We start from the raw sequence: 72089 nt of genomic DNA, 5'->3' as shown, positions 1-72089 counted from the left end.
GAAGGTGCTTACCGCCTGGGGAGACAGCCGCCGATGGTTCATGATTAATTGACATGAACATATGCAACGCAGTCCCTCTGGTCTCAAGGTGGGATCAACTCATCGGTATAACTTATGCTTCAGAGTTCCCACAGATCAGATTGAAGCTGGGCTTCTGGCTGGGACCACAGCCTTATCCAGTAGCTGTTTCCTCCACTGTCTCTTGCTTCCTGTACTCTTTTTATCCAAGGATGCTCTCTCAATAGGTTATGACCCACAATCTCAGTAAATTATGCACTTCTTGGGAACCCAGCTTCAGATAGTGTTTAAGACAGAATGATGCAGGTTAAAACTGGGAAGTGGCTCGTGGTGGGGGATAAGACCCAGGGCTCATCCCCAGGGAGTCTTTTATAGCCTTGGTTTTATCTCCAGCTGGACTCTGCAGGGCCTGATACACACAAAATGAGCAGCACTATTTATTTTGTTTGTCAAATGAATTTGATCTGAAACAGTCAGGCACAACAGAGTGATTGAACTGAAAGTTACAAGGATAACTGATGAGGGGAAAAATACGGATACTAAAGTGAAGAGGAGATGGCAATGTTCACTGAACATACTCTTGCCTGGAAAATCCCATGGATGGATTTTGTCTGTGAGTCGGAGGAGACAGCAGGATATCCAGGATAGGAACTAGAACGAGGCGCCACAAAGTGGTTGTGGCTGCACATTTAGATTTCTCACAGCAAGAGAGACAGCTCAGCAAAGGCGGTAATCAGAGTCAAGTGCGATGAAGTCTTCAGTCTTTCCAGTGTAAAGCAGCCACATTTGTCTTTACCTCAGTTAGGTACAGAAGTCCAATTAGTCTAGATCCGTGGTTTTACATTCCTTTAGTAATGTTTAGGCAAAATTCCAGTTAGTGAGATTTGCTCAATGCTAGAAAGTAGGTCTAGTAGAAAAGAGTAACATCTGATTGGGGAAGAAGTTATGGATTCTGTTCCTGTCTTCTTTTTTTTTTTTTCTCTTCTGTTTTTATTGTCAAATAGTTGATATTCTTTTAGAACAAGAGTGTGCAAAATTAATAAAATAACAAAATAAAGTAAAATACACTTACGGAGAGATTTATGCCTATCTTTCTTCATTGCGTTGATTTTTTTTTTTAAGTAGACATTTAAATAAACCAGACAAAAGCATTCAACTGTCCCCAAACAGCACACTATCTTTTCAAATACAGTTCTCCAGTATCTTGAGGTAAGTGGTTTTGAATGCTTTAAATCTTGGTTGTCTAATTTCATTCCATAAACTGTAATTATAACTCTTTATAACATGCTAAATAATTCCTCCCCTACTGGATGTTTTTACCTTTCAAATATTTATAGAGTGTCATCATTCCTTAGTCATCTCTTTACAAAGCGGTGCCTATTTTTTTCTTATAATATTTTTCATAAATCAGTTTCCTCAATACTCAGCTGCTTTTCTTAGTTCTCCATGCAACTTGTCTTCATCTTTTTGATATAGTGGTAATCAAAGGTAAATGAGCTATTTTGGGAGCAATTTATCCTAAGATTGTTTGAAAGGATTTAAAATTTCCTCACCTGGATTAGTGTTCCTCATTTATATATAGCTCAGAATAGTGCTGACTTTATCAGTGTTTCTGCCATTTCACTTTGAATGCTCATAACTAATTTCCCATGTAATGGCATTCTAAATCTCTGTGGCATTACTCTTTCTTACCTGATCATGGAATATGCAGGAATTAAATCAGTTTGGAATATATTTCTGGACCTTGCTTCTTGTTATGCAATGCTGAATCATATTTCTAAATTCTTTATATCCATAAGCTATTATGCTTCACTGTCCTTCCAAATCAGTAATAAATGGAAACCTAAGTGTCATTTTCATTCTAGATTGTTCAAAGAGCTATTACATTCTTTCTTGCAACTGCATTTTTAGTCTTTCAACATAATGATTTCTTTCCAACAACATTTCCATTGACCTGGTTGTGTCATTCTTATGGGGCAGCCCTCTTGCTGATTATGACTTGGTGTCCTGGTATACTGGTGGGATACCATACATATACTCTGAAGGTAACAGAGACATAAAAATAGTATGAAGCGCTCAATATTTTCTTCCTCAAGTAACATTATTACTATATTCATATATTTAAAGTTTTAAAACTCTTAAAAGTCTCACATAGCTTCCCAGGTGGCTCAGTGGTAAAGAATCTGCCTGCCAATGCAGGAGATGCAAGAGACATGGGTTTGATCCCTGGGTGGGGAAGATCCCCTGGAGGAGAAAATGGCAACCGACTCCCATAGCCTTGACGGGATAATCCCATGGACAGGGGAGCCAAATGGACTGCAGTCCATGGGGTCACAAAGAGTCGGACACGACTAAGCACAGCTTCCTGGGCATAAAGAGTGATACTCTAGATCCACCTCTGATGGCCCTACCTGGCCAGACCCCGCTCCTTCTTCCTGGAGCGTGACCTTTGTATTCTACCACACGCAATGAATTGTTTGTGGAGTCTTTGGAAGAGAGGATCCCCTTAGGATTAGTTGCTCCTTCTTGCCACTCTTGTCGCCTTTGTTTTTATCTCTGTGATGGCTCTCGCTTCCCTCAAAGCTTTACTGTTGTTTGTATACGTTATTGTCTCCCGGATACCATAGAGCGAGCTGGTTTTATCACTGCCCCGTGCCTCACAAAAGAAGTACCTAATAAACGCTGAAAAGTGGCAACTCCAGCTTGTCTATTCAGGCTTCTGGGTGACACCGCAGTTGGAAAGAAAGTTGGGAACTGGGGGCCCTGTTCCACAGCGGGGTTCGCAGAGTGAACAGCTGACAGGCTTAGCTCCTCCGGCTGGGGTGGCTTTGGGTGGCTTGGCAGAGATGGTGGGGCTATGGGCCTCTGTGCACCCCGGGGTGTTGGAACAACCGTGGAGGAAGGAAGCGAGGACAGTCAGGCTCAGAACGGTGAAGGGACTGCAGAAGTCACTCCATGACATGGGGATCAGTGCCCCGGGCGCCTGTTTTCACGAGTGGCTCTCTTTCCATGAGTCATTGTTCTGCTTTGCTCTGGAAGTTTCTCTGAATTCTTACTTCTTGACTCATACTGACATCAGACAGCAGGTGACGTTTCTATTAGGCTCCCAGTCACACTCCTTCCTCTCTGCAGCACTGAGCTAGCTTTAGCCTAACTCACGAGGGATAAGCCCATGACAGGTGGGTCCCCACCAACCTGTACCTTTGCTCTCATGTGACATGAAAACTGGACGGGTGCCTTTGGCTGACGCAGATGGTCAAGGATTATGAGACCCGCTCAGGAAGAGAAGCCCTCAGTTCCCTTTGCTGCAGACACGTGTCTCTCTAGTGGTTTTGGACTGTAGTTTGGCCCCTTCAAGTTTGTTGTATGCTTTCTGTTGGTGCAGAGTTGCAGCTGCTGATGACCTGCATTGTCATCCGCCTGATCCTGCCTGTAGGTAAGTTCTCCACAATAACCTTCATGGCCGTACTTTATGGAGTTGCCTGTTTCGTTTTCTCAAAGTTCTTTCTCCCAGTTAAGGGGATATTATTCAACACTGCCCAGCAGTTTCCCACCCTGACCCCATATCAGTCAGTGTCAGAACTCATTCCAGGTATTTCAGATGGAGGAAATTTCACACGAGGAATTGGTGTCAGCAGTGTTGAAATGTCAGATGGAGTAGATGATGGACTAAGAAAGGGCCAGTGATGACAGCAAGTCGCTCCCAGCCCTGGCTGGGGGATCCCAGGGAGCAGGCAGTGTTGCCAGGCGTGGGAGGATGCTCACAGCAGTCACTGCTACAGGCTGGGAGCCACTCCACTGCAAAACCACTTGTCTGCTGCTGCAGCCCCGGAAGGCTGTGCAAGGCACAGCTGGCTGCCTGTGGCCGGTTTGTGCTGCTGGGCCCGCGGACGACATGAGAACAGCAGCCAGCAGCTGGCCTCTGCAAGGCCAGGGAAGCCTAAGGTCACCCATGGCTGTCAGAAGCAGAATTTTTAAAAAAGCTTCCTTTTTCTTCAGCTTTCCAGTCTCCTTCTATCACCTCTTTTTGGAAGAACCTGTCCAGAGAAGTCATCTGGCTGAGAAATCTGGGAAATTTAATTTTAAGTGTTTTAACCCCAGAATATGAACAGGTAGGAAGGAGTCTGAGAGCAAAATGGACAAATGAAGGCCACATGTCCTGTCCCCACATGTCTTTGGTATGATGCCAGGTCTCCGCTTTCTCCACCCATGAAATGATGACAGGTTAAGTTCAAATATAGTGCAACTTAAAGTTTATAAACTAGCAAAATCAGTTTCAGCATAAACAACATTTCTGGATGTTTCTTTAGGTCAGTATTTTCTACAATATACTCCACAGACTACATGCTAAGAAAGGGTCTCTTGGGCAAATGAGTTTGGGAAACTCTGCACTTTATAACCTGTTTTTGGAATGTCACACTTCATATTAGCACATTAAAGCCTCTGAGAAATCCATTAGTGTCCAATAGAATTTGAGCTTTTTGACTTTGCAATTGATATGCATTAGGGAGAGAAACGGTCACAGTCCTTGCCACGTGGAATTTGCAAGGAAGAAGCAGGGAACACAGTAAGCAGAGAAATGTGTGTGTGTGTGTGTGTGCGTGCGCACACACGTAATTTAGGTAAGTGTTATGAATGAAACAAATAGGATGTGGTGATGGAAAATATTATAGAGGGGAATGGGCCCAACTAGACAGTATGGTCAGGGCAGACTCTTGGAGGAAATGACATTTAAGCCGTGGCCTTAAAGAGCAGATGGAACCAGTCATACACAGGGTAACTCTGTAGCCCACATCAGCAAGCTGTTCTTGAACCCTAAGGCCATCTGTACAGAAATTGAGAATGCCCATCTGAAAACATTTGTAATGATTTGATAGACTACTCTGATGTCTGTTCAACCTAAAAACAAAATGTCTTTAAATTTTGGTATTTTAAATTCTGGTATTCAATTTTTGCTATATTTTACAAAATAGAATTACACACTAGGCTGAGGAGGTGCAGTCTGATCCTTGTTGTTGTTGTTCAGGTGCTAATTCACAGTGAATGGTTTAAGAGGCTCTGCTCTAGCGGAAGAATGCTGTGATCCCTGATGCCCTGAAGAAGGAAAGAGGCAACTGAGTTTCAGGAACTGAGAGGAGGCTCTTGACTGGGTGTCTAGTTGTGTGCAGAGCCTTGAGGACAAAAATAAACAAAAAGTGGCTGGGTTTTATTCTAAGCACAATGGGAAGTTACTGAAGAATTGGCAACAGATGTATGATACGATTTAGATTTTTAAATAATCATTCTAACTGCCATATACAGAGGGAGCTGAAGTAAAGAGTACGAAACAGGATGATCAGCTCGCAAGCCTTCAGCAGTTTCCAGGAGAGGCTCTGGCAGCAATGGACAGGAGAGGGTGGCTGGGGAGAAGGGGCAAGGGCTGGCACAAGCGTTCTTGGTGGAGCAGAAGCTGGGGGAGAGCGGGCTGGGCTGGGCACAGGGGGCGAGGGGAAGTGCAGACTGCAGGTGTCCTCGTGGGTCATCAGGGCTACCTTTTCATTCCACGGCTACTGGGACTAGACGCCACGGAGAAGGCGGAGTGTCGAGGCTGCAGGACTGAAGCCTAGAGAGGCTCTTGGGACTTTCTAAGGCCCGGGCAATCTAGCTTAAAGGGAACTGCTGCCCCAAGGGTACAGTTGATCCCTTGACATTTGGATTTGCATCTCGGTACCTCTGACATGAATTCTATTAGGTAAATTTTCTGAGGAACTCTACCATTTAAGAGGTCATGGTGGGGGTAGGGGGCTGGGGCGGTGGCACGTCATAAAAGAAAAAAGTCAAGCAAGACCTTTTGGAATTTGCTCTATGGAAGGATATCCAAGATATGAACAAAAGCACAAGACAGATCTGATCAGTGTTGTGAGAGCTATAGAGTGCCATGGAAATCTGCAGAGCTGTCACTGGGAAGCTTCGTGAAGGAGGTGGCATTGAGCCGGTGTTAAAGGAGGTACATGAATTTGAATCAACAAAGGCAGATGTGTGTGTAACATAGTTCAGCTCAGTTCAGTCACTCAGTTGTGTCCGACTCTTTGTGACCCCACAGACTGTAGCACGCCAGGCCTCCCTGTCCATCACCAACTCCCGGAGTTTACTCAAACTCATGTCCATCGTGTTGGTGATGCCATCCAACTATCTCATCCTCTGTTGTCCCCTTCTCCTCCTGCCTTCAGTCTTTCCCAGCATCAGGATCTTTTCAAATGAGTCAGTTCTTCACATCAGGTGGTCAAAATATTGGATTTTCAGCTTCAGCATCAGTCCTTTAGGATAGACTAGTTGGATCTCCTTGTTGTCCAAGGCACTCTCAAGAGTCTTTTCTAACACCACAGTTCAAAAGCATCAGCTTTCTTTATAGTCCAACTCTCACATCCATACATGACTACTGGAAAAACCATAGCTTTGAATAGATGGGCCTTTGTTGACAAAGAAATGTCTCTGCTTTTTAATATGCTGTCTTGGTTGGTCATAGTTTTTCTTCTAAGGAGCAGGCGTCTTTTAATTTCATGGCTGCAGTCACCATCTGTAGTAATTAACCCCAAGCATGCACACTTATGATGAAGATACACATTTTGCATGTATGTGTATATAAGCACATTTATGTTTATTCTATATTTTATTGGTCTGTCTGTAATATTTTGGTCTATCTAGCTGTCTTTCAATCCAACACTATCTATCTTTCAATCCAATTTCAGCCCTATACCAATACAACAGAGTTTATTCCTTCTCTGACATTTAGAAACCTGGTGCTCAGGGTTTACAGTATGATTTGCCTTTTTATTCAAGCTCCCACTCTAGCTCACACAAAATAGGTTCAGAATTGCTAACTCATATCTCTGTGAGGAGCACATTGGCTAACTAGTATACTTTTTGTTTTTAGCCTTAATAGTATTCAGTCAAAATACTGCTTTCCAAAGCTATTGGATTGGGTCCGTCCTATCCCACCTGTATTAGGTAGTGGTGTTACATATTCATAGGTTAGATGAGTAACATTTGTTAAGGTTTGTATTCCATTTGGAGGTGCCCCACACATGCTGCTATCCTTTCATCTAGAGTAAAATTCACTCGTTGTGGTGTCTAATTCTCTGGGTTTGACAGATGCTTCAATCCAGGTATCCACCACCACAACCATAGCTGCTGCTGCTGCTAAGTCATGCTAGTCGTGTCCAACTCTGCGACCCCATAGGTGGCAGCCCACCAGGCTCCCCCATCCCTGGGATTCTCCAGGCAAGAACACTGGAGTGGGTTGCCATTTCCTTCTCCAATGTGTGAAAGTGAAAAGTGAAAGTGAAGTCGCTCCAATGTGTCCCACTCTTAGTGAGCCCATGGACTGCAGCCCACCAGGCTCCTCCGTCCATGGGGTTTTCCAGGCAAGGGTACTGGAGTGGGGTGCCATCACCTTCTCTGCCACAACCATGAGGCAGGGTAACTTATGCTGTCCCCACAAAGTTCCCTTGGCTGCCTCTGTGCAGACAAGCATGGCCCCACCTCCAGTCCGAAGTGGTCACACTGCTATTTTCTGTCTCTGGGCTATTTCCAGAAAGTTCCAATATTAGAGTCGTAGACTCTGTGACCTTCAGAGTCTGGTTGCTTTCATTGGCAAATATATGGGAGAGTCGTCAGTGCTGTTGCCATAGTGAATAGTTCAGTTGTTTTGATTGCTCAGCAGGTGACACACCTTGTTCTTCCATTCACAGATGAGAAATCATTTGGGGTGATTCTGAATAGGGGTCAGAGAGGTGTTTGTGTGGACATGAGTTTCCAGCTCTCTTGGGTAAATACCTAGGGGATTTATTTGGGTTGGCCAAAATGTTCATTCTGGTTGTGGAAAAACCCGAACAAACTCTTTGCCCAACCCAATAATATTTTCTTCCTCTTTGTGTTTCAGTTTATGTAATTTCTGCTGATCACTCATCAAGTTCACTGATTTCTTGTTAAGTTTACTGACAAGTCCATTGAAGGCATCTACTGTGGTTTCATTTCTGTGGTTTGTGTTTCAGTGGGTTGATTCTTATACTTATCATCTCTCTGCTGACCTGACCCCTCAGATCTTGCATGCTGTCTTCCTCTCCTCTTAGAGCTTTTTCACATTACTCAGAGTTATTTTAAATCTTCATCAGGTAGTTCTCACATCTCTCCATACCTGAATCTGGTTCTCTTGATTGCTTTAATTTTTGACAGGGTGTTGTCTGTTCTAACGTTTTTGTATGCCTCATAATTTTTAATTGAAAGCCAGACACCTTGTTTAGGACTCTTGAGATGAGAAAAACCCTTGAGAGTCCCTTGGACTGCAAGGAGATCAGACCAGTCAATCCTAAAGGAAATCTACCCTGAATATTCATTGGAAGGATTGATGCTGAAGCTGAAGCTTCAATACTTAGGCCACCTGATGTGAAGAACTGACTCATTGGAAAAGATCCTGATGCTGGGAAAGATTGAAGGCAAGAAAAGAAGGGGACGACAGAGGATGAGCCGGTTGGATGGCATCACTGACTCAATGGACGTGATTTTGAGCAATCTCTGGGAGATAGTGAAGGACAGGGAGGCCTGGCGTGTTGCAATCCATGGGATTGCAAAGAGTTGGACATGACTGAGCAACTGAACAGAAACAAAAATGCCTGGGAACGTGTGCACATGTCCTCCTGCTAGAATTTCAGCCGTGTGGCTTTGAGGTGGGCCTGGATGAGTCTGAGATTCCCTCCCGTATGCCCACAGGCATCAGACACCTTAGTGGCTTCTCATATTTCCATTGAGGGCAAGTTGCTGATAGTTTTTGCTCGATGTTTGGTTTGCTCACCCTCTGCCCTAGGTCGCCTTTGCACTGCCCCTTGGGGAGGGTCTGTCTGCAGCCTCAGGCCCTCTTCCAGCAGCAGCCTGTCCCTCAGGTTGTGAGCCTGGTTGGGGAGGGAGTTTTTTTGCTGTGACGCCTCGGTGTTCGACAGGCACAGTATCTGGAGCTGTGGTGTCTGTAGTTCTCAGCCACATGGTGATCCTTCACCAGAAAGGAATTCTCGGGCCTTGCCCAGGCTTATCTCCTCCCAGTCTGCAGGGACTTCCCCAGTCTTAGTGCTGAAGACCCCGTGTCTGTCCAAGGTGAACTGAAACTAGAGGTGGAAGGATTATTTTCTGTTCCTTTTCTCAGCTGCAACAGTTTTTCACCCACATCCTATGGGTGACAACAGTTGCTGTCTGACTCTCTTGGGGGTTCCATGGTGGCTCAGATAAAGAATCTGCCTGCCAATGCAGGAGGCTGGGGTTTGATCCCTGGGTCAGGAAGATCCCCTGGAGAAGGGAATGGCTACCCACTCCAGTGTTCTTGCCTGGAGAATCCCATGGAGTCTGCAGGTATACAGTCCATGGGGTCACAAAGAGTTGGTCACGACTAAGTGAGTAACACTTCACACTTAGACCTTAAGGCTGTTGTTGCCCAGGCGAGATGAGGGAGAAAGGTCCTGGTGGGGTGGATTTACTCCTCCAGGAGAGACTGCTGTTCTGGCTGTCAGACCTCCATGATCAGGGCACTTTCTCAGGCCCCTCTGAGGTCTGTGGAGAAGAGCCTGCGAAGGTGCACGCCCCCCTCCACTTGCGGGTTTCAGAGGCTCCACATCTCTCACCAGCTCACACGCAGCCTGTACCAGCTTGTGGGCTGGTCTGGCTGAGGGTCTGGATGTGTCTGCCCTGGGGTAGCAGTGGCCATGGCTCACCCCTCCAGGAGCAGCCTGTCAACCCCTGGGTTTGGGGCTCATTGGTGGCCTGCAACCTCAGCTCTCAGAAGGGTTCTAGAAAAGTGATGTACTTGCAGTCGCTTTGACAGTTTTATTTTTTGTCATAAGTGCTGAAGAAGTGACATTCTTTTAAGTGCTCTACAACCCTGAGCCAAATCTTTGATTTGTAACAGTTGTACTAATCCAAAAATTTCAGTTGCATACACACTGCATGCACACAGACTCCACTTACTCAGTTCATCACGGCCATGGGTTGGCGAGTGGACTCGTAACTGGCCTCCATCAGGCATGTCCATCTGGAAGCAGGCAGGTTTGGCTGTAGTTTCACTGGACCATCCTGAAGAAGAGTTCTATCCGTGTCTCTTTTACATGCTGGCCAGGAAGACTGTGAAGGTTCTTCGGCATCTAGAAAACCAGTCACCATGGTGATGGCCTCTCCCTCAGTACATCAGGGCCTGCTTTTTCCCCACAAATTTGATTTACATTGTTTATTTAGCATTTTAGTCACTGCAGTAGATTAATTCAAATGTATTCAATAAATACATACTGAATGTCTTACAAAGAGTAAGGTGTATTAGAGATATGAAGTATATATTGAGTTTTTATGGAAAATCTTGATATCTTCATTTTGGGGATCAAGGGTGATATTTTGTGATTTTCAACTCTGTGCAAGTCTCTGTATTGGGAAGACTTGTAGAAGAAAATTCCTAGAGATTTTTCTGCTATCTGTATCACCTGGTACTAAACACATTCATTTTTTAAATAGCAAAACATTCTAAATAACCTAAATAATAATTGAGATGGCACTAGAATTATATGTAGGTACAAAATTTAAGTTTTTATTATTTTTATCACTATTAAATTTCTGTTAAATTAGCATACCATGAAAATAACTTTTTCTATTCACCTCTATGTATTTTAACTCATGTTTGTGTGTGTGTACATAGTCATATCTGACTCTTTGTGATCTCATGGACTGTAGCCGGCCAGGTTTCCCTGTCCAAGGGGTTTTCTCAGAAAGATTACTGGAGAGGGTTTCCACTTCTTCCTCCAGGAGATCTTGCCGACCCAGTGATCAGATTGGTGTCTCCTGTGTCTTCTGCATTGCAGGCAGATTCTTTACCACTTAGCTAACAGGAAAGCCCTAATACATGTATAGATTCAAATAATCACTAACCCAATCAAGACAGAGAACAGTTCTATAACCGCAAAACTTTCTCTAATATTAATACAATCTCTACTCACCACCTCCCTCACCCCTAACCCCTGCATCCCCTCATCTGTTCTTCCTCCCTGTGAAAAAAGTGAAAAAATTATTGCTCGCTCAGCTGTGGCTGACTCCTTGCAACCCCATGGACTATAGCCTGCCAGACTTTGCTATTCACAAAATTCTCCAGGCAAGAATACTGGAGTGGGTTGCCATTCCCTTCTCCAGGGGATGTGTCCAACCCAGGGATCGAACCTGCATCTATTATGTCTCCTGCAATGGCAGGTGGGTTCTTTACCACCCACAATGGGATATTACTCAGTCATAAAAATGAATGAAATTGGGTCATTTGAAGAGACGTGTATGGACCTAGAGACTACCATGCAGAGTGAAATAAGTCAGAAAAAGAAAAACAAATATTGTTTATTTTTGCATGTAAGTGGACTCTGAAAAAATTGGTATAGACAATCTTATTTACAAATAAATAGACACAGATGTAAAGAACAAAGGTATGGATACCTAAGGGGAAAGGGTGGTGTGGCATGAATTGGGAGATTGAGATTGTCACGTTTACACTACTGATACTATATGTAAAATAGGTAACTAATGAGAAACTACTGATAGCACAAGAAACCCTGTCTACTCAGTGTTCTGTGGTGACCTAAACGGGAAGGAAATCCAGAAAAGAGGGGTTAAATGTGTGCGTGTAGCTGATTCACTTTGCTGCACAGTAGAAGCTAACACAATGTTATAAAGCAACTATACTCCAATAAAATTTTTTAAAAATTGGTGATTATGAATTAAGTTTCTAGCTTTTTTCCCCGCTGTGAATATAAGTGCTTATTTCTTTAGGTTAAATGGGATTGCTGGATCATATGGTAAGTGTGTTTTTAACTTTATAAGAAACTGCCGGCTCGTTTCAGAGTGCGTGTGTTATTTTGGATCTCCATCAGCAATATGCGAGTTCCAGCTGCTCTGCATCCTCTCAATACTTGCTATTGTCAGTGTTTTGTTTTCTGTTTTTTTGCTACTTTCCCAAGTAGGTAGGTGGCTTCCCAGGTGGCACTAGTGGTAAAGAACCTGCCTGCCAATGCAGGAGACATAAGAGATGTGGGTTCGATCCCTGGGTCAGGAATATCCCCTGGAGGAGGGCATGGCAATCCATTCCAGTATTCTTGCCTGGAGAATCCCATGGACAGAGGAACCTGGCAGGCTACAGTCCATAGGGTCACAAAGAGTTGGACCTCACTGAAGTGACTTAGCACGTATGCATGCATGTAGTGGTATCATATTGTAATTTTAATTTGCATTTCCATAAATGGCTAATATTATGGAACATTTTTTTTTTCATGTGCTCAAATGTCTTTTGGCCATCTGTATATTTTCTCTGGTGAAGTGCCTATTCAAGTATTTTGCCCATTTAAAAAATTGTGGTTCTTTTCTTATTGTTTAATTTTAAAGGTTCTTTATATATCCTGTAGACAAGTAATTTTTTGATGTATGATTTGCTAATATTTTCCCCAATCTGTAGCTTGTCTCTTAATTCTCCTAACAGAATCATTCAGAGTAAACTTTTAAATTTTGATCAAAAATAATTCATGGCTTTTAAAAAGATTTATGAATTGTGCTTTTGGTTTCATATATAAAAATTCATTGACTAACCCAAGGTGTCCGTGAGAAGACAAATGGACCAAGAGTAAGCAATCATCAGCTTGAATGAGCGATAAAGACAGGTCAACAAAGGCAAGAGCCCATGTTAGCCAGATGAGCAGGGAATAAAGATCTTTAAATGGATTCTCAGGGATGATCATCCCAGCAATGATATACTCCATGCATTAGAAGAAGGGGTGGGGGTAGAATGATAAAGAGCAACTGAGAGACTATTAAAATCTAGGCTTGCAGTGTCTGAAGCTTAAACTAGCATTGTGACAATAGGTCATGGAAACATAAAGGAATAGAAGGACAGGACAACAATTTTAAAGAGAAAAATGAACCCAATATGAAGATATATCAGTATGAGAAATAAGCATGAAGAACTAATCAAATATGAGGCCAAGATTTTAATTTGGGTGAGAAGTTAAGACAGTCTGTGGTTTCAGAAGAGAAAGGTCATGAGTTTAGATTAGGATCTCTTGAACAGGGCTTGTGGGTCATTCATCATCTTTGTGTCGCAGCACCTGATACTCAACGCCTGTTCTTCAGATAAATGCCATTGAGAATCTGAGATGGTGGGAAGTATCCCATAGGATTATGTTTTCATCATTCAAAGGTACAGAAGTATAGGATGGCCTTGGGGTCTGGAGACATAGCAAGAATATATCAGTTAGGGTATTGTGATACACACAGTGACATTATTTACATGCCCACTGCATTGCTCCTCTTGAGAAGTACACGTTCAATGAGAATGGCAGTGAAAGTGGCACAAAACGTAGCCTTTCCATCAATGCATATGTACCTGTCATACCTCTCCCTAGAAGATTTGTGTCTCTGGTTTTCATAAACAAACCTGTAACTTACTCAGGAGGAAGTGATCAGTAGAGTTCAACTTATGAAAAAAATTTTAAAAAATTAAATAACCAGCTTTCTTTCTCTACTTTTGAAACAACAATAGAACGTCATGAGAAGACAAAGGTGGAGGTACAGAACGCTGGCCCTCAGCAGAGAGGTCAGATTCTCAGAGCTGATGTTGTGACAGCTGATGACTTTCTCAAGGGAGTCCGTATAAGGAGAGAAGAGTCAGCAGCCAAGGAAAGTCTGGGAGGTGGTGTGAGGAGAGCCTGGACGGGGGGATCCTGAACACGGGTAAAGATGGAGCAGGTCACATCATGGTCACTGCAGTGAGCAGAATGACTTGTCACAGAGATTTCAACTTATGAACTGACTTCTTCCAGTTTCAGTGGAGAGGTGGGGAATGGAATACCACGTTGGAGGGAGTGAATCATGAGGATGTGGAAACATGTAGATCACTTGGCATTTGTGGAGGGGTTTGGTAGTGAATGAAAGGTGAAGACAGGGACGGTATCCACAGCAGCATCTGCTTAAGTTTACAACTTTTTTGAAGCTAAGGAAGACCTGTGTGTGTGTGTGTGTGTGTGTGTGTGTGTGTGTGTGAGAGAGAGAGAGAGAGAGAGAGAGAGAGAGAGAGAGAGAGAGCACGCCAGTAAACAAGAAGAGACCATCGACGTTGGCAGAAGAGTGGGAAGAATTAAATCAAGTTCCCCTAGGATTGGCAGGAAGGAGATTGCCAACACGATTTTCTACCTCAGTCTTCACCTCTGTCTTTGTAACCAAACTGTAAAACTGTTAGAGCATTTACATTCTTCTGAATCACTACTGAAATACTCTAGGATATAACTGATTCAATAAGTGGAATTAACACTTCAAGATTGATTTCCTCTATGGAGTTTACCCACGTTTGCCTCTTCTCACCTTAAAAGAGTTCGTATAATATTCTGTCACCATCAACTAATATTCTGTGGGAAACTCCTTCTATGTCAGGAATTAAAGACAGTGCAGGCTGACTGGTTTCTACTATAAATTCCTAGGAATTACATTTTACTTATTACAGTAGAACTTTGAAAATGCTGTCTTGGGAATTATTCCATATAGATTTCCATGACACCCAAGTGCAAGCCCAGAAATCTATTACACTCAGTTTTTCTGTTCCTTCTATCTTATAAAACATAAAAGAAGAAATTAGAGAAGAAAGTTTCCACTTAAATGGATTGCTAAATGAAGTGCTACATGAATAGGAGGTTAGTCACAACCGATGATTTGTGCCATTATTTTGAGAGGAAAAATGACAAGATGGCATAATTATTTCAAAGTTAAAAAATATATTTAAAAATATCTGGCAGTTGTGGTTCATTGGTACTTGGGGTCAGACTGGACTCTGTGATCCCTCCAAGAATTTCTGAATGATCCAAACTATAGCAAGACACATTAAATGTTTATGGCTCATTTAATTTTTGTTATATTTTTGAAATTCAAAACAAAAATTACCCCTTTCTGTGTTTTGTAATGGTAAAGATGTCATATCATTACAATCACAGTGTGTGAATGTATTGTAGTGAAGGTATTGAATGACTGTTGAAATCCATGAACTGCTAAGAGTTCCCAGTGAGAAGGAGACCAGTGAGCTATCTTTGTATTAATACTCTATTTGTTAACAAGTTTTGATGAAAGTCACAGATATCAGTTTGAAGGAACATGCTGTTACTGGGTTAGTCTTGTTTGTTCATTAATCTAATAATTCATCAGAGAGCATTTAAAAGTGCCTATAATGTGTCACCTACTGTGAAGGGCTCTGGGGAAGAGAAATATCAACCCATTGCAATTTGCTGCCTTTTATTAGAAATAATACCTGCGGCAACAATGGTATATCTTCAAGAACTTAGAAACTGAGCTTTCCTCTGAGAACTACATTTTGATTCAGCATTAAATAGTTTGGGGTTGAAATGAGCAATTACTGCGAAGACAAAGACTTCTGAGGGAGCCTGTCCCAGTCAAGGTGTTCTCATACACAAGAGGCTGACAGTCAACGTGTCAGGAGCTGAAAACTGAGACAATCATGACTGCCACCCCCAGGAGTCCTGCCCTTTCCCAGCCACCCTGGAGTTCCCCAAACCCAGCAGCTGGCAGAGCAGGGGGCCTCCAGCTTGGCTGAGCCCGTTTGAATGGGTCCTTAGAGACTGGGCCTTCCCTGGTGGTGCTAGTGGTAAAGAACCCACCTGCCAAGGCAGGAGACACAAGAGATGTGGGTTGGATCTCTGGCTTGGGAAGATCCCCTGGAGGAGGAAATGGCAATGCACTCTAGTATTCTTGCCTGGAGAAACCCATGGACAGAGGAGCCTGGTGGGCCGCAGTCCATGGGGTCACACAGAGTCAGACACAACTGAAGCCACTTAGCAGACGCACACATTAGAGACTTGGAGTAGTCTCCCTGAATAATCCAACCCACGAACTGTGGATCATTTGATCGCTGATGGATCTTCAGATAGAACCAGAGTCCCAGAGGCACAGGGGGCCTAACAGAATAGTGCCTGGATTAGAAGGTGCCCCGCCATGACCCCATCACGCACAAGAGGCTTCAGACTTTGAATCCAATACACAGTGTCCCTGTCCTGATTCATGCTTACTCCCTTCGTAAGTGCTGGCTGCTATGACAAAACTATATAGACGGAGTGGCCTCAACAACAGACATTTATTTCTCACAGTTCTAGAGGCTAATAAGTCTGAGATCAAGGTGTGATTTGAAACCTGGTGAGGGTCTACTTCCTGATTCATAGACTTCCATCTTTTACTGTGTCCTCATGTGACAGAAGGTGCCAGAGAGCCCTCTGGGGTCTCCTTTAGAAGGGCACTAATCCCTTTCCTAAGAGCTCCACCCTCATGCACTAATCAACCCCCAATACCCTCCCCCTGCCAGTATCATCACATTAGGGGATGAATGCCAACCTATGCATTCTGAGAAGCACTCACCAAGCCTGGTGGGCAGACACCGGTATATACTAGGGACTGTCAAGTACAGTTGTGAGAATGAAGAACAGGCCTCCTGGGTTTATGGACTAATCTCTTGAGAGCCCTGGTAATGAGCAAATGCCCTCAAGCTAGGTCAACTGGGTGATGCTGACAAGTTAAGAGATTCTGGGCCTGGGCTGAGGGTGGCATCTCAGACTTGCAGACTCTGCCTGCTTCCCCTCCCCCATTCCCGGGAAGTTCTCACAGGAAGAACCAGTCGGCCTTTCTGATCATCTCAGCCTGCTGACTGCGAACGAGAGACAGAGGCCAGCCTGGGGCTGAAACCCGCAGAGCAGGTGGAACCCAGGGTACAGGCAGGAAGGAGAACCAAGCTGTTGACCTCATTCTGTTCCTCTACCACTAACAGTTTTGGGGAAAAAAAATTCTACGCCAGCAGCCTCAACTTCCTTTTTTTATTCTATTGTCTGTTTTCACCATTCCGCAGAAACTGCTCTCACTGAAGTCACAATCTGCCAAATTCAACCCCATTTCCACTTTTTTGTGATGTTTCCTCTGCCTGTGATGTTGGTCTTGAAAGCAGGAATGAATGTTTCCACCAGTGTCTATCACAGAGCACAGTGACTGATTCCCAGAAAGCATGCAATACATTTTATTGAAAGAATGAATAATTGTTATTGATGAAGGAAAGACAAGCATCATCTCTTGTCTGGACTCCCATAGCATTTTGCTTAAGATCTTCTGTGGTCATTTATTATTCCTCATTTGTGTTCCCAAGGGGTGTAGAGCATCCATTGGCTCCCGGCCTAGCACAGGGCTTGGCATATAATAGATGCTCAGGAAAAGTCTGCGGCATAAATGAAGCTTGGGACTGGTGTGACTCAGCAATGGTGCTCCAGTTACTCCAATGATTTGTAATAAATCACCCCAGGATGTAGTGACTTAAAACAATAATCACTTATTATTTTTCCTCATGGTTTCTGCTTTGCCAAGAATTCAAGAAGGCTTGCTCACATGGCTGACAAGTCTGTGCTGCCTCTTGGCTGGGGTCCCGTGTTCCCCTCCTTGCAGGCCTCTCCATAGGGCTGCTTAAGCATCATTAGGACGTGACAGGCGGTCTCCCCCCAGGCAAGTGCTACAGGTCAGGGTGCAAACCCCAGTGCCTCTTGTGACCCGGCCTCAGGAGTCCCATGCTATCCTGTCCCCGTATTTCACTCGGTCAGTCCTCATCCAGCGTGGAAGGAGACTTTGCAAGGGCCTGGGTATCAAGAAGTGAGGATCATTAGAACCATCTTGGAAACTGGGAAGGGCACAGGATTAGCCATTGGAAAACAAAGTTTCAAACTGAGGCAAAGCTACTCCCTAGGCATTCATCCAAAGGCGGTTGTGAGCTCTGAAGCCTGGAAGAAACTGTTGTGGCTCTCTGTGAAGAGGTGGCCATCAGCATGGATGCCATGCAACATCCAGGCCCAAGTTCTCTTCCAATGGAGTTGCAGACAGTCTAGGAGAAGTGACTCTTTAACCTCGCAAATGGCACAGCCATCTCCTGGGACGCCAGTCTGCAGTCTGGGGTCGGTGAAGGCTTGAGCAGCCTACGCTCGTCTCTGGGCAGAAGTGAGACTTGGTTCTTCTGCTGTACTGAGGCTGCCACCGCGGCCTGCTAGACCGGATGCTTGCCTCTGGGTCTCCCTGCAGCCTCTCTGGCGTGTCCCTGGGCTCGGAGACAGCACCTCTTCTGGTTCTGCTGTGTTCTCCAGGGGCATCTGTGCTTTGAGAAGCCTGGGGGAGACCCACTCCCACTGCCTGCCTCGGGGAGTCTTTCCACAGGACAAACAGTAACTGTAAAAGAGAAGGACAGAAACCCTGAGGAACCCACAAGAATCACACATTCCCCGGCTGTGCATTTAATAACAAGCATCCTTTTGAGCTGGCCAACAGTCCAGAATGTGTTTACATACCCATTTCTTACTGTCACTGTAGTGCTTTTAGGTGATCAGATAAATTTAAAGGGCTATAAACAAGAATTATATAAAATAATAACAAATACTTGATGGTAATAATTGGAAAAAGGAAACGTGGGGCTACATATCTATTTTTATTCACAGAAAATAAAAAGTAACTTTGCAGGTGATGGGCAAAGTTTCTTTTCCTTTTTTGATTGAGGTAAAAAAAATTCCTATATTTAATAGCTTTTATGCCAATTTTCTTTAAAAATTTTGAATGTTTTGTTTTCTTGAAGTGTAGCTAGAAAAGATCTTTTCATTTCTATTTTCAGCACAGTGTCTGAAATAAAAACCCAAAGTATAGGTCTAAAAGCTGTTGACTTGTTCAAGACTCTAATCACTGTTACTGAACAAATGTTATTACTTTTTAAATTTAAACATGACTCTATTTTTAGTCTACAGGCTGAATTTATTTGCATATTCATGCAAATGATGATTTACTACCAAATTCTTATCAGGTTAATTTCAACCTGCCTCCACTGTTATCTTATTATACACTAATTAAACACTCATAAATTCTATGAACATTTACTTTTGCTTTATTAATAATTTTCATGTGATTGAATAGAGGACTTTAAGCTATGAAAATACTCAGTACTGGATATGGCTCTAGAGTCAGCCTTTGAATTGTAAACTGTTTCTTAGAAATAACTGAGTCCTTTAAAAATGTTAAACTTCTCTTTTAGCAAACCACCATATTGCATGAACTGTAGAATGCACAGTTCTTCACATCTAAATATCTCTGGAATAAGATGCACATAGAATCCGTTGCTTCTTAGACTCCTTGGATACGTTGTGTTCATACTTTGGGATTTTAGCCAAACACTCCCGTGGCCTGCAAATGGCTACAGAGGAAACGTGATGGACACAGCCAGGGCAGCTGACTCCCCAGGTCTGCCGAGCGTGTCAGTTGCTTCTCCCTGCACTGTTCCCGGCCCAGGGCCTGAACCCGGGTCTCCTGCATTGCAGGCAGATCCTTTACCATCTGAGCCACCAGGGAAGATTTTTCCTCTTAAAACAATAAACCAAAAAGTGTCCCCTTGGAGATAATGGTAATGGAGCTGCTTTTGTTAAAAGAGAGTGATTTTTTTAATAGCATATTTATTTTACTTTTTCTTCAGTTCCCAAGAGCTACTGAGACATTACCTCTAGACATGACCTCTAACTCCTGAGGTTAGATAAAATGGCCTTTGGTCTGCCTTTTCCTTTTATTTGAAAGCCTCTTAAAGGAAATGTATAACTCTATTAAAGTCCCTAAGACACAGCTCACTATTTAAAAAAAAAAAATTATGGCACATATGTCTTGGATTCTAGTCAAAAAAGTTTAGATCCTGAAGTACCTGACTATTGCCTCACCCTTCAAGGACATGGCTGAAACCGTGACGAGGTGGTAAACAGCTACACTGGAACATGGCTATAGCATCTGCCGAGCTTAGGGTAGCTTCTGGGTGCAGGGAGTCAGAAGTTATAGGCCATTAGGATGGTAGTTTCTCCTCATTACATGTATATTTATTTAATTACTGAACTCAATATTCTTTGAAGATTCACTGAGTGAATACTGATTAGGGTTAATATGTATTGATTAAAAATTAATATGTGCATGGCAATGAGTGTTGAATTTTTTCCTATGAAACAAAGACATGCTTCTTTGGTGTCAATGAAGGAATGTTAAATACTTTCAAAGGTAGGAATAATGAAAAAGTTTAGGTTTTCAGGTAAGGTAAGTCCTGTGTACAGAACCTAAGAGATGAAAGACCTCCAGAATTAACTTTCTTAAACACATATATCAGACACAGTGTGATCAATCATTGCTTCCAAACTTACTTTTAAAAGTCACTACTTAAGGTTTTTGGCAATAGTTCATGTAAATTGCATTCTTTAGAAAATATACCGCACAATGGCACAAAATCTATAGCCCCATAAAAACTGATATATTTGCCAAAAGGTGGTGGAAAAGGTAAAGACTTAATTGCAGCAGTTTTATATACAAATATATACAGGCTCTCACAGGTGTTTTTCATTGTGCCATCGTTTGTGTAACAAGCTACTGCAAAATTCAGTGACTTTAAATAGTATCCCTTTTACTGTTTTTACTATTTTGAGGGTCAGCAATTTGAGCAAGACTCTGCTGGGTGGTTCCTTTGTTCCTCACGGCATCAGTGGAGGTCACTAAGAGGTCAGCAGGCAGATGGAAGAGTCTGAAGGATCCAATAAAACCCAGAAGGATGCAGCAAGGGACCCTGGAAGGTAGGACCCCCCAGCTGGCACTGGTGACCAGAAGACAGACAGGGTGGCCTTTCCGGCGCAGTGGTCTCAAGGGAGTAGAACTTCTTAAATGATAGTTCAGGGCTACACAAGAGTAGGTTCCCAAGGCCTCAGGGGAAGTTGCAAGGTTCCTTATACCTTAACCTTGTAAATTCCAGATATCCTGGAAAACCCTCCATATTCTGTTTTCCAAAGCAAGCCACTGGGGTCAGCCTTGATTCAAAAGGTGGAGAGTTAGACTGTCCCTCTCAATGGGAGGAGAGCAAAGAACATGAGGCCAATTCTAACTTACACACATCTCATTTGCTGGAGCACCTGAGCACAGCAACTGGCACTAAACTTTCTTTTCTAGGATGCCCACGGCTAGACGGACACCATTTCCTTCTGCGCCATGTTCTGGTCCTCGGCCAACGGAACACAACGCCAAACTCCCAGATCTGACCATCTGGACTCCCGTGTCCCAGTGCTGCCCATTTCCCTTCACTAAGCCCTATGGCCAACAAGACTTTCTATGTGTCCGTCTGTTTGTGTGTCTGTTACTTACTAGTTTCAGGTCACTCGTGGATCATAGTAAGTCAGGGCTACAAGGGATGCGGAAGAGAGAATCGAGTCCTGTTTTACAGAAGGGGAAATTTAGGTTTAAAGTAGCTTGAGACCTGGCCAAGGTCAGAAACTGATTATGGGCGGAGCCGCAGTTGGCAATGCTTGAAGAGAAGGCATCCTGACTTACCCGTGGAATGGGCATCCTGTTCGCCTCTTCTCGCCCTAGATGCCGCCCATCCTTCTTGATGAAGTCTAACCCTAACCCTAACTCCTATTACATCACGAAACATTTAGAAAGAAACTGTTTATTTCAAGCACCGCAACTTAAGTCTCATACATTGGACTTGTATACAAGTCAGCAGTCAGCAGAAAGGGTCCGCAGGTGTAGGCGTAGCCCCCTCTAGTCCAAAGGTCATGATACAAAGTTAACAGGAGCCACTGGTTTTATCAGACCGTGCTGTTTCACCTTTGAAAGTGAAAGTGAAAGCGGCTCGGTCGTGTCCGACTCTTTGTGACCCCATGGACTATACATGGGATTCTCCAGGCCAGAATACTGGAGTGGGTAGCCTTTTCCTTCTCCCAACCCAGGGATGGAACCCACTGGATCTTCCCAAGCCAGGGATTGAACCTGGGAAGCCCGCTTTAATTACTTCTATGATACCCTTTCCCTGGCTGTCCCTTCCATTTCAGAACAGACAAGGGGTCAGGGTTCCTGAGTTTTTATTCTATCCTGAGCACCGATGCAGAGTGGGTATTAGCGAAACCATGCACGGATGCGTGTGAGCGGCTGGTGGTTCTCGCTGCTTCTGCCGCCTGGATGAGGTGGCTACAGCTTTGACTTTCTATGTCCGCGACGCTGCGAGTGGCTGCCCAGACGCAGTCCCCGCAGCTCGGGTTTTCTGTGGATGTGCTGCCCCGTCCCCAGCAGCTGCGAATTCTTGCCGCGGCCAATCCATCTTTCCCTCCAGGACCCGCCGGGAGAGGAGGCGGGGTGCGGACCGGAATCGCCTGCAGACGGCAACACCTCCCCCGACCCGGTCCAGGCCCGGGGTGGGTCGGAGGCCGAGGGCAGAGGGCCTTCCGAGGGGCAGCGCGGCGGGAGCAGCGCGCGCCGGGCCGGGAGGCGGGAGCGATGGGCGGGCTCGGGCGCGGGCGGCGGCCCCGGGGCCGCGGGCTCCTCCCCGCCCTGCGCCCGCCGCTCGCCGCGCGCAGGCAGAGCGGGCCGGGCGCCGAGGTGCCGCCCAGCGCCCCGGCCGCGGCCCTGCCCGGGCCCTAGCGCCGCCGCCAACCGGAGCCTGGAGCCGGCGCCCCGCTGCCCCGCCGCGCCCCGCGCCCTCTTCTCCGATGGGCAACCTGCTCGGCGGGGTCAGCGTGCGCGAGCCCACCACCGTGGAGGACTGCGACTCCACCTGGCAGACGGACTCGGAGCCGGAGCTCGAGGAGCCGGGGCCGGGCGGCGGCGAGGGCCCGGGGCGGGAGCCCGTGCAGCCCCCAGAGCCCGCGGAGCCCGCGGAGCCCCCGGAGCGAGCCGGCGGCCGGCCCCGCGCCGGCCCCGCGCTGGAGCCGGACGCCGAGGCGGCGGGCGCAGAGCAGGTAGGCGGCCGCCGGGGCCTCGGGCCGGGGTGCGGCGGGGGGCGGCCGCGGGCGACCCCCGAGCGCAGAGCCCGGGAGCGGGCGCGGGCGCGGCGGCTCGTCCTCCTGCGGCCGCCCCGGGACCCAGGCCCTGCGCGCCGGGGCCGCCCCGGACGGCCTGGGGCCTGAGCGCGGGCACCGGCTGGCGGGCCCCCGGGCAGAACCCAACTTGGCGGGGTGTCTTCCCAGCCTCCGCAGCGCTGCCGGGTGATGGAAGGCGGGGTGGGGGCAACCTGCCTGAGACTAGAGGATGGTGAAAACCCGTCTAGTGCGTGTTATTGATTAAAAAAAAAAAAAAATCACCCAGAATGAGGTGGGGGCAGCGAGCCCTCTCTGTAGCGGGCTCTCCAGCCTTTAGGAATCTCTGGAAGGCTGAAGGGAAAATGCCAGAGTTCCTAGTCCAAGTCAGGCCTTCTAACCCAGGAGTTCAGGACATACTCCAAACATCTTTTTTTCACCCAGAAGACTTGTTGATCCAGATGTGCTGAAGTCATCTGCCTACTTCAGTTCGGAGAAGACGTTAGTCACCCTTCTAACCTCTGATGGACTGAATCAGGAAACTTTAGCAGGGAGGACCTGCATGGCCAAGCCTCTGAAGGGCGCCCAGTTCAGCTCTAACAGGCGGGGGGTACTGGGTCAGGCCCTCCTCCCCATCAGCCCTGAGGGGAAGAGGATGGGAAATGGAGCCCAAGGTCTCTCGGCTCTAGCAGAGGAATCAGCAGGTATATTTTACAGGAAGGCTGCCTCATCCGTCTTGACAGTCATCTGTTTGGGTCAGCAGCAAACTGACTCTGTGCTATGCACATGTTCTTTCCAACTGCAATTTTGGGAGTGGAGTGTGGTAGCAGCTGCTCTTTTGAACTCCTGTTTTGGAGAAAACTGAGGCCTAGAAAGAGAAGTTTGCCTAGGATCATCCAGGGAGAGAGATGCAGACCCAAGTCTGCCTATCACCTGCGGCAGAACCCGAGACCTGATTGTCTCTTTGCTCCTGCTGCTGGTCGTCTTGCCTTGTGAATTCATTGTTTTTCCCTTCCACTTATATCTCAATGAAGAAGTTTGTGATGTCAAAACAACAACAAAAACACCTGTTTAGATTCAGGCCAACTAACCTGGTCCATCTATATGAAACAGTTTTATAATTCATATTTCAATCAGTTAATCACAACCCCAGTAAATGGTAGATGCTTTCAATCTTTTCTTTTCCCCTTTAATGATTAATATTTCTTGTCAGGATCACCATGTAATGTCTACTCTTTAATGCTGCTTTTGAATGTCCACCTTACCTGCTCCCTACTCCCTACTCCCCATGGTCATTTGCAAGAACTAATGGAGCTACCTTTAAAGTCTAACCCAGTCTACTTTTTAGACTGCTAAAAAGGAGAAAAACTACTTTTCACCAGCTCTGTTGCGGTATTCCTAGTCCAAGTGAATATTTGACAAATAACGGTGCCATTAACCAAGATGGGGAAGTCTAAGGTAGCAAGCAGCATCAGAGGTTGAATCAACAATCCCCTTAAAAAAAAAAAAGAATCCCCTTAAGTTTAATATCCTATAAGACATCCAAGGGAAGTTGATGAGTAGTTCATTCTGAGTGGAGCCTCAGTCCAGGACTGGAATCGTCATGATTCCATTCTTACTGGAATGTAAGAATGGAGGTATTTAAAGTCATGGGAAGCTCTGGGGTGATCAAGGAGCATGAGAAATGTGGACAGGCCCTGTGCACTGCTCCATGGAGACCATGTGAGGAAGAGAAGTCAAAGATGAGGCTGCCCAGGGGCGACCAGTGAGATGGAGCAGAAGGAAACCGGGGCAGGTGTGGCGTGTGATGGTGTTTCAGAAGGAGAGGTGTCAGCTGGCCCAGAGCTGCTGGGAAGTCACCTGGGGGGAGCACTGGGAAAGACACTCAGTGAGACGGGGATGTGTCAGGTATGATCATAAAAGCCATTTGATGGCATGCAAAGGATGATAGCCTGATTGGGGTGGGCTGTGAGAGAGGGGAGACAGGCTGGGACTATGGGCACCTCTCTAGGGATGTTTTGCTATAAATGGGAGCAGAGCTATGGATCTGTCATGGAGGGGAGTTTGGGTCAGTCCCAGTTGATGCATGTTTAAGATTAGAGATGCTACAGCATGTTTGCTGAAGGCAATGACCCAGAAGACAGGGAAATTTTTGGGACACGGGAATTAGTGATAAAACATTAAGGAACAAAATCTGTGGCTGAGCAGGTGAAAGGCAGTGGGGAGGAGAGCCTGGAGGAGCAGGAAGGGGAGGGAGCACGGATGATGCTGGCAGGCTGGCGCATTTACAGCCTGGAGGAGGCAGGCATTCTCAGCATAACGCTGGGAAATATAGGTAGGTTGTGAGTCATTCTCCTCATTTCTCAGATGATCAAATGAAGATGCAGTTAAAAGCCTCACATGTCAGCAGCAGAGTTTAAGACTCAGCCCGAGTGTCCTGACTCCTAGTTTTGAACTGTTGATATTCCACCATGGTTTCTATGACAGTCCTTTGCATTGGGTGGAGCTGAAATTGATTCAGATCCAATTAGTCAGACTTGGAGCCTCCAGCCCGGGGTTCTCGGTCTGGCCCAATCGCTGGGCTCTGGGCGATAGTTATTGAACTTTACTCCAAGCCTGGGTTCCCTTGTCTCTAAGATGGAAGCACTCCTGACGGCCTGCCAGGTGGGTTATAAGAATCAAATGAAATAATATATGTGCCTGGTAAGTGGAAAAGTGCTTTCTCTATACTTCTGGGATGATGAGTCATGGGGTTGTAGCATAGGCTAAAGAGATCCAGAAACCTGCTAGGCAGAGCTATTTTAAAACATGTGGTGAAGACCAGAATATAAGCTTTTCCTTGCTTATGTAAGGAGCAGCTATTGTTAAACATCAGCTAGTTTGGAGTTGAAGTGAGCCGCTCTGTACTTGTAGTAATAGTGAGAATCATGCCGCTTCAGAAACTGCTGGGAGGATGCCGGTCTGTCAGCACCGACAGGGGCGGGGGCCGATGAGGAAAGGTGGGCGAACCTCTTAATGAATATTCAGACTTCAGCTTTGTCATCTGTTTCATTTTTCTCAGCAGTCTCTTTGCCCTTCTGAGTGACTCTGGACCCAAAGCACGTTCTTGTACATTATGATAGCACGTGGAGTTAAGAGCATGAGAACTGATTATATTGACTTGTATCTTATCCTTTAAAAATTGCCGTGGGGCTGGGAATTTTGTTTAGAATTTTAAAAGTGTAAGTAAACTACCACATGCAGGTTACTGCAATGTGAAGTTCATTCCAACTGAGAATTATACTACTCTGTGTGTATATGTTTGAAATCTGCTACCTTCGAAAAGAGAATAGCTACCCACCCCAGTATTCTTGCCTGGAAAATTCCATGGACAGAGGAGTTGAACAGGGTTGGACACGACTGAGTGACTAACACACACACACACACACACACACCCCTTATATCACGTTGTATTATCACTGAATCAACCAAAGGTTATTCATGCCTTTGTGTACCTGTTATATACTGTGAAGGATGGAGTTTAGAAAGCTATTTAGTTTGTTTTAAAAGCCCGCTTTCCCTTCACAAATATTACTTGACTTCCAAGTACAGCTAAACATTATAAGATTGATGACAATCTTCTTTGTAGGATTGATTTATTATCTTAACACTTTTCATGTTATATAAAACACTTTAAAATAAGTTTTGTCGTAAAATCACTCGTCTAGCCTCTGGTCTTGAATTCATTGTAAGTTCTGTTTCTAATAGATACTGATCCATAATATTTGGCATCTATAGGCTTTTGGTAAATAATAAAGTTTCTTATTTAGTAAAACACCTCAGAACAAATGTTACTGGCTTCAAGTCAGGAAACGAGAGAGCCAACAAATGTTGCTAGTAAGCATTATTAAAAGGACATTTAAAATATCTTCACTCAGTGGATAGCTGGACACTGTTCAGCCTTTCTTTACATGTGCTTGTTATTTCAAGTTTGTTCTGAAAATTCTTCGGTGAAAATATCTTGCTTCAAAATGTAAACGGAATTTCCCCTTTTATTTTAGGGGACTGATTCCACTGAAGCACCTGCCAAGCCAAAGAGAAGTTTTTATGCTGCGAGGGATTTGTACAAATATCGACACCAGTACCCAGTAAGACCATAGAATGATTTTTTTCTAAACTGTAAAATATTTCCCTTCCGTTTCTGTTATTTTACGGTGCCAATGAGCAAATGTACAAGGAAGGTCCTTGTGCCTTTTTTATGTGTCCATGTGCTGGAGATTGATTTATTTTTTCCTTTAGCAGAACTTCAAAGATATCCGATATCAAAATGACTTGAGCAATCTTCGTTTTTATAAGAATAAAATTCCATTTAAGCCCGATGGTGAGTAAAAAGCAAACTTTAAATAGTAGTAGTAGCACTAGCTATCTTTGTTTACTCCCTGCTCGGTCCATTCTCAGCGTGTTGGTTCGTTGTCTGGCTTCACTCTGCGCTGCAGTCCATTGTGCCCCCAGAATCTAGACCCCTGAGCTGTGAGCATCCACTCGGCAGATTCTGGGGGAGTGACCTGAGGATTACCAGTTCCTTCCCACCACCTGTTTACAGTGGTGACTCCTATCTGGAAGGTAGTGGGGGCCACTTTTGTGAGAGGAAAAAAGGAGATTTCTAGAACCCTAGGGTATCAGATTATTAAGAAACAGTAGGGGAGAACAAATTCTGTTTCCTCAGTTTAAAGATGAAGTTGCTGGATCTTGATGCGGGAATGACTGGTTGGTTGGTTCACTCCATCATAGACTTGGGTCTCGGTTCCAGAATTTAGTGTTCCTTTCACTGTGCCATACCCCAAAAGTCTATAGAACATGATTGAATGTGATGTTCCTGTTGGATTCATCTTCCCTGTTGGTTTTCAGATTCGAGGCCAGGGAGCTAGAGGAGCGCCACTTCAGCGTCTCAGTATCCTAGGCAGGGAACGTCACGCACTGCAGGTCTCCACACAGCTCTGTCAGATCAGCCCGCCCTCCACAGCTCTGCAGGTGCCTTCCCAGGGTCTCTTCCAAACCTACAGTGAGAGGGTGCAGTCCCCATGGTACCTACGCCTGCCTGCCCCCGGCACCAGACTGTGGTTCGTGGTGGGCATCCTCACTTTATCCAGGTCGAGCCGGAAAGATGGCTGCTCTCCACAGAGCCCTCGCCTCTGTGAGGTGACCAGATGGCCCTGGCTGCGGCTCTTGGCCCTCAGTGGAAACAGCCAAACTCACAGCAGAGTGAATCAGGGAATGAGGGTCACGGGCTGCAAAGCAGAACCAAGTTAGCTCTTGATGCACTAACTGCCTGAAGAAATGCCTAAGGAGTTCCCTACGTTGTGCACTGGTAGACAAACCAGTTGGGAAGTAAGGTGTATTGCTGACATGGCCCGATCCACTTGATTTTAGTTAATTTCTGGTGTCCCAGAAGTCTGCCCTGATTTCAAAGGGACCCTCTAGGTGAAAATGCTCTATTGTATTTACTAATGGTGGAAACTGCTTTATATACTAATTGGAATAAGATTAATTAATTGGTTTTTTAGGACCTGGGGTAAGAAAAACTTTTGAAGAAATGCAGTGGTAGATTGTTAATTTGACTCTGATGTGACTTTGGTAAAATTTACCCAAAGGGATGCCTTCAAATACTGAACACATTAAAGACAGAGATAATGACAATGTTTAACTTAATTTTTTTTGTATTTCTAACAGTGAATTTATTTTTGAGGTAGTAATTTAGAGCAATAACTTAAAACAATGAATTTTTTTTTTTGGTACTCTTTATCACAAAATTTATTTGGAAATCTTATAAGACGAGTGGGGGTCAGAAGTTTTAGGTATGGTCACATAAAATGTTATTCTAGTTTATTATATAAATTACATCAATTCACACTTTTCTCCCCAGTATGTGTGAACACACACACCCACACACCACACTTGTTAGAAAGCATAAGCTTGCAATGACGTGTATTGGGTTGACCAAAAGTTTGTTAGGTTTTGAGTACAAATAAAAGGACTATTTTTCATTTTCACGAAGAACATATTGAAAAACATAGTCACTAACTGAGCGAACTTTTTGGCCAGCCCAATATTTTGCTTATTAAGTAGGAGGAAGGGTAGATGGAAAGGGAAACAAATGGGAAATTATAGGGGTAAATCTTTTCAATAGGCTGAGGATTAAGTAGCAACGTTTTACCAAAAACCTTGAGCGTGAGGGTCTCTGATACAAACTGGTGACCTCTGGAGGAAACAGTAGTGAGATGAGCTATGTTTAGAATGGTATTATGTTGTTGTGTCTTTGTAAAATTGACTAAGGGGCTGCAGTCAATTGTGAGGACCTAGACAGACCTGGGAAGCAGAATTTTGCCTGAATAAGTTCTTCTAGGAGAAGGACAGGACGTGGTGAAGAAGAGGGCTTACGTTTCAGGACCATAAAGACCTGTGTTCCGCTCCTGGTTTTGCTGGTGTGTGACTGAGCAGATCTCACTGTTCCCTCAGTAGTAAGCAGGAGGAGCAATGCTCCAGAAATGCTGGGTTGAGATGGTGCTGGGCAGATTCAGCGGGCTGGCTGCAATGCAGACCCGGGTCCCGCCGCTAAGAAGCACTCACCACCTTTGCCTTTGCTTTCTCTTTCCTCCTTTTCCGACTTCTCTTTGCATTCTCTCCCTCCCACCTTGGTCCCCTTCCTTCCTTTTGCCTGGGGTACATTTCACTTTTATTTGGTCTTGTACTTAAAGAACTCAAATGGCCCTCAAGGGCAGGGGCTGGCCAACTTTCTTTGTACAGGGCCAGAGAGTAAATATCCTCCGCTCTGTGGGCCATACCAGATCTGTTGCAATTACTCAGTTCCACTGTTTAAATAAATACATGATACCTGAATGGATATGCATGAATGTGTTCCAATAAAGCTTTATTTATAAAACAGGTGGCAGGCCATAGTTTGCCAGCTTCTACTTTGGAGTAACTGTCCAATAGAGTTTTCTGTGATTTGAGGTGCCATGATTTTTCATTTCAATTAGGCTTATTTCATCACTGAGTCTGTGGCATAGGGTTTTCACCTTATAAAGGCATTGCTCTTGTGTGCAGTTATTACGTTTTAAAAAGTTTTAACACAAAGCTTAAGTGATTCTGTCTCAAAATGCCTTCGACAATGTTCTAACACCTGGTTCGTGTTCTGAATCTTTCCTCTTCAGGTGTTTACATTGAAGAAGTTCTCAATAAGTGGAAAGGGGACTACGAGAAGCTGGAACACAACCACACCTATATCCAATGGTCAGTCACCTGCTCTGTCTTGAACCGTGACCTGTTTATCACGTGTGCTTCCCAGAGATCACTAATATACAAATATTATTTCTCTAAAACATAGGCTTTTCCCCCTGAGAGAACAAGGCTTGAACTTTTATGCTAAAGAACTAACTACCTATGAAATTGAGGTGAGGCAAGCTGATTTCATCTCATGCGAGTTAGCCAAATTAATGTTGCCGTTTGATGGCCCTGGTAACTCTGAGTCACTCTGCCGAATTTTGCTCTTTTCATTAGGAATTCAAGAAAACAAAGGAAGCAATTAGAAGATTCCTCCTGGCTTATAAAATGATGTTGGAGTTTTTTGGAATAAAGCTGATAGATAAAACTGGAAATGTTGCCCGGGCCGTTAACTGGCAGGAGAGGTTTCAGCATCTGAATGAGTAAGTACAGACCCTGCAGTGAGTCCCCAAGGCACGGGATTTTCTCTGGGCTGGAATTCTCTATGGCACATAGAGCCACAAGCAGATGGACCCATGGGTTTGAATTCAAAAGCTCATCTGAAATGCATTTTATTCCCTGTTCTATATTCTAAAGCAAAACGAAATAACAACAGCAAAAAAAAAAAAAAAAAAAAGAACGCTATTCCAGGTAGAAATATGGCTGCTTGGTTTCAGAACTGTTTCCTCCTGCAGCCACTCTGCTGCCCACAACCAAGAGTAGCCTCACTCCCTGTTTATACGTGTTCTCTGCATTTGTGGTTGTTGTCTGTATAGGCTTTTCTAGAGCCCGCTTCTAGGTTGTATGCTTCTGGTAGCTTGGACTGCTTCCCAGGCACTGTGCCTTCTTAGATCAAATCCATAACTGAGCCTATGACATATGCTGTAAGTCCCCTACATATGAACCTTCCAGCTGTGAACTTTCAAAGGTGCAAACGTGCGTTCACATGTCCCGTGTTGTAAGTTCATTCATGGGTCTGGTGTACATTGTCACGTGTGTGCATCCTCTATAAGCGGCGGTGCTTTTGTGTGCGTTACTGAACAATACTGTATAGAGCATAGGAGTGCAGTATCTTTATTTCAAGCCCAGGATATCTGGAAGCAAGTATAAAAGCAGCAGTGGTGTGGGTGGTATTCTTTAAGGTACTGTACTGTAAGATTACAAATGTTTTATTTTTTGTGTTTTTTTATGTACTACTTGTATGAAAAGTTTTATAAACCTATTACAGTACAGTACTATATATCCAATTATATTAGTTGGATATCTAGGCTAACTTTGTTGGACTTCCAAACAAAATGGACTTAGAACATGCTCTTGGAGTGAACTCATTTGTATGTAGGGGACTTACTGTAAAAACCACTTTATAAGACTGAGAGGTATTCATACATTTTAGAAAGAGAGAAAATTAGAATCATCACCTTATAGGTCAAAATTAGAAGCCCATTTTTGGTTAATAAATCCAAACACCTGTGAAGAAAATTTTAGCAGTTTATCCAGAACTGATTTTCTGTATTCTTTTGCTTAGATATTTATAACTTTCATTAATACTTATATCCCAATTAAAATATTATTTTCTTTGCATGCAAACTGGCCTTTTTTTCCCTTCTTAATTATAGGGTGACTTACGAGCACTGGACTATAAAACCAACAACTTTAAAACATTTTTAGCACATTATAATTAGCTGAATGGGGCAAATACCAAGAGAAAAAAATTAAAACTAACCTCAAAAATATGTCTTTGCCCCAAACAGTATTTTGTGCATGGATTAACTAATTTTTTGTTTGTATTTTTCTAAAACTTTGATCTTGATTTGGTAAAATGAGTAGAAGCATTAATGTTTGCTCCTTCTATTTACTTTATTATTTATAATCAACACTATTAAAATGGTGACTTGTAGTAAAACACTTAAAGATGTGGGCATAAAATTTTATGATCTTGACTAAAAGACCTGTTAACTCATAACTCAAGTTAAATTTGATTTATACAGAGCACTTTGGGGAAGGAAATGGCAACCCACTCCAGTATTCTTGCCTGGAGTATTCCATGGATGCAGGAGCCTGGTGGGCTACAGTCCATGGAGTCGCCAAGAGTCGGGCACAGTTTAACGACTAGGTGACCACAGGGCACTTACACTGAAGCCATGCAGAGAGCTCTCCCCGGACAGTTTCTAAGCACTGGTGTCGTACCCTCAAAGACAGCTGTGTGCAGGGAGTCTGTTGACGTGAAGGATGGCGAGAGCCAACCTTAGAAGAGAATCTGATGACGTCTCATCTTCTGTGTGCTCATGAATGTCATTTGAGAGAGCCTCCATTTCCAACTTGATTGTTTTTTTTTTTTGTCTGCCTAAATCCTCCCTGGGGTTTAATTGTCTCCACCACTCTTAATTGGTGGTTGGAAGCAGAAGGCTTTCCTTAAATGAGTTTCTGACTTGAGACTCGGAGGGGAGCCTGACTGTTACCTGACCCTTCCCTCCCTGTCGTCTTTCCTTCTTCCCACCACCAGTTTTCCTTTCCATGGGTACTGCAGACAGCTTTTCCATGTGTTTTAATCTGCATAATGTCTTGAGTCTTTTAGAGTAAGCAGGGAATTCACTGTGTCTATAGTAGTCCGCCATGACCCGTCCGTCTTGGGTGGCCCCACACGGCATGACTTAGTTTCACTGAGTTAGACAAGACTGTGGTCCTGTGATCAGACTGGCTAGTTTTCTGTGATTATGGTTTAATGTGTCTGCCCTCTGATGCCCTCTTGCAACACCTACTGTCTTACTTGGGTTTCTCTTACCTTGGACCTGGGGTATCTCTTCATGGCTGCTCCAGCAAAGTGCAGCCGTTGCTCCTTACCTTGGACGAGGGGTATCTCCTCACGGCCGCCCCTCCTGACCTTGAACCTGTAGTAGCTCCTCTTGGCCCTCCTGCACCCACACAGCCGCTGTCTGACAGAATGTGGTCCACTGGAGAAGGGAATGGCAAACCACTTCAGTATTCTTGCCTTGAGAACCCCATGAACAGTATGAAAAGGCAAAATGATAGGATGCCGAAAGAGGAACTCCCCAGGTTGGTAGGTGCCCAATATGCTACTGGAGATCAGTGGAGAAATAACTCCAGAAAGAATGAAGGGATGGAGCCAAAGCAAAAACAACACCCAGGTGTGGATGTGACTGGTGATAGAAGCAAGGTCTGATGCTGTAAAGAACAACATTGCATAGGAACCTGGAATGTTAGGTCCATGAATCAAGGCAAATTGGAACTGGTCAAACAGGAGATGGCAAGAGTGAATGTCGACATTCTAGGAATCAGCGAACTAAAATGGACTGGAATGGGTGAATTTAGCTGAGATGACCATTATATCTACTACTGTGGGCTGTAATCCCTTAGAAGAAATGGAGTAGCCACCATGTTCAACAAAAGGGTCCGAAATGCAGTATTTGGATGCAATCTCAAAAATGACAGAATGATCTCTGTTCATTTCCAAGGCAAACCATTCAATATCATGGTAATCCAAGCCTATGCCCCAACCGGTAACACTGAAGAAGCTGAAGTTGAACAGTTCTATGAAGACCTTTTAGAACTAACACCAAAAAAAGATGTCTTTTTCATTATAGGGGACTGGAATGCAAAAGTAGGAAGTCAAGAAACACCTGGAGTAACAGGAAAATTTGGCCTTGGAGTACGGAATGAAGCAGGGCAAAGGATAATAGAGTTTTGTCAAGAGAACGCACTGGTCCTTCCAACAACACAAGAGAAGACTCTACACATGGACATCACCAGATGGTCAACACCGAAATCAGATTGATTATATTCTTTGCAGCCAAAGATGGAGAAGCTCTATACAGGCAGCAAAAACAAGACCAGGAGCTGACTGTGGTTCAGATCATGAACTCCTTATTGCCAAATTCAGACTTAAATTGAAGAAAGTAGGGAAAACCACTAGACCATTCAGGTATGACGTAAATCAAATCCCTTATGACTATACAGTGGAAGTGAGGAATAGATTTAAGGGACTAGATCTGATAGACAGAGTGCCTGATGAACTATGGATGGAGGTTCATGACATTGTACAGGAGACAGGGATCAAGACCTCCCCATGGGAAAGAAATGCAAAAAGGCAAAATGGTTGTCTGAGGATGCTTTACAAATAGCTGTGAAAAGAAGAGAAGCGAAAAGCAGAGGAGAAAAGGATATACCCATTTGAATGCAGAGTTCCAAAGAATAGCAAGGAGAGATAAGAACACCCTCCTCAGTGATCAATGCAAAGAAATAGAGGAAAACAACAGAATGGGAAAGACTAGAGATCTCTTCAAGAATATTAGAGATACCAAGGAAGGATTTCATGCAAAGATGGGTTTGATAAAGGACAGAAATGGTATGGACCTAACAGAAGCAGAAGATATTAAGAAGAGGTGGCAAGAATACACAGAAGAACTGTGCAGAAAAGATCTTCATGACCCAGATAGTCATGATGGTGTGATCACTCACCTAGAGCCAAACATCCTGGAATGTGAAGTCAGGTGGGCCTTAGAAAGCATCACTACGAACAAAGCTAGTGGAGGTGATGGAATTCCAGTTGAGCTATTTCAAACCCTGAAAGGTGACGCTGTGAAAGTGCTGCACTCAATATGCCAGCAAATTTGGAAAACGCAGCAGTGGCCACAGGACTGGAAAAGGTCAGTTTTCATTCCAATCCCAAAGAAAGGCAATCCCAATGAATGCCCAAACTACCACACAATTGCACTCATCTCACATGCTAGTAAAGTAATGCTCAAAGTTCTCCAAAGCAGGCTTCAGCAATATGTGAACCGTGAACTTCCAGATGTTCAAGCTGGTTTTAGAAAAGGCAGAGGAACCAGAGATCAAATTGCCAACATCTGCTGGATTATCAAAAAAGCAAGAGAGTTCCAGAAAAACATCTATTTCTGCTTTATTGACTATACCAAAGCCTTTGAGTGTGTGGATAACAATAAACTGTGGAAAATTCTGAAAGAGATGGGCATACCAGACCACCTGACCTGCCTCTTGAGAAACCTATATGCAGGTCAGGAAGCAACAGTTAGAACCGGACATGGAACAACAGACTGGTTCCAAATAGGAAAAGGAGTACGTCAAGGCTGTATATTGTCACCCTGCTTATTTAACTTATATTCAGGGTTAGTTAGTTCAGTCGCTCAGTCATGTCCGACTCTTTGTGACCCCATGAATTGCAGCACGCCAGGCCTCCCTGTCCATCACCAGCTCCCAGAGTCTACCCAAACCCATGCCCATCGAGTCGGTGATGCCATCCAGCCATCTCATCCTCTGTTGTCCCCTTCTCCTCCTGCCCCTAATCCCCCCCAGCATGAGGGTCTTTTTCAATGAGTACATCATGAGAAACGCCAGGCTGAAAGAAGCACAAGCTGGAATCAAGATTGCCGGGGGAAATATCAATAACCTCAGATATGTAGATGACACCACCCTTATGGCAGAAAGTGAAGAGGAACTAAAAAGCCTCTTGATGAAACTGAAAGAGGAGAGTGAAAAAGTTGGCTTAAAGCTCAACATTCAGAAAACTAAAATCATGGCATCTGGTCCCATCACTTCATGGCAAACAGATGGGGAAACAGTGGAAACAATGTCAGACTTTATTGTTTTGGGCTCCAAAATCACGGCAGATGGTGATTGCAGCCATGAAAACAAAAGATGTTTACTGCTTGGAAGGAAAGTTATGACCAACGTAGACAGCATATTAAAAAGCAGAGACATTACTTTGCCAACAAAGGTCCATCTAGTCAAGGCTATGCTTTATCCAGTGGTCATGTATGGATGTGAGAGTTGGACTGTGAAGAAAGCTGAGCACCAAAGAATTGATCCTTTTGAACTGTGGTGTTGGAGAAGACTCTTGAGAGTCCCTTGGACTGCAAGGAGATCCAGCCAGTCCATCCTGAAGGAGATCAGTCCTGGGTGTTCATTGGAAGGATTGATGCTGAAGGTGAAACTCCAATATTTTGGCCACTTGATGCGAAGAGTTGACTCGTTGGAAAAGACCCTGATGCTGGGAGGGATTGGGGGCAGGAGGAGAAGGCGACGACAGAGGGTGAGATGACTGGATGGCATCACTGACTCGATGGACATGAGTTTGAGTAAACTCTGGGAGTTTGTGATGGACAGGGAGGCCTGGCGTGCTGCAGTTCATGGGGTTGCAAAGAGTTGGACACGACTGAGCGACTGAACTGATAATAGTCCAGCAGAGAGAAATATTAAAAGAAAGTCAAGTGAAATAAAGTTTAGTGAACAAGTTCCCATGACTAAAAGAGGTGAAATATTTCAGCCTTTCTCACTGCCCTCACCTCTGTCTGCAAGCCCAGCTTGTCTCTTTTATCTGCTATGCCACCCCAGAATCTACACACATCATTAGGAGAGTGGAGGTGTTTTGTATTTCTTGGTGACATTTGTTTCAGATCATACTGAAACACCCAGTTTCTTTCCTGTATAATTCTGTTCCATAATCCTGATCTTTATTCACTTTAACCCAAGTGTTTGTCCTTTTCTACTGTTATGTAAACTTTTAAATTGGAGAATGTGTTGATAGAGAAAATTTTATCTTGGTCATTCACCTTGGATTGGATGTGTGAAATTGAGCTTCTTGCAAATATAGTAAATTTTGTTGTGTCATATAACTCCTCTTTGGGATTTTTAAAGGAAAATATTGTTCCAGTTTACCATGCCTCTCTCTGTCATAAACTTAGGAAGCAGATGTTGGGATTTCACTACCAAGTTATTAGACTATGTAGCGAAAGTGAAAGTGTTAGTCGCTTAGCTATGTCTGACTCTTTGTGACCCCACGGACTGTAGCCTGCCAGGCTTTTCTGTCCATGGAATTCTCCAGGCAAGAATACTGGAGTGTGTAGCCATGGCCTGTCTACAGGGGATCTTCCAGACCCAGGGATCGAACCTGGGTCTCCCTCATTGCAGGCAGATTCTTCACCGTCTGAACCACTGGGGATGCCTGACTATGTAGATGCTACCCTAACCTAACTACTAGGTTGTCCTGCTGATAATGGCACCTTGTCTTAACTTTACTCAAATTGGTCTTGTCTCAAAAGACTGGTACTTGATTCATAAAACTGAAGCATTATCTGTGCTATGTTTTATCCTTTGGCCTTCAAAGAGTTGACTATTGGGAGAACACTACTTTGGTAAATACCCAGAAAGATGGAAACATTGAAAACTGTTGTACTTGTCTTTTCCAACATATGGTGAGCCCAAATTGTTCAGGGTTTGTTTAGTTTTGTCCAAACTAACTCTCAAACTCTAAGGTCATGGAACCATGCCCTTCCACTCCTCAAATAATGCAGCATCCTTCTTCACTCTACGCAAATAAGTTGCTAGTGATTCCTAAGTGAATACCAAGCATTTGTGGAAGCCAAGACAGGTATATGTGATGCTTGTAGAAAGTTCAGTGTCTGAGTGTAAAGAGGTTTAGGGAAGTTAGGAATAAGTGGTGGTTGTGGGGCAGTTTTGGGTGAATAACTCACCTGGGCTGTTGACGACACATGTGATTAACACCTGGACCTGAGGATTCCTTTTGGACACAGCCAGGTATTTGTAATAAAGCAACTCTTGGGCTGAGTGAGGTCGGGGAGGTGAGATTATGAATTGTGACAGAATAGGCTTGGAAGGCTTTCATCTAATAATGCCCTTAGTTTTCAGACAAAGGAGATATTAGTGCAACCTGGGGAGAGAAGCATCTTTGGAATCAGTGGCATTAAAAGCAAAATTGTCAATTCTGTGATAGGGAAAGATGAGGTGAGAGAGGTCACAGATGGAAAAGAGTTGGGGTGATTATGTTATGATAGGTATAAGTGTGGTGGGCCTTAGTATACCAGCACCAATATTTATATGGTTAAATAGTGTCTATGATTTAAGTTTCACATTGTCAGCTTATGGGTCAATGCGTTTGATTCTTGCAAGCTCAGGGAGGTGTGGCTCTTTTCCCCATCTACAGACTGGGATGCTGAGCCTTTGAGATGCCATCATTTTGCACAGCTGCAGGTGCAGAGCCAGGATGTGAGTTCAGTTCTGACTCCAAAACCCACACTCTCTGCTGTGCTAAATAAGTCCGTTTTGCATCCTTTGTCAGAATTGTTCTAGCCAGGTAGAATGGCTTTTGCTGCTTTCCTTCCGAGTTGGTTCTTCTGGTGGATTCTGCAGACCAGCTGAGCCTGGCAGTCATACATTCGGCTGGTAGCTAATGCCCAGCACTGGTTACCTGTGACAGGAATGATGCCTTCGTGTAGTCGATATTCAACCGCACTGTGATTTATGAATAATAATTCAACATCTGTGAGGATACATTTTAAATCTAAATGTTTTCCAAATGTGAAGAACTAACAAACCAGGGAGAATTTATTTTATATATTTGAGTTTCATATCGATTGGCATTACACTGAGGTACAGAGGTTTAATACCTTCTGTTTTACCCTTCTTCGTGGAGTCTAATGTTCCTTTTAGCAAAGTCATTACAAGGCATGTTTTCATGGTTTACAGTTGCATCAAAAGTATTTTCCCAGTGGTTTTCATTCCCAGGCTTCTTTCCCCACCTAATTTTCTTCCTTCATTTTATTCAACCTGCTTCCAGGTCTCAGCACAACTATTTGAGGATCACTCGTATTCTGAAAAGCCTTGGTGAGCTGGGATATGAAAGTTTTAAATCTCCTCTTGTGAAATTTATCCTTCATGAGGCTCTGGTGGAAAATACTATTCCCAATATTAAACAGAGTGCGCTGGAGTATTTCGTGTACACAATTAGAGACAGAAGGGAGAGGAGAAAGCTCTTACGGTTTGCCCAGAAACATTACACGCCCTCGGAGAATTTTATCTGGGGACCCCCGAGGAAGGCACAGCCCGAGGGCAGCAAAGCTCAGAAGCCGCCTGGCCCGCCCACCGCTGCGCAGCAAGGCCAGACGTCCATGCACAAAAAACCCAAAGAGTCCAAAAACGCCTCCTCGGCCGCGCACGGAGTCAGCAAAGCAGCCGAAGACAAGAAAGTGGCCTCTAAGGAGGCAGCCGAAGAGACGGACAAGCCCAGGGCGGAGCCAGGCAGCGAGGCCGCCCAGCCCGGAGAGCCAGAGCAGGACGGGGCTGCGGACGATTCCAGCCCTCGGGCAGAGCAGACGGTTACTCACCCCGAGGAGCAAAAGGAGAACGCGTCTCCCTCTGAGAAGGATGAGGCGGCTGACAGCCAGAGCCAGGACGCTGGGAGTCCGGGCGATGCGGGTGCCCAGGACGCCGCCGCGTTGCCCTGAATCATCAGAAGGCCCGCGCGCCTGTGCGCCCGCGGAGGCGAGGCTGTGGCGGGTCCGGAGAAGCGAGGCCGCCTTTCCCGGCGCAGCCGGCTGTCGCCGATGTCTGTGGTCAGCTGGATTTTAGTCTGGATGGCTGTGAACTTAATATTTAAAAGGAAGTCTGAAGACGAGACCCAATGAATGAGTGTGTCCTGTAACACTTTGGGGATGTGAGTTTTCGCATCCCGTACACAATTCCTTTTAAATTATTTTCAGTGTATCTGGAAGTAATCATGGAGTCTTTGATATAACTGAGATAAGAATCAGTTCTTGGAGTGGACCGTACTATACCTGGAGGAAACTGAGAGGATAATTTCATTATGTGGCCACACCTTTGCCGCATTTAAAAGTTCCTATGTTTAAGCTGCAAGAAAGAATTTGGTCTTCTTTGAGATAATCAGGAAGGAATTTGGATTTTTTTTTTTTTTTTTTTTCCCAGCACCGCAGCGTGTTTGCTTCTGGTTCTGGTAAGGAGGTGGATGTCCTTGGGGACTTGGAATCACCTTCCCCTGCGTGTCAGTCCCGCCGTCTTTCCTGTCCTCTGTCTCCACCCTTGGCCTCATTCTCATCAGCCACCCGTGTCGGCCAGCACATGTGTTTCTACTGTTGACATCTAGACATTCAGATGGTCTCCTACAGTGATGTTTGCACGGGCCGGAAGGGACTGTCCACTGTACGATTTCAAGAATTTGCTTTGTTTCAAATAATAAACATGTGTTTCTGTATTAACGTACTTAAAAACAAATTTTGATGCAAAAGTCCAAGAAGAAAATCATGCCTTTTATGGCTGTTCCACTTAAATTTGGTGCTTGTGTCTGAATGCAAATGACTAAAGAATTAAAAAATAAGAGAGGAAATTATTCATTTTTAAAATGCATGCATTTTGTACTGGCAACAAGGCAGTGGTCCCTGAAACCATGAATATCTCAGTGTTATGTGGACTATGAAGTTCATATTGCTTAGCCCACAGGGTATCTGTAAAAAAAAAAAAAAAAATTTGCTGCATCTCAGTTGTCAGGCCTTGAAATTGAGAGTAGATCTGACATCCCATGTATTCAGTTTTAGTAAGCACAGAATGTGTCAAAATTGGGTAAGAGCAAATAGCTTTATTTCCTATAATATTGTTACTAATTATTATAACACATTAGAAAACAAACACTGTGGCAAAAACTTCAGCATACCTACAAATACAGTGAAAGTAATTAATAGACCTTTTTTTTAAACTTCATTTCATTTAGAAAGAAATTGCCTTTGTGTGTTTCTTAGGCCTTTAAGGGAAAATCTATTCACTTTAACCCCCAAAGAATTTTTACTATGTTTACTCTGTCGTGTTTTTTAATCTCATCATATCTTCTGTTACCTTTATTGATCAGAGGATTTTTAGCAGAGGATTTCTAGAAAATAAACACACCAATAGTATGCTTTTAGAAGGATTTTATTGCCTTGAAATTTACATGAAATATCACTGTTTCTCAAATCTGACTAATTTTTTATGGATGTTAGTAACGTGTTATATATGTATTCCAATAAATATAGAATATTTTCTCATTATTAGTTTCTCATAATTCACCAGTTTTATGTTTCTTCTGTTTTTTGAAGTGAGCATTAGGATTTGGGAAACAATTCGGCTTTTGGATTTCAGTTCCTTTTTTTTACTTTAATGTAAAAAAAGGATTTCTTTCATGGCCCCATTCTTCCTTTAATGGCCTCATCGAGCTCAATAAGCAATTTTGCAGGGTTAGGGCATGACAATAGTTTGTCATATTGGGCTGAATTGTAGAAATATAATACATTGGAAATATCTTACCAATTTTGCATATATGATAAAGTGTTCACACCACTTTCTAAGTATATAATGTTAAAATTTTGTGACCAGATATTAAAATATTAATAAGCAGCAGACTGATACTAAAATGGGTATAATCTGAATTACTTAGAAGCTAGTAGTATATCAGAGCCCTTAGAAGTAAAAATGTTTCATTCAATAATTTAACTTTTAGAATATTCCTAATTAGGGATTTGATTAGTTGTACCATTTAATTTGAGACTATTTAGTCTCAAGGGAAAAACTGCCTAGCTTCTGTTTAAAACAGTGGCCTTTTTCTACCATGCTGGTTTTGAAAGGTATATTCATATGTAACAGTATCAGTTCTACATTTAATCTGTAAATAACTTATGAGAGAATTCTTCAATGGAAAGAAGTGAGAGAGTGCCATTCCTTTTGCATATAAAAATTACAAACACCTAAATTTTTTTTCTATTAAGAATATTTTGTACATTCAGTAGTTTTAAAATAAGATCTATAGGTGTGTCTTTATGTGTGTGTTAGACATGAAACAGCCCTCTGGGTTTGACTCTGATGTGTTGTATTTTAAAAAACTACTATGTGCTTGCAGAAACTTACTGAGAAGCTATTATAAAAATGCGGTGGAGCATGGCCAAATAGCTAGAAACTATTGAATTTTTGCAATTCTATAGACTTTATCATTGTACCATGGACTGTGAGGATATTCAGTATTGGCTATTGATAAAATACTAATTTGCGTTTCATGGCAAATAGATGTTATACTGCTTGGTTAGTCTAGTATATTTCTAATATTTTGTGCATTCATATCCCAAAGGAGATAATATATGTGAAAATATTTTGAAATACTATAAAGTGTTATATAATGATAAGATATATTTCTGTACAGTAGAGAAAAAGTTTATAACATTAAGAATATGATACCATTATACATTCTCATGCTCAATCTTATAAGAAACGGAAAAGAATAATGACAACTGAAAATATGTCTGCTTTCTCTAAGTCAGGTCCAGTTCTAAGTTCAAAATTATATGATATAGCTTTATTTTGAATGTTAGTTGTGATAAAAAGCTTTTTTTCAGCATCAAGGAGAAAAAAGAACTTATAACTCAGGAGTTAGCTGAGAAGTTACAAGATTTTTTTTTGGCCAAGTCTTAAAAATATAAATGTTATGTTTACATAATTATCTACTTTGTTTCTAGTTTTTATACTTTAATATAACAGAAGGAATTATCTGGTGAAAAAGGAAAACAATACAGTGTTACATCTGAGTCACTCTTTAAAAAATCATTTTAGTAAGTAAACATCCATATCAAAGTGGTCAAAAATTGATTGACCCGATAGAGACTATTTGGTTAATTGTTTAAAGTTAAATTTCCCTAGTTTATAGTAGAGTTATGTTTGATTTATACTCTACTGAGCAACTAAATCAACCCTTATATTTTGTCTTTCTGTAATTGAGGCTCTTATAAAAGCTTTATTTTCTAACCTGAGCAAAGGACAGTCTTGATCTTGCTTGGTTCTAATTGCATCTGTGGGCTTTCAAGTTTATTTGGGGTGAGCAGGGATTCTTTGTTATAGGAATAGTTTTGAAGATTTCTATTTTGTTTCCCACTTTAAAAATACCCATTTTGTTTTCTTCTGGGGTATTTCTGTTACATGTAAGGTAAGCTGGAGTTAGACACACTGGAAATCATTTCAAATGTAGGGGTAGTTGTATAGACAGATGGCATGGGTTAGTAGAACATAGAAAGTTAGGGTGTACACGTGTTGATGTCTTTTACATCTGATTCTCTTTGTTCCACGAGCAGATCTGTGTGGGCATCTCTAGGCTAACAGTGAGTACATCCTGCCTCCTCCCATGTTCCAGCCCACCCAGCAGACTATGCTGGGGGACAGACTGTATTTTAGAAATTCCTAATTACTGAGGTTGATAATAATATAGTTATAAATAAATGAATGCCTGGGGGTGTCCAGATGTGCCTTAACTAATGTGATCAGGCTTTCATTCAGAAGTTTAAATTTTTACTCCATTATAAAATCTTGCCATAAGGAACATTCCAAACCATTAAGATCAGTTATTTTAGTGAAATTTACTTTGGTTGGTGCTTTTTCATTTTGGAGACATTTCCATTTGTATCAGTAACATCAGTTCAAAAGTGAGTGTACTAGCCACAGTGTTCAAACATGTGTTATATTTGACAAAAGGCCTTTACAGTAAGAAAGATTAGCTACATTGTTACATTTATTTATGCGTCTCCCTAATTTTTCTACATGCTGTAATTTTCACTATAAACATCTGTCAGTTTCTACAAGTAATATTTATCTGTCTTTTGTTTTTAGATGCAGATGGATGTAGAAAATGGGATTAGAGAAATGATTTAAAAGTTTAATTCCAATAGATGTTTGGAGGAATCTGAAATTAATTTGGACTTTGATACTGTAGTTTTATTAGAAACACTTAAACAGTACTGTTCTTGCTTTTTACCTTCGGTTGGAGAAAATATTTTTTGTCATCTGCTTTTTTCTTCTTTTGTTGAGAAGTTTATTGTTTTAATTATTTGTGGGAAATGGCTTCTTAATATGTTTGTTTCCTTGAATTAACATGCTTGTGTGGAGGATACAATTAACTGCTTTGTTTTATGATCCAAACTCTGTGTGGGGGTTGAGTTCAGAGGAGGGGAGGTGGCTGAGAACCAGAGAAGGCGTCTGGGTGAAGGGGAGCTGACCCTGGGTGCAGCCCCTCCAGTGGAGGAAGGGTCCCTGGAAGGTCCTCTGAGTGACCAGGGTCTCGGTCTGTGATTGCTGACTTCTGGGGAGTGGGGGCTACCTTGGACTCCATACACTGGTTCAGTGGGTATCAGTTTTCATAAAAATATCTGTTGTAGGTTCATTCGCCACCATTTGGTAGTTGTTTAGAAAATTGTAATTGGACACCTGCTGTGTAGATTACAGCTAAATGTATCTCAGGAAACTGACATACCAGTTCTGCCTACCCCTCCCCCCCAGTTCGAAACTCCTGATCTCCAATCAAAAATTGCTTGGGTTGTTCTTTCAGACGCCTCTGTATAAAAGTCTTCATAAAATGGTTCAATGTAAAGATGAAAGGAAAAAGGCACCAGTGCTGTCTTGTTATGCTGAAAGACCTTTTTATATATATTAAAAAAATCAGAAAACTTATATATTTTAATATGTAAAATATATGGAAGTTATAAAGTTTATCCTATTTTCATTTTTAAATTATAATGGAGTTTGTGGAACAGTTACATTAACTAGAGAGATTAGTTGTGTAATGAGCTCTGGTCCTACGAAACATCCAAGTTCTGCACTCACTGGTCAGATGAACACTTTTGTCACTGCTGCCGGGTTCAGTATCATGTGGAGGAGAGGAAACCACGATCCAAACACAAAACTAGAAGCTAGAGACTCCCTACTGAAACGAAGGTGTGACCGATTGTAGGTCTGTGTAGTGGCGGAGTGAGCGCAGTGAGGACTGGATGAGGAAGGGTCTGCGGAGCTTTCCAAGCGGGGACGTGCCCTGGGTTACAGGCGCCGAGGGGATCGGTACCTGTCTGCAAACAGTCCCGTTCCCGCTCCCCTTTGAAGCCTGAATCCCGCTTACTCCACAGCAGACTGAGACCTTGTACAGCCTGAGAGAAATAATCACGGGATCCAGAACCAGGTTTAATTCCTCTGCCGGTGCTTTTACTGAGTTAAGTGGAGGGGCTGGCTGTAGACCCAAGGAGGAGAGGCAGCGATGGGTGGCTTATGGCAAAGTAACCGTGTCTCCCGAACCATCACAATGAAGAGCAACAAACTGGACCAAGTGTTAGGTCCATGTACAAGCCTTTTGTTTTCCTCCTGGTAAAAAGTTGGTTTGCTTGTTCCTCAGTGAGCTGCCCACTCTTCTTTTGTGCAAACTGATCAGACAGATGGCTAACCGGGTCCAGTCACCATTTCAATCGGGAAAGTTTAGTGCCCTTTGTATTTCGAGTATTTCAGGAGGATGGGTGTGATTCTCAGAAAGGGGGATGCTTCCTGCCGCCGTGAGCGCTGTCTCTTCCGCAGCTGGGGGCCTTCCGCCATGCTCCGTTCTCTGCAGGATGAATTACAGAATGCTGGCGCATGTCTGTGCGCACCAATACCATGTGTATGTGGTAGGAGCTGTAACCAGTTTCTGGATATGTCTGGTACTATGAAACACTTATTTTATAATCCTGTAACTGTATGGCAGTGTTATGCCAAAAATGTATAAAGAGCAATAGTTTCTCTTGTTTACTGCTCTGTTTAAAAAGATCGTTTCTGAAACTGTATGTTTAGAGTCCCTTCAATTATTTTTAATAACTAGTGCCAAATATCCATCCTGTAAAATGACTAAAAGCCACTTCGTCTTGGTTAACATTCTAGCCTTATGTTAGAGTACATTATGTTGATTTTGCATGATTAAACTATTTTTAAAGAGCTGGAACAAATGACTTTGCTGTTTTTCTATGATTAGACTTTCTTATGGTTATTGTATGAGATCAACATTATTCCCTTTTTATCCTCTAAAATAAATGTTGTGTTTTGCAGGATGAAATCTTATTTACACAGGCAGTTATTTTTGTCAGGGATGATTGGAGGGCAGCTCACATGTGTCACATGTGAACTGGCTGTTCATGGGTCTCTTTCACTTTTCTCTAATGTAAAGGTTTAAAAGTATTTTTAATATAAATGAGTGCAACATGAATAACGGATGGAACAGATGTTATTCACTTTAGTAGGGCAATCTTTTAACAACAATTTTTTTTTTTTTTTGATTAAGAAAAATGCAGCTGTGAGGTACAAGTGAGGAGGCTGCTCAAGACACCACAGGACAGTGGGGTTGAAGGTGAGGGAAAGCGTTACCTTGGAGTGTGGCTGTGCGGACCTGCAGAGGCAGGCGAAGAGTGGGTGACAGAACAAAGAATAAACTGTGCTTAAGGTTGACATTAGGGCTTCCAGGGTGGCTCAGATGGTAAAGAATCTGCCTGCAATTCAGGAGACCCAGGTTCGATCCCTGGGTCGGGAAGATCCCCTGAAGAGGGGCATGGCAGTCCACTCCAGTATTCTTGCCTGGAGGACTCCGTGGACAGAGGAGACTGGTGGGCTACAGTTCACGGGGTCTCAGAGTCAGACACAACTGAGCGACTAACACTTTCAAGAATGAAATTGGGATGAAATTACATTGTGCATAAATGAGAAGCTCAGGGAGAGAAAAGGAACCGATCACAGCCGTGGTGGTGAACGAGCAGGGTTGTAACTGCCTGACCTTGGGATGAATTGTTTAGGGAGAGAGCAAGGCGCGCAAGCAATTACTGTCCTAAGGGAGGAAGGATGTGTTCTGCTGACAGAGAGGTTTGCTTTTCCCCAGAGGTCAAAGTCAGAAGGCAGGCTTCCGAGGACAGAGATTCTCTGAAGAGTGAAAGCATCAGGATGGAGTCTGCATTTCCTCAAGATGTAAGATCTAGTGTGGGAGAAAGTTCACAGAAGAGATTTATAATAAAACACATACCTTATTCTAAGCCTCGCATGCACACAGCGCAGGCGAACTTGGTGTCCAGGGACAGAAGGAAATCTCAGCCAGGGGAAAGTGATGACAGGCAGGGTGGCCTCTCATGGTTGAGTTTAGGCCCCCGAATTATGACTCACTGAAAAGTCAGGCTGATTACACGGAGCACAGAGGGATGATCCTCTCCTTGGGATTATCCCCATGAATATGAGGGATTAATCGGAAGAGCATTTTTAAAATAGGTTACCCACGGGAGAGATTAGAGAGCCAGTGTGGACCTGACTTCACACAGGAAGGCTGCATTTATTAATTTTGCTCTAATAGTTAGTGTCCCACTATTTTTATTAGGCTGAAGTCCATGGGGTCTCGAAGAGTTGGACACGATTGAGCAGCTTCACTTTCACGCTTTGGAAAAGGAACACTCCAGTATTCTTACCTGGAGAATCCCAGGGACGGGGGAGCCTGGTGGGCTGCCGTCTATGGGGTCACACAGAGTCGGACACGACTAAAGCGACTTAGCAGCAGCACCAGTGTATATTCATCACGACCAAGGAATATACAAATATGTTCTTCTCAAATGGTGTAAAACAAATTTTATTGGGATTCAAATAGCTTGCATGTTCTACTCTCAGTTTGAGAAAAGGAAGAGGTTAGAGGGAGAAGGAATAAACAGAGAAGTGGTGGATGATGTGAGCCAAATAAGGCCTGGCAGCTCACCTTAGGACCCCGAGGGTGTCTGAGATCCCTGAGTGGATGATTTCACTCTTGTTGGGAAGGGAAGTTCAAGGAACAGCCCCAAAGGAGGAAAATGTAAAGGCAAGACGCCTTTTGCCTACTGGGGAGAGCTGGCTTGGAGACCAGAGGGACTTGGGTCCCTATGGCGACATTGTCAAAGCTGGCCATGGGGCTCCGCGTGGGTCATGTGAATCCTCGGGGTCTCTGGCCTCCGTTGGTAACAATGTCTACTTTGTGAGTTTCTTGGGAGGATTAGCGTGTAGCTGAAATGCCAGGGACGTATTCAAGACACCTCTGTATAGCAATTGCTAGCATTCTAGAAAAAATCTAAATGCGTGGTCACCGCAGACATTGTGCAGCATTTATCTCAGTGGAGAGCATCTGACCTAATCTACATTTCCCAAGTTTATAGATCAAAATAAACATCGTAAGCTTTGCTTATTATTTTAATGTAATTCTTACTATAAAAGCTACCAAGTATGGAATGGATGATTTTATATTTGACACACTGATATTGACAGGATAGAAAAATTCCTTTATTGTGAATAAAACAAATGTACAAAATAGCCCTTTATTACTTACTGAATAACTTTCAACTGGTTTCCCTTCTTTGCCAAGAAAGAGCTGGCATTTGGGGCAGAGCTGAAGCCTTTTGGTCAGGATTAGGAGATGATCTGAACTTATTTTAGGACATTATCAGCATTGATTGTTACTGAAGGCAGGAGATTTTAATTTAAAATCCTCCAAATAGACATTTGCTTCGTATCTCAATAGAAAACCATTTAACAGTTAACACTATTTAAAAATGTGTCTGTAATCAATTCTATGAACTTGGTGGCCTTCTTGCCATTGTTTTCTGACAACCAGAAGCAGGAGGATGAATCTTCTGCTAAATAAATACTCATCTTTCAAAATCTAACCTATAGGTACCTTTACACTGTGAAGTTAAAATGGGATCACTGGAGTTACAGGGCTGCAGTCTTGTTCAACCATTAATCCTTTCAGAATGCACCCCACAGACACACACTATAAATAAGATAGGAAATGAGTTCTCACTGACATCAGTAGAAGTTGGACATTTCCTTTTATCCTCTAGCATTCATTTCAACTGATTCCCCCTAATGTTATCTGTTTCCAGGTCCAGAAATGAGAAGGGGGATTTCAGACTCTTGTAATCGACAGTGAGGGTGGCTGCTAATGTCGTAGACAATGCAGAAGGGACGAGACTGTCTTCCTTCAGATGCTGCAGGTGCGGGAGCTCAGGGGACATCCCAGCCCCAGATTCCCAGGGCAGCGTGTATGCCCTTGAACCTGTGAGCGCCCTTTGAGAGTCAGAGGGCTGCAAAAGCGTCAGCCTGGACAACACGGCCAGTGTGCAGTGCTGTGATCCAAGGCTAGGGTCCTGTCCAGAAGGAGGCTTTCTCACCACCCCGGGCACCTGCTGCCAGCCAGCATTCCCACTGAGGGGCTCTGAGCTGGGTCAGAGGCTTCCGTTTGGGAAGAAGCCCCAGTGCACTCTGTGGTTGCCTCCCACTTGTACCTTTATACACAAGCTGCTCCTCGACTCAGGCTGGGGTGACGCGGAGCTGGGTAGCCTTTATGCACCCTGATCTTCCTAATCCCATTGAATGGCATCACCTGATCCCTGCAACAGGTGAAACCAGGAGCTGTGTCAGAATATTCTCTCATCACATTATCTGGTGTGACAGTGGGCTTTCCTGGCAGCTCAGCGGTGCAGAATCTGCCTGCAGTATAGGAGACACAGGAGATGTGGGTTCGATCCCTGGGTCAGAAAGATCCCCTGGAGGAGGAGATGGCAACTCTCTCCAGTATTCTTGCTGGGAAATCCCATAGACAGAGGAGCTTGGTGGGCTACAGTCTATACGGGCTGCAAATAGTCGGACACAGCTGAGTGCCAGCACACACACACACCGGCTTGACAGAAAATTCTGTCGATTCTCTTCTGGAATTCCTCTCCCACCCACCCCTTCGTTTTCACCCTTGTTGCTTCTATAGCCTTTTATCCTGAGAAAATGCAGCCTTCACAAGATGCCACAGTGCATAAACACTCAATGAATGGCCACTGAATAAAAAGACGTTTAGCAGTGACATCTTGGAACAAGATGCATAAACTATGGTATAGCTATTACTGGATCCATTTCTGAAATAAGATGTCTTCCACAAGACAAACAGCTTTCAAAATAAATCACCTGTATGACAGTACAAAGATTAATATTGAAACGTTTCCTAAGTATTTAATGCTTTGCTTGACAAGCCTAGATCATAATTTTTTCTTCCTGGTTTCTTGGGTCACTTAGTAACAAATGTGATTACCTGGTTTTAAACTGATTTAACAGAAGTTTCAAATCTGAGGTTTAAAAAAAGCAAGGGAAGTACATGGTCCTACTTGTCCTGCTTGGTTTGAACTTTGAGATAAGATGGAGCCATTAAAAAATCACATTTGGTGGATTAGCAGACTACCTGTTTCCGTGCCTGGCTGGGCTGGATGCGAGGAAATAAGTGCAAGTGAGACATGAAGTATTCCTATAAGAAAAGAGTCTGGAGCATTTGGCAGAATAAAGGCAATTCCTTGGCAGTTCACAGCAGAGCTCACTTTTTCTCTCTGTTTTACATCTCAGACCAAAATTCTGATTAACGTTAAAGGCTATGCTTTAAGAAATGGCTTTTCCCCTTAATGTCTAGTTATCTGATTGTATTGCTTCTGTGATGTGAGTTTTTCTTTTTCCTCCATGTTAACAGCCAAATTGAAACTAAGAACTCACTTATCTAAAGATTTCATTAAATGGAAATGCTATCGAACTCTTCAGGGGTGGAATAAGTTGTCACCCAAATTCCTTTAACCTTCAGAACATGTGTTTACAAGCCTAAGAAGGCTTGAGTATGTTATATATTCAGAAAAGCATCTGAGCTGAACTTGACTTTGCAAAGACGGTGGTTCCTTGTTTCGTTTGTCCTTTTTTTAGCTTTTTATAATGAAACTCGAATTCTGAAATTGTTATGAAGTCACAAAAGCATTTGCAGTACAATCAGATATGTAGAGAAGATGGAGCATCTATTTCTTCCTAGCTTATCTGAACTTCTTCATGAGTCCCACCTCACTGATTGATGGGGATGTTGTAGGCTTGCCAACTGGAGCGGTCTTTGCCGCTCTTGTTCACATTCTGTGTGTGCTGCCAAGTCACTTCACTTTGCAACCCTATGGATTATACTTTTGGTTTAAATATTCCAACTCTTCAAAATCTGGATCATGGATGGAGTGATAGCCTCTTTGGAATGACCTTATTTGTTTCGGTAAAGCACTAGTCATTCATTTTTTATACCCCACTCTCTTTTCTTGCTCAAGAAGGCTTTGGGTAGTGTTGAGGTGGTCTCACTGGACATTTTTGACAGCAGAGAACAGGGGGAAAGATGCCTTGAATATCCTCTGGGTGCCCCTGTGGAGTGGCAGGGCTAGGCTGCCGCTGAGTTGGTAACCGATGACGCTCATGGTCTCAGCTGGGGATTTGAACATAGGCCAGGGATGCTGCTGATGGAGGTAACAGACTTCAGTGTGGAACAGCAGCCACACCATTTAGGTTCCAAACCTCCTCGGGCTGTGGCCATGTTGTCTCCCCTGGGCTCTCCTGGTCAACAGGAAACCAGAATTACTGATAGGGGGCCATTTTCCTGCCCACCTTCTGTGGTCATCTCAGCCTCGGTGGAAGCAGCTGCTGGGAGTGTCTCCTGGAGGCTCAGCCCACAAAGGTCACCCAGGAAAGAGGGGAACCTGCCTGGACTCCAGCTTCTTTATACATCTCTGATGTTCCAAAGACTCTGATCTGAGTTGAAAAGATTACTCATGTAAGAATCAAAAGAAGAAAGTATATTACCCCTGTAATACTAGGCACATTTTTTGGGGGGTAAAATCTAGAGTTGGAATAGATTTTAGAAGCATGAAGCCCAACATCTGCATTTACTTATAAACAGGTTTATTAAGAAAGAAAGAAAGAAAGAAAGAAAGAGAGAGAGAGAGAGAGAGAGAGAGAGAAAGGAAGGAACAGGTTTAAAGATTTTCTTTTCATTTTGTAACAATTTGATCTGGTAACTCCCTGCCCCAGCTCTGTGCACATTCCTGAAGCAGGGCAACCTGTTCTGTATGTGTGGCTTCCTAAATAGATGCAGGTTGGAAGACTTGTGAAACTACATGCTAAGAGTCTCCCTTTTTATTCACCCTATGGTTGAATTCAGTTCAGTCGCTCAGTCGTGTCTGACTCTTTGCTACCCCATGAACTGCCGCACACCAGACCTCCCTGTCCATCACCAACTCTCAGAGCCTGCTCAAACTCATGTCCATCGAGTTGGTGATGCCATCCAACCATCTCATCCTCTGTCATCCCCTTCTCCTCCTGCCTTCAATCTTTCCCAGCATCAGGGTCTTTTCCAATGAGTCAGTTGCTCCCATCAGGTGGCCAAAGTATTGGAATTTCAGCTTCAGCATCAGTCCTTCCAATGAATATCCAGGACTGATTTCCTTCAGGAAGGACTGGTTTAAGCCTTTTGCAACCCAAGGAACTCTCAAGAGGCTTTTCCAACACCACAGTTAAAAAGCATCAATTCTTCAGTGCTCAGCTTTCTTTATAGTCCAACTCTCCCATCCATACATGACTACTGAAAAAGCCATAGGTTTGACTGGATGAACCTTTGTTAGCAAAGTAGTGTCTCTGCTTTTTAATATGCTGTCTAAGTTGGTCATAACGTTTGTTCCAAGGAGCAAGCGTCTTCTAATTTCATGGCTGCAGTCATCATCTGCAGTGATTTTGGAGCCCAGAAAAATAAAGCCAGCCACTGTTTCCCATGTTTCCCCATCTATTTGACATGAAGTGATGGGACTGGATGCCATGATCTTCATTTTTTGAATGTTGAGTTTTAAACCAACTTTTTCACTTGGTTGAATTAATTAAACATTTTGCTTTTAGAGGCAGCTATGTGTGAGAGAGCTGGTTCTGTGATTTGAGTCTCGTTTCCACAGTTGGCCATGTGACCTTGGGCACGCCACTAGCCTCCATGAGCTCAGTTTCTTTGTAAGATGGGGACAGTAATATTGACCTTGAAGGAGTCTGAGGTTATAGAATTGCAATGTTTATTCCTGAAACAGAGCAGTTAATATAATTGTTGTTGGTACTTCTTAAATATTTGTGGCTTCTGGGTTTTCCTTTGAAAGCCCAAAATTTAAAAGAGAGAAAGAGGGAAGGAAAGAAGAAAGGGAAGAAAAAAAACAAACACATAACCAGGTCTCCATATAACATTGCTCTCTGCATTGTCTCTAGGGTTGGTTTCATGATTTGATAATAACATCTAATCCTTCTTTATCTAATTTGATGGTTAAGAGGAAAACATTGATATTACAGAATAAGCACTGTGGAAGTTAATGTGGTATTATTATATTTGTAATATAATTCTTTCAAGAATCTTGAATAATATACTTTTTAAATGAAGGAAAATCTATAAATTGCCCATCAGGGAATTTGGTGAGAGGAATAATATAATATCTGATGGTTCCTCTTTATCATAGTTTCCTCTTTATCATCAATATTTTTCTGTGGAAAGCAAAAAGATGAGTGAGGTGGTTACATTTCCTGAAAGTGTTTTCAAGAGAATCTTGTGCATTTAGGTAAAGTTCTGCTGATAAACACTTTTCTTAATCTTTGGTCTTCTACAAGTGCTCTTTAATTGCACAAATGCTATCACCAATTCAAACTGAAATATGGAAATTCTGCAAAAAGAAATATCTAGCCCTAGGAAAAAAAGTTCAAAGTGTCCAAATCAGATAATTTTTTAGTGGTAACTCAAAAATTAGATCTGTAGACTGGGTAATCCATAGAAGAGCTGCTTTCAGCTTTAAAGACCTAATTACCTTAGTGAGTAGCTTCATTATTGGCATTGACACTTGCTCACATCTGCAGTCTCCCTTGATGTGTGTGTATTGACCTTCTGATAAGTGGGGTGGAGTAAGCTTTCATCCAGAGATCTCTTTTTCTCATGTGGCAGGGAATTATCTTGTAACAGAAAAATGCTTCCCACTGGGAATGACCTTTCTCCCAGTACCACCCCTCCTCCACTACCATCAATTTGAATAAATTGTTATTCTGGGAATTACACTAATAAAATTAATAAGTAATGGAAGATTGCCTTCTCCAGTAGACAAATTCTAAGGCAGGCTGTTTGAAATACTGAGGGATAAATTTAACAAAATATGTGTAAAATACATACATTGAAAACTGTAAAAGATTTAGAGAATTTTAAAAAAGACAATAAAAATAAAGGATATTCTGGGACTGGAAAACTCATATTGCTAAGATGTCATTTCTCCCCAAACTGATCTCTAGATACAATGGGAGCCCCAGGACTTCTTTGTAGAAACTGATTCTAATGGATATATGGAAATACATTTGACCTAGAATTGACAAAATAATGCTTAAAAAGAAAAATAAATCTGGAGGACTTCCATTTCCTGATTTTAAAGCCTTACATCAGAGCTAAATAATCAAGACTGTGACCTTGGTATAAGGATAAACAAATAGGTTGGTGGAATGAAAAAGGGAGTTAGGAAATAGGCCAAGATTTACAAAACTTGACAGAAGTGTCAAGGTAATTTGATGAGGGAATAATAGAACTGTCATTAGGTAGTGCTGGGACACCTGGATATTGAAATAGAGAGAAAAAAAAGAACCTTGGACGCTACTCAGACTGTACACAAAAAGAAACTCAAAGTGGGTCAGAGGCCTAGAGTAAAATCTAAACTTATAAAATTTCTAGAAGAAAATGTAGGGATTTTTTGAGATTTGAGGGCAGGCCAAAATTTTGTAGAGAGACCATAACCCCATCCATAAAAACTTATAAGTTGGAATTTGTTAAAATCAAAACTTTCTGAACTTACAAAGGAACCACTAAGAAAATGAAAACACAAGACACAGGTCAGGAGAAAATATCTCCAACACATATACCCAAAAAAGGACGTATCCAAAATTCACAGAAAGCTGAAGAACTCTCACAACTTAAAAATAAAACAAATGGCAACAAAAAGTGGGCAAGATTTGAATATACACTTCACACACACACACACACACGATGTTCTTGTTGTTCAGTCACTCAGTTGTGTCCAAATCTTTGCGAGCCTATGGACCGCAGCACTCCAGGCTTCCCTGTCCTTCACTATCCTCTGGAGTCTGTTCAAACTCATGTCCATTGAGTCAATGATGCCATCCAAGCATCTCATCCTCTGTTGTCCCCTTCTCCTCCGACCCTCAGTCTTTCCCAGCATGAGGGTCTTTTCCAATGAGCTGACTCTTCAGATCAGGTGGCGAAAGTATTGGAGCTTCAGCTTCAGCATCATTCCTTCCAATGAATATTCAGGGTTGATTTCCTTTAGGATTGACTGGTTTCATCTCTTTGCTGTCCAAGGGACTCTCAAGAGTCTCCAGAATCATGATTTGAAAGTACCAGTTTTTCAGTGCTCAGCCTTCTTTATGGTCCAGCTCTCAGATCCATACATGACTACTGGAAAAACCATAGTCTTTTGGTTTTTGACTTTGACTATATGTATCTTTAATGGCAAAGTAATGTCTCTGCTTTTTAATATGCTACTTAGGTTTGTCATAATTTTACTTCCAAGGAGCAAGTGTCTTTTAATTTCATGGCTGCAGTCACTGTCCACAGTGATTCTGGAGCCCAAGAAAATAAAGTCTATGACCGTGGCCATTTTTTCCCCATCTATTTGCCATGGAGTGATGGGATCAGATGCCATGATCTTAGTTTTTTGAATGTACACTATGTATAATTGTTTGAATATACACTATATATGCATACACACACACACACATATAGTGAGGACAGGAAGATAAAGACATGAACACATCATTAATTATCAGTAAAATGGAAATTAAAGCTGCAATGAAACACTACTACACACCTGTGTGTGTGTTAGTCAGTCATGTCCGACTCTTTGAGACCCTATAGATTGGAGGCTGCTAGGCTTCTCTGTCCATGGAATTCTCCAGGCAAGAATATTGGAGTGGGTTGCCATTCCTTTCTCCAGGGGATCTTCCTGACCCAGGAAGTGAACCTAGGTCTACCAGAATGTTAAGATGGGAAAAGATTGACAATATCAAGTGTTGGAAAGGGTGCGGAGCAACTAGAACTCTCCCACACTGCTGTTGGAATGTTAAACACTATAACAACTTTGGAAAACAGTTTTTCAGTTTCCTGTAAACTTCAACATAAATTTCCATATAAGTCAGGCTTAGGTGTTTACTCAAGAGAAGTGAAAATTTATGCCCACAAAAAGTCTGTAAACTATGTTCATAACAACTTTATTTGTAATAGCACCAAGATGGAAAAAACCAAGCATCCACTTACATAAAGATGAATGGATAAATAACGTGTGGAATATTCAGAGATCATATTCAGTAATATACATGCAACAACGTTGATGAGTCTCAAAAACATTCTGAGCAAAAGAAGTGAGGCAGAAAAGGATATATGTGTATGATTGCATTTCCATGAAATTTTACAACAGGTGAAACTAAATCCATAGTGTCAGAGGTCCATTCAGCAGCTGCTTGAGAAGGGATTGGAGTTGACTGCATGGTTAGGAGGGACTTTGGGGGCAGGATGGTGACAGGAATAGTCTATCTTAATTTTGGTGATGACTGTACAGATGTATAATTTGACAAATTTACCAAACTTAAAATTGGTGCATCTTATTATATGCAAAATGTAGTTTGATAAGGTAAAATAAATAAATGAAATAGACTACCTTCCCAGTTAAAATCAGGAAAAGTGAGCCTAGAAGCCCCTCTAACCTATTTCAAGTTTGAAAGAGTGAAAAAAAAAGTCAAAAGTGGAAGTGTTAGTCACTTAGTAGTGTCCAATTCTTTGTGACCCCATGGACTTTAGCCTATCAGGCTCCTTTGGAATTCTCCAGGCAAGAATCCTAGGGTTAGTCTCCAAAATATACAAGCAGCTAATGCACTCAGTAACAGAAAAACAAACAACCCATCAAAAAGTTGGCTTAAGACCCAAATAGAAATTTCTCCAAAGAAGACATACAGATGGATAACACATGAAAAGATGCTCAACATCACACATTATTAGAGAAATGAGAATCAAAACTACAAGGAGGTATCACCTCACAGTGGTCAGAAGGGCCATCATCAAAATATCTACAAATAATACATGATGGAGAGGGTGTGGAGAAAAGGGAACTCTCTTGCACTGTTGGTGGGAATGTAAACTGATACAGCCACTATGGAAGATGGTATGGAGATTCCTTAAAAAACAAGGAATAAGACCACCATATGACCCAACAATCCCATACTGTGCCTGAGAAAACCATAATTGAAAGAGACATATATACCCCAATGTTCATTGCAACACTGTTCACAATAGCTAGGACATGGAAAGTGCTCCCCTGGTGTCTCAGTGTTTAAGAATCTGCCTGCAATGCAAGAGTCACAGGAGATACAAGTTCGATCCTTGGGTCAGTTCGATCCCCTGGAGGAGGACATGGCAACTCACTCCAGTATTATTTCCTGGAGAATTTCATGGACAGAAAAGCATGGTGGGCTATAGTTCATAGGGCTGCAAAGAGTCAGACATGACTGGAACCACTTAGCATGCACACACGCAAGACATGGACGCAACCTAGATGTCCACTGACAGGTGAATCCTTAAAGAAGCTGTGGTACATATATACAACAGAATATTACTCAGCCATAAGAAGGAATCCATTTGAGTCAGTTCTAGTGGGGTGGCTGAACCTGGAGCCTATTATAGGGATTGAAGTAAGTCAGAAAGAGAAAAACAAATATCATATATTAATGTACAAATATGGAATCTAGAAAGATAGTACCGATGAACCTATCTGCAGGGCAGCAGTGGAGACACTGACATAGAGAACAGACTTGTGAACATGATGGGGGAAGGAGAGGGTAAGATGAATGGATAGAGTAGCATGGAAATATATACACTACCATATGTAAAATAGATAGCCAGTGGAAATTTGCTGTCTGATGCAGGGAGTCAAACCTGGTGCTCTGTTACAATCTAGAGGGGTGGGAAAGGGTGGGAGGTGGGACGGAGGTTTGAGAGAGAGGGGTCATATGTATATCTATGGCTGGTTCCTGCTGATATATGGCAGAAACCAACACAATGTTGTAAAGCAATTATCCTTCAATTAAAAAACAAAAAGAATACTGGAGTGGGTGAGTGCGTGCTAAGTCACTTCAGTCAAGTTCAACTCTATGCTGTCCCATGGATAGCCCTCCAGACTCCTCTTTCACATTATTCTCCAGGCAAGAATACTGAAGTGAATTGCCATAGCTTCCTCCAGGGGATCTTCCAACTAAAGGATCGAATCGAGTCTCCTATGGCTCCTGCATTGCAGACAGATTCTTTGCCATCTCATCCATCGGGGAAGTGAGGGGGATAGTAATTTTCTCTCTGCCAGTATACTCTTCATATGCGGGACACTCCTCTACCCTTCCCAGAGTTTCAGATTTACTGCCTGCTGTAGCTTACAAAATAGTTAAACATCTTTACAAACATCAAATCAAATGGCTAAAATTCAAATGTATTTCTTGTTATTTTCAATTTCAAATGTTTTTTGCTCTGTCTTTGGAAGTGTTATATTTTTGGCTTCATCATTTTTTGATTAATGGCATTTCAAATATTAATCATTGGATCATGTTCAACATAAGGCAAAGAATTTCTTGAATGTGCTCTTTGATCATTTCTTTCATGTCTGTCTTGTCCTAGCTTCCCGACTAGTTTCTAAATAGTATTCCTAACCCCACAAACTGGAGAACAATTATACCAAAGAAGTTCTTGAACTTTTGGGAAAGTTCTAGGGCCCACAACAGATTTTCCAACCTTGGAATCTGGCAAAGGGACTGAGCCACCAAGGAATTTGACTTTGAAGGACAGTGGGATTTAATCTTCTCCTGTGAGAACTCCAAAATTACAACTTTCTACTGAACAAATATCAACAGGAGAATGTTGGAGCCCACCAAAAAAAGATACCCCACGTCCAAGGGCAAAGTAGAAGCTCCAACCAGGTGGTGGGAGGGGCAAAATCACATTTAGAATTAAACACACCGGACAGAGACGCTTGGAGGGCTCAAACAAAAACTTGTGTGCACCAGGACCCAGAGACCCCACTAGGCTGAGCCAGACATAGTTGAGTCTCCTGTGGAGGTACGGGTCAGCAGTGGCCTGCTGCAGGGACAGGGGCTCTGGGTGCAATTACCTGGGTCACACAGCCTGTGGCTTAAGCCCTCTTGCAGGAGGTCACCAATAAGCCCTCCATAGAGCTGCCGAGCAGACGACCCACAAACCGCAGAACAATTATAACAAAGAAATTCTCACGCTGTTAAGAAAGTTCTAGGACCCACAACAGATTTCCCAACCTGGGGATCTGGCAAAGGGACTGAGAACCCCCAGGGAATTTGACTTTTTAGGCCAGTGGGATTTAATTACAGAACTAACTTACACAGGACTGGGGAAACAGACTCTTGAGGGGCACAAACAAAACCTTGTGTGCATACCAGGACTCAGGAGAAAAGAGCAGTGACCCCACAAGAGACTGAGTCAGGCTTGCCCATGAGTGTCCAGGAGTCTCTGGTGAAGGCGTGGGTCTGCAGGGGTCTGGTGCAGGCAGGGGCACTGAGTGCTGCAGAGCCTTAGAGGACCTTTTGAAGGAGGTCCCCATTACCTTCATTACCTCCACCATAGTTTGGTCTCAGGTCAAATAACAGGGAGGAAACCCAGCCCCACCCACCAACAGAAAACTGGATTAAAGACTTACCAAGCATTGCCAGGAGAAGCATCAATAACCTCAGATATGCAGATGACACCACCCTTATGGCAGAAAGTGAAGAGGAACTAAAAAGCCTCTTGATGAAAGTGAAAGAGGAGAGTGAAAAAGTTGGCTTAAAGCTCAACATTCAGAAAACTAAGATCATGGCATCTGGTCCCATCACTTCATGGCAAATAGATGGGGAGACAGTGGAAACAGTGTTAGACTTTATTTTTGGGGGGCTCCAAAATCACTGCAGATGGTGATTGCAGCCATGGAATTAAAAGACGCTTATTCCTTGGAAGGAAAGTTATGACCAACCTAGATAGCATATTAAAAAGCAGAGACATTACTTTGCCAACAAACGTCTGTCTAGTCAAGGCTATGGTTTTTCCAGTGGTCATATATGGATGTGAGAGTTGGACTGTGAAGAAAGCTGAGCACCGAAGAATTGATGCTTTTGAACTATGGTGTTGGAGAAGACTCTTGAGAGTCCCTTGGACTGCAAGGAAATCTAACCAGTCCATCCTAAAGGAGAACAGTCCTGGGTGTTCACTGGAAGGACTGATGCTGAAGCTGAAACTCCAATACTTTGGCCACCTCATGTGAAGAGTTGACTTATTGGAAAAGACCCTGATGCTGGGAGGGATTGGTGGCAGGAGGAGAAGGGGACAACAGAGGATGAGATGGCTGGATGGCATCACCGACTCAATGGACATGAGTTTGAGTAAGCTCCGGGGGTTGGTTATGGACAGGGAGGCCTGGCATGCTGCGATTCATGGGATCGCAAAGAGTCGGACACGACTGAGCAACTGAACTGAACTGAACTGAGCATGGCCCCGCCCATCAGAACAAGACAGTCTCACATCAGAAAGCTACCATAAGCCTCTTATCTTTAGCAATCAAAGGGCTAACAGAATGAAAACCACAATCACAGAAAACTAATCAAACTGATCACATGGGTCATAGCCTTGTCTAACTCAATGAAACTATGAGCCATGCTGTGTAGGGCCACCCAAGATGGACAGGTCATGGTGGAGAGTTCTGGCAAAACTTGGTCCACTGGAGAAGGGAATGGCAAACCACTTCATTATTCTTGCCTAGAGAACCCCATGAACAGTATGAAAAGGCAAAAAGATATGACACTGAAAGATGAACTGTCCAAATCAGTAGGTGCCCAATATGCTAATGGAGATTGGTGGAGAAATAACTCCAGAAAGAAGAGATGGAGCAAAAGGGAAAACAATACCCAGCTGTGCATGTGACTGGTGATGGAAGTAAAGGCCAATGCTGTAAAGAGCAATATACATAGGAACCTGGAATGTTAGCTTCCTGAATCAAGGCAAGTTGGAAGTGGTCAAACAGGAGATGGCAAGAGTGAACATCAGCATTTTAGGAATCAGTGAAATAAAATGAACTGGAATGGGTGAATTTAATTCAGATGACCATTATATCTACTACTGTGGGCAAGAATCCCTTAAAAGAAATTGAGCAACCCATTTGCAGTCAACAGAAGAGTCTGAAATGCAGTACTTGGGTGCAATCTCAAAAATGACAGAATGACCTCTGTTCATTTCCAAGGCAAACCATTCAATATCACAGTAATCCAAGTCTATGCCCCAACCAGTAATGCTGAAGAAGCTGAAGTTGAATAGTTCTATGAAGACCTACAAGACCTTCTAGAACTAACACCAAAAAAAGATTCCCTTTCCATAATAGGAGACTGGAATGAAAAAGTAGGAAGGAAGTCAAGAGATACCTGGAGTAACAGGCAAGTTTGGCTTTGGAGTACAGAGTGAAGCAGGGCAAAGTCTAACAGAGTTTTGCCAAGAGAATGCACTAGTCATAGCAAACATCCTCTTCCAACAAGACAAGAGAATACTCAACACATGGACATCACCAGATGGTCAACACTGAAATCAGATTGATTATGTTATTTGCAGCCAAAGATGGAGATACTCTATACAGTCAGCAAAACCAAGACCAAGAGCTGGCTGTGGCTCAGATCATGAACTCCTTATTGAAAAATTCAGACTTCAATGGAACAAAGTAGGGAAAACCACTAGACCATTCAGGTATGACCTGAATCAAATCCCTTATGATTATACAGTGGAAGTGAGAAATAGATCCAAGGGATTAGATCTGATAGACAGAGTGCCTGATGAACTGTGAATGGAGGTTCAAAATATTGTACAGTAGGCAGTGATTAAAACCATCCCCAAGAAAAAGAAATGCAAAAAGGCAAAATGGTTGTTGAGGAGGCCTTACAAATAGCTGAGAAAAGAAGAGAAATGAAAGGCAAAGGAGAAAAGGACAGATATTTCCATCTGAATGCAGAGTTCCAAAGAATAGCAAGGAGAGGTAAGAAAGCCTTCCTCAGTGATCAATGCAAAGAAATGGAGGAAAACAATAGAATGGGAAAGACTAGAGATCTCTTCAAGAAAATTAAAGATACCAAGGGAATATTTCATGCAAAGATAGGCACACTAAAGGACAGAAATGGTATGGACCTAACAGAAGCAGAAGATATTAATAAGAGGTGGCAAGAATACACAGGAGAACTATACAAAAAAATCTTAATGACCCAGATAACCATGATCGTGTGATCAATCACCTAGAACCAGACATCTTGGAGTGCAAAGTCAAGTGGGTCTTAGGAAGCATCACTATGAACAAAGCTAGTGGAAGTGATGGAATTCCAGTTGAGCTATTTCAAATCCTAAAAGATGATGTTGTGAAAGTGCTGCACTCAATATGCCAGCAAATTTAGAAAACTCAGCAGTGGCCACAGGACTGGAAAAGGTCAGTTTTCACTTCAGTCCCAAAGAAAGGCAACGCCAAAGAATGTTCAAACTACTGAAAAATAGCACACATCTCACAGGCTAGCTACATAATGCTCAAAATTCTCCAAGCCAGGCTTCAATAGTATGTGAACCGAGAACTTCCAGATATTCAAGCTAGATTTAGAAAAGGTAGAGGAACCAGAGATCAAATTGCCAACAGCCGTTGGATCATAGAAAATGAAAGAGAATTCCAGAAAAACATCTACTTCTACTTCATTGACTATGCTAAATCCTTTGGCTGTGTGGATTACAACAAACTTTGGAAAATTCTTCAAGAGGTGGGAATAACAGACCACCTTACCTGCCTCCTGAGAAATCTGTATGCAGATCAAGAAGCAACAATTAGAACCAGCCAAGCAACAAAAGACTGGTTCCAAATTGGGAAAGGAGTATGTCAAGGCTATATATTGTAACCCTGTTTATTTAACTTATATGCAGAGTACATCATGGGAAATCCTGGACTGGATGAAGCACAAGATTGCTCAGATATGCAGATGACACAATCCTAATGGCAGAAAGTGAAGAGGAACAGAAGAACTTCTTGATGAAAGTGAAACAGGAGAGTTGAAAAAACTGGCTTAAAACTCAGCATTCAAAGCTAAAATCATGGCATCTTGTCCCATCACTTCATGGCAAACAGATGGGGAAACAATGGAAACAGTGACAGACTTTATTTTCTTGGGCCCCAAAATCACTGCAGATGGTGACTGCAGCCATGAAATTAAAAGAAGCTTGCTCCTTGGAAGGAAAGCTATGACCAACCTAGACAGTATATTAAAAAGCAGAGACATTACTTTGCTGATAAAGGTGTATCTATTCAAAGCTATGGTTTTTTCAGTATTTATGTATGGATATGAGAGTTGGACCATGAAGAAAGCTGAGTGCTGAAGAATTGATGCTTTTGAACTGTGGTGTTGGAGAAGACTCTTGAGAGCCCCTTGGACTGCAAGATCAAAGCAGTCAATGCTAAAGGAAATCAGTCCTGAATAGTCATTGGACGGACTGGTGCTGAAGCTGAAGCTCTAGTACTTTGGCCACCTGATGGGAAGAACTGACTCATTAGAGAAGACCCTGATGCTGGGAAAGATTGAAGATGAGAGGAGAAGGGGATGACAGAGGATGAGATGGTTGGTTGGCATCGCCAACGTGATGGACATGAATTTGTGTAAACTCTGGGAGTTGATGATGGACAGGGAAGCCTATCATGCTGCAGTCCACAGGGTCACAAAGAGTCAGACATGACTGAGCAACTGAACTGAACTGAAGTGAAAATCACTCAGTTGTGTCTGACTCTTTGCAACCCCATAGACTCTACAGTCCATGGAATTCTCCAGGCCAGACTACTGGAGTGGGCAGCCTTTCCCTTCTCTTGCAGATCTTCCCGACCCAGGTATCCAACCGGGGTCTCCTGCATTGCAGGTGGATTCTTTACCAACTGAGCTCTCGGGGAAGCCCCGAACTGAACTGAAACCTATCCCAACTCCAATCTACAAACTACCATGTGAATAATCCTTCTGAAGTCTTTCCTTGATCAGATCACTACTGCCTCACTTCTCAGAAGCCTTCACTTTGCTCACTGAGTAACACCAGCCTCATTCGTTTTCCAATCTGGGTCCTGCCTATCTTGCCTAACTGACCATGGACTGCCCCCCTATGATAGCATATTCTAGTTGAATCTGACCCTGAGTCATTCCTTTTCATCTCCTTCTCTGCCTCTGCCCTTCACACTTGGGACACTTCCCCTCTGACCTGGCCTTCCACACCAGCTTGGAGGTCCCTCCTCCACCATTGCACATGTGGGTTGTGACTCCACCTCCCAGAGCATGTTCCTTCCTCCTGCAGCGGCTCCTCTGTTTGCCCATAAACTCCTAGAGGCTCAGGCTCTGTCTCCAGCATCTGTCTCTCCCACAGCACTGGCTTTGCATCTAGTAGGAAGAATACACCAATTGCATGAATCTGTGGAATCATGTGGGTTCTGATGGTTGAGAAATAGCAGAGTGAGGACCAGTCTTCTCTTCCCCATTCCTTGCTGCATTACCTTTTCTACCTGGGTGCTGGGCAATTCTCCCACAGGACATTTTACTGCCTCCAAGAGAAGGACAAGGAGATCACACGGCCCCAGAAACTCAGAATTGAGTCCAAGAAGGTAGTGGAACTTGTTAGGGGCGCCATCCTGGCAAAAGATGAGCTTAGATGCGTTTTCTACTTCTAACCTCATAAGGTGGTAGAGCAAATGGACCATAAAGTCCACTATGGGTCCTGTGACTCTTCGCTAGATCTCTTTATATACAATTATTTTTCCTTTCTAAATGGAGCTCATCTGGAACCTTACAGAATATTTTGCATATGATCAGTATTTTTTAAATGGGTCTCGAACTCTTTTGTGTTTAAGGAATGCTTTCACAGAACAGAATTTTGGATGGCACTTTTCCCACCTGTGGACTCACTGGCACACTCCTGACGTCACCGTCTGACACCATGATGCTGTTTGGGAAGTACTGTGTTCATCTTGATCAGCCTGCTCACGCCCTTGCGTGTTCCTATATGAATTCGGTCTGTCTCAGCTTTGGCATGACTTTCTGCAGCTCCTCAACCTCGCACCAGATTGTACGTTGTCAAAGTTCTACCTGACAAATTTTACTAGAAAGTGTATTGGCTTGGAGGCAGCAAAAATACATTTCTTGGGTGGATAAAAATGTGATCATTTGCCTATGATGTGATACACATGAGCACTGATGCTACTTTTAAAAGCTTAAGGTTAAGACAAGGGGACCAGACAAGCTCTTCGGGTGATGAAGCTGTTGCCTGTCCTCCAGAATGCACTCCCCCTTGTTCCCCGGCAGGAAGCTGTAGCTGGATCAATGGTTCAGTCAGTCTCATGTCCCAGATGCCTTCCCACCCCATGAGTCTAGCAGGGCCTGGGCCCCTCCGGGCAAGAGGCGAGGAGCGCGGCCTTGTGCACTTGGGTCTGCGCTCTCTGCCTTTCCTGAGCTGGAACTTCAAAGGGCCCACCACCCTGCTTCCAGCACGCAGTGAGGTCCACACCTCTGAGCAGAGGTGGCAAACTTTTGCTAGAAAGGGCCAAATGGTAGATATTTCCAGCTTTGCTACCAGACAGTCTTTGGCTCATGTTGTGAAAGCACCCGAAGAAGATACGTAAACAGATAGGCATGGCTGGTTCAAATAAAACATTCTTTACAAAAGCAGGTGGCAAGCTGGATCAAACTCACAGGCCTGAAGTTTTCCCACTCCTTCCCTACAGTGGAGACTCTGTGGGTAGAAAGAGGTGCCTGGATGAGGGCCTGGGGCTGCCCACAGACCAGAGCCCTCTCCTCTGGGGCCCGTTTCCCTACCCAGCACGTGAGCGGACTTGCTACCTCTTCTCAGACTCACTTCAGCTGGGCTCTAGCCTCCGGATGGACTCATCACCACCTCTTATTTCTCCCAAAATGCAAGTGAAAGTGACTCAGTCATGTCCGATTCTTTGCGACCCCATGGACAATACAGTCCATGGAGTTCTCCAGGCCAGAATACTGGAGTGGGTAGCTTTTCCCTTCTCCCAACCGGGTGATCAAACCCAGAGGATCTTCCCTGCCCAGGTATCGAACCCAGGTCTCCTGCATTGCAGGCAGAACCAGCTGAGCCACAAGAGAAGCCCAAGGAAGTTCTCCCAAGGAGATTCTTCCTTCTCCCAAGGAGGTTCTAAGTGACTCCTTCCTCTCTACTTCATTTAAGGAAGAGAGACTAGTATTCTCAAATGCCACGTGTCCATCTGGGCTTTTGTCTTATACTTTCTTGAAACTAAGACACGGGTTCCAGTGGCTGCTCTGATGTCTCTCTGGCTTCCTGGGGAGCAGAGTTGTGTCTATAAGTAACACATGAAGGAGGTAAAATCTTGGGAACGGGGTGGAATTTTTTGGTCCCTCCTCTATCCAAAGGCCTCTGTCCCCTCCTATGATGTCTCTTCTATATTCTAGCCTTGGATCAGTGCTTTTTCCCAGCTTTAAGTTAAAGGGACATCTCATAAAACATTTTCACCATTTGATTTGCTTTTGTTTTGCTTTTTCCAATCATAAACTCTATGAACTTGAGGGAAAATCTGGAAAATATGAAAAGTTATGCATGGTGCAACTCCCACACATAATCATGGTTAACAATTCTGGTGTCTTTTCTATTTGTTTTTGGTTTGTTTCATTCTGTGTTTTCAGTGGCTAAGTCGAGTCTGACTCTTTGGCAACCCCATGGACTATAGCCTGCCAGGCTCCTCTGTCCATGGAATTTCCCAGGCAGGAATACTGGAGTGGGTTGCCATTCCTTCTCTAGAGGATCTTCCTGACCCAGAAATTGAAACTGCATCTCCTACACTGCAGGTGGATTCTTTACCGCTGAGCCACCAGAGAAGCCCTTTGGGTTTGTTTTTAAGCATAATTTAAGAAAACTATTCAAAATCAAAAGGGATGAGAGTCAATTATTAAAGAAAATGGAATTGGTGAATAACACACAGCCACGTCAGATATTTCTACCTGAGGGTTTGATGGAAGGGGTAACATTTCAGTTTGGTCTTAGATTTTAGAAACCATTTTGAAGAAGAGACAATAAAGAAAAAATCCTACGATAAAAGAAAAAAGCATAGAAGCATTAAAGTATACACGCATATGAATAATTTAATGGCCAAATGTGATCTTGAGAAATCTATTAAATTTTGTGCTTCAGTTTGTTTATGCATTGGGGATAGTCATATTTGCCTTTTTATCATCCTAGAAAATGGAATGTGTTAAGATAATCCATTTTCAAGTATTTCAAACACTTCAAAGGAAAGGCATCTAAAAATCTACAGCATAGTTGAGGATCAGATTTTTATGATTCTTAGTATTATGATTTTATTCACTATAATAATATAACATAACCATCCTGGTCATTGTTATGAAAAAATTGCAATAAAATGGTATTGCAAGTTTTTAATAAATACTTGTTTTATTATCCAGGCTTTTATTCATAAGGAAAATCTATTAGAAAGCCATACAATGAGAATAATAGGTTAAATGAGAATGATATTACAATTTTTCTTTTTGTTTCTGGATGTTTCCGACTGTGATTGTAGTGTCTCACAATAACATTTTAAGTTAATTTTGAATTTTAATCATGATTAATTTGGCTCTCTCAAAATCAGGCTGTGTATTATTCAAGTACCACTTTTCATTGTCATGAAAACACATCACTGCTGTGTGTTCAAAAATAAACATTTCAGTTGCAGACACTTGCAAATAGTTCAGGGTATGTGTTAAGACTTCTGCTTACCTTGTGAAAAAACTAGCATCTAAAAAGCAGGGTAACAGAGAAAAAGTGGCAAGTAATCTTAAATGCTCACATGAATACTTGGAAATGTCAGATATTTACTCATTATAATCTTAAATTCCCCATGTTTTATGTGAGGAGCATTATAGCCTACATAAAATGTCATATAAAATTATACAGGATTATACCCAAACTTTATATTGTATTCTAATGTTCACATGGGTTAAATAAAAATTTACTTGCTTAGACCCACATGGGAGTAATCTCAGTTTTATTTTGCAGTTTCAATTTTATAGTTTCATTAATCAAAAATAGGTTTATTTTGAAAAGGAAGTATAATTCAGGTGTGACAGGTGTGGAAATAAACTCAAACATACAGGAAACATCCCAGTTCTTATGGCATTTAAATCAAATTGAAAAGACTGACTCCAATGTTTTCAGACTTCCAGGAACGCTGTGGAGGCCCCAGATTCCCTTTGGGCTCTTCTCCCAAAGAGAGCTTTCTGGGCCCTGCTCCATAGCAAATGGGGTGGCAGCCAGCACCTAGGCCACCTCCTGGTGACCAGTGACTGCAGATCGTCCTGAGTCTCACCGCGTCTTCCAGGGTCGCTGGGTCATGGTGTGCCCCATGTCCATCTGCACAGAGGGCTGGATGGACCACAAGGGGTTGAAGGCCTGCATGCTCATGGCCCTGATTGGCACAGGCTGGGCAGAGGCCCCATCTACACGGAAGCCTGTTGCTTTTGGCCTGCATCTGGTGGAGGGGGACATGCCTCTTCCCACTTGAACAAAAGCTTCTCCTGTGGACTAGCAGCACTTCCTCCTCCTTGCACTTCTCCCTTCCTGCTTGTCCTCCTTCTGAACTTCCTCCTCTGGTGCTTCCTCCTTCCTACATTTCTTTCTCTTGCACTTCCTCTCCTGCATTTCTTCATTTTGGCCTTTCCTCTTCCTCTCCAGCACTTCCTCCTTCAGCACTTCCTCTCCCACACTTCCCCTCCAGCATTTCCTCCTTCAGCACTTCCTCTCCCACACTTCCCCTCCAGCATTTCCTCCTTCAGCACTTCCTCTTCCCCACACTTCCTCTCTCACGCTTCCTCTCCAGCACATCCTCTCCCACACTTCCTCCTTTGGCCCTTCCTCCTCCCCACAATTCCTCTCCCCAGCACTTCCTCCTTCAGCCCTTCCTCTACCCCCCTACTTCCTCTCCAGCACTTCCTCTTCCCTACACTTCCTCTCCCATGATTCCTCTCCAGCACTTCCTCCTTCAGCACTTCCTCTCCCACACTTCCTCCTTTGGCCCTTCCTTTTCCTCACAATTCCTCTCCCCAGCACTTCCTCCTTCAGCCCTTCCTCTACCCCCCTACTTCCTCTCCAGCACTTCCTCTTCCCACACTTCCTCTCCCATGATTCCTCTCCAGCACTTCCTCCTTCAGCACTTCCTCTCCCACACTTCCTCCTTTGACCCTTCCTCATCCCCACAATTCCTCCCCCAGCACTTTTTCCTTCACCCCTTCCCCCACCCCATGCTTCCTCTCCAGCACTTCCTCCTATGCACTTCCTCCTCCCCATACTTCCTTCTTTGGCCCTTCCTGCTCCCCACAATTTCTCCCCCAGCACTTCCTCCTCCTTACACTTCCTCTCCAGCACTCCCTGTCCAGTGCTTCCTCCTATGCACTTCCTGCTCCCTGCCCACATGGCCAGGGAGCCCAGACCCAGGGGCTGCCCTGCGTAGCCCTCTGCCAGGTCCTCTTCCCCCACCCAGGAAGGCAGTCTCTTCTCTAAGCGGCTACTTTTCATGAGCACTGTTCCTCTCATTCTCTTCAGGGACCCCCAGCATAATCTCTTTTGAGGATCTAAGACTTTGCAAAAGAGTAAGAAGGCCTTTGTATACTGACTTTGGCTCTCTGCCCATCTAAGCATGGAAGCCCTCATGGAAAGGGGTTGCCAGGCCTGACTGCCAGTGTGGGATAGGGGACGGGATAAATTAAGATGGTGTCATGTCAAATTCCCACCACACAGGTATCATGGGGCAATGCCCAGGGATAATGTTCATGATCTGCCATTCCTCTCACTTTAAAGGAGGAGGAACCAGGTTTTTGTCAGACCATTTGTCTTGAACCTGAGGTGCTGTCCAGGGTAAGAAGGATGAGGAGAGAGCCCCAAAGTCATAAAGGCTAGAAGAAAGACAGGAAGAGTCCAGTGATGAGGAGAGCAGAGGGGGAGTCCTGAGGAAGAAGGGGAGGCTGGCCTGATGATGGGGTTGGAAGGGGCTGCCCTGAGTGTCATGCAAGATGTCCTGCTGTGCAATGCATGTCCTGATTCTCTGTCTCCTCCTCAAGAGACTAAACAGAGGCCTCGTTGCTTTTCCAGGCTTTGGGGGTTAGAGTTCTTATTTGTAGGTCATATCACTGTGCTGAGATTGTCGTCCAGAGTGATTCTGTGCTATCACCAAGCAGTGTGCTATACCTCACAGCCACAGGAAAGGCTAGGTTAGAGAGTAAATCAGAGATGAGCTAAATCCCCTTATGAGAATGGCTGCAATTAAAAAATGGAAAGTACCAAGTGTTGGTTGAGTTGTGGAGAAACTGGAATGCCTCTTCACTAACAATAGGATGTAAGTTGGAGAAACCACTTTGGAAAGCCAGTTGCCAGTAGCTGTTAAAGAGAACACATGTATGCCCAGTGGCCCAGCACTTGAATTCTTAGGTGGATGCCCAATAGAAGTGCACATATGTGCACCAAAGGACACAGACTGTTCATAACAGCCGCAGACTGCCCATCAAACTACCACTGTCATAAGTAAGCGGTAGTGTGTTTATAAAATGGGATTCTATATAATGATCAGGAACCATTTATAACTACACATAGCAATAGAGTTGATTCTCACAAGCAGAATAGTAAATGAAATAAATCAGATATGAAAGATTATATCCTCTGTGACTCTATCCTATAGAGACAAATACAGGCAAAACCATGTTCATGGGGTTGCAAGTTGGGGTGGCTGTTATCATTGTGGAGAGGATGGTGACAGGGAGGAAGTGCAAAATGTTGCCCATGTTCTATTTCTTCATCTGGGTGCTGTTTGCAGTTTGTGAAAATACAGCAATCCATATAGTTATTATGTGTGCATTTTTCCTTATGTTTCTCATACTTCAATCAAAAGGTAAATCCAAAAAAATGAATTTAAACTTTGCCGCATTTTAGATACTGACTTTTTTTTTATCAAGACTGTAGTTCTGATAAAAATATTGAATAGGAATAGAATTGAATATGAAATCATTTTGTATCCATCAGCCCCTCATACAAAGAACTGAAAAACATCATCAGTGGAGATACAAAGAACTGAAAAATATCATTAGTGGAGGAACTTGGGGAGTGGAATTATCTATTCTCAAAGAGAGTCAGCATCAGAAATTGGCTGACACTTTTGTTTCTCCCACAGCAATGCAAAGATAAAGACGAAAATTAAACGAGATCACGTTGTAGATGACAAACAGGGCCTTGCATGCAGTGTGCATGCTGAGTGGCTTCAGTCGTGTTTGACCCTTTGTGACCCCGTGGACTGCAGCCCACCAGGCTCCTCCGTCCATGGGATTCTCCAGGCAAGAGTACTGCAGTGGGTTGCCATTTCCTCCTCCAGGGTTGCATACAGGAGCACTGAGAAAGTGGAGCTGTCTCTGTTTCTAAGGGCTTTAACTGTGTGGTCCAAGCAGAGGCACACATTGATCAAGTGACATCTCCCAGGTAGGCTGATCGAGGCTGCCCACCTTGGACCTGGCTCTCGTTTCAGCATGTCTTGGGGCCCCAGTGTGGTCTGCGGCAAAGAGTTTGCTCTTAAGGGCTCTAGATGAGCAACCAGTATTGGTCCACACTTCTGGACTGTTTTGTGCCAGCTGTTGGTCAGAGCAGAGCTGATTGGAAGGAGGGGAAGCTGGTACAAATCCCTAGGAGCTAGTGGTCTGGAAAGGTGGCCTAGGGTGTGTGGATGTTATCAATGCAAGTCTTAGATACATATTTTAAGTTGGATGACCCTGTTGATGGGGTCTTTGTTTGTTTGGGTTCCCAACCTTAGCTAGTATTGTATTTCACAGAGGAGGAAAACTCAGAGAAAGGTTAAGTAATTTGCTCATTGTCACAAGGCTAATTGGGGGCTTAGCCAGGATCTAAGATGTTAGCAATGAAACCATGCTGTTGAGTAGTGGTTCATGTTTATGTCACCAAGTCCAGACAGAACAGAATGGCTCAGCCACAATTCAAATACAGAAGGGTCCAGATGTTAAGAGATTAATCCAGACAGTAGACGATGTCTAGCTCGAGGAGTCTTGGAAATCTCTTAAATATTTTGCTGGAAGGTTTTGTAACAAATTAATAAAGAGGAATCTTAATTAACTGGAGCGGGGAGACCAGCAGGGGGAGCACTCACACCCTGTGATGATCACATAACCCAACAGGTAGGAGAAAGACTCCTCTTTCCTAGAGGGGACTCATTGCTTAAGCTCTCATACCGTCCTTTCCTCTCTATTAAAGGTCTCATCTTCCTTTACTGGGAA

General features: G+C 43.3%; 1 protein-coding gene across 3 annotated transcripts; it reads left to right on the top strand.

Annotated features, from left to right (window-relative positions):
• The first annotated feature begins 22462 nt into the window (after positions 1-22462).
• Positions 22463-45754, top strand: OGFRL1 (opioid growth factor receptor like 1). 3 transcript variants are annotated; one of them, XM_070450210.1, is made up of 7 exons: positions 22463-22865; positions 26963-27049; positions 27204-27282; positions 30113-30191; positions 30286-30352; positions 30459-30604; positions 38773-45754. In XM_070450210.1, the coding sequence occupies exons 1-7, from the start codon at positions 22617-22619 to the stop codon at positions 39437-39439; spliced, it is 1374 nt and encodes a 457-aa protein (XP_070306311.1). In that variant the 5' UTR covers positions 22463-22616; the 3' UTR covers positions 39440-45754. The 3 variants fall into 3 exon arrangements, with proteins under 3 accessions (XP_070306311.1, XP_070306310.1, XP_070306312.1); XM_070450209.1 differs by having other exon boundaries at positions 27201-27282; XM_070450211.1 differs by lacking the exon at positions 22463-22865 and adding an exon at positions 23175-25586 and having other exon boundaries at positions 27201-27282.
• The last annotated feature ends 26335 nt before the right edge of the window (positions 45755-72089 follow it).

Source organism: Odocoileus virginianus, chromosome 19, assembly GCF_023699985.2.
Source record: "Odocoileus virginianus isolate 20LAN1187 ecotype Illinois chromosome 19, Ovbor_1.2, whole genome shotgun sequence".
Lineage (NCBI taxonomy): Eukaryota > Metazoa > Chordata > Mammalia > Artiodactyla > Cervidae > Odocoileus > Odocoileus virginianus.
This window is presented reverse-complemented; position numbering and strand designations above follow the sequence as displayed.

Bases quoted from the DNA above. Each gene is read 5' to 3' on its own strand.
- OGFRL1 (XM_070450209.1), top strand. From the start codon at position 22,617: ATGGGCAACCTGCTCGGCGGGGTCAGCGTGCGCGAGCCCACCACCGTG. The intron at 22,866-26,962 runs GTAGGCGGCCGC...CTTTTATTTTAG, and splicing joins AGGCGGCGGGCGCAGAGCAG to GGGACTGATTCCACTGAAGC. The intron at 30,353-30,458 runs GTGAGGCAAGCT...TCTTTTCATTAG, and splicing joins TAACTACCTATGAAATTGAG to GAATTCAAGAAAACAAAGGA.